This window comes from Hesperophylax consimilis, chromosome 17 (genome assembly GCF_061612785.1).
Source record: "Hesperophylax consimilis isolate HC1 chromosome 17, BYU_Hcon_1.0, whole genome shotgun sequence".
Classification (NCBI taxonomy): domain Eukaryota; kingdom Metazoa; phylum Arthropoda; class Insecta; order Trichoptera; family Limnephilidae; genus Hesperophylax; species Hesperophylax consimilis.
The window spans coordinates 32,390,764-32,462,852 of NC_142852.1; the positions used below are offsets into that span (position 1 = coordinate 32,390,764).

General features: G+C 35.2%; 1 protein-coding gene across 1 annotated transcript; it reads left to right on the forward strand.

Annotated features, from left to right (window-relative positions):
* The first annotated feature begins 9,850 nt into the window (after positions 1-9,850).
* Positions 9,851-50,715, forward strand: LOC149416445 (uncharacterized). Its single transcript, XM_089642002.1, has 14 exons — positions 9,851-9,976; positions 18,895-19,059; positions 19,853-19,974; positions 22,316-22,495; positions 27,886-28,051; positions 28,275-28,490; positions 29,972-30,069; positions 31,911-32,022; positions 32,981-33,135; positions 40,667-40,758; positions 43,455-43,595; positions 44,125-44,224; positions 48,301-48,420; positions 49,667-50,715. The coding sequence occupies exons 1-14, from the start codon at positions 9,907-9,909 to the stop codon at positions 49,832-49,834; spliced, it is 1,905 nt and encodes a 634-aa protein (XP_089498128.1). The 5' UTR covers positions 9,851-9,906; the 3' UTR covers positions 49,835-50,715.
* The last annotated feature ends 21,374 nt before the right edge of the window (positions 50,716-72,089 follow it).

The window sequence follows — 72,089 nt, forward strand, 5'->3', positions numbered from 1 at the left end:
TCGATTTGCCCTTACTTTGTGTAATCTTTAATCGGCTCTACTGTAAAGTTGACAGAGACCACTGAGAAGATAACCGCTACAAGTGTGTCTGTGTGCCGGGAGTAAGGTCGATTTGCCCTTACTTTGTGTAATCTTTAATCGGCTCTAATGTAAAGTTGACAGAGACCACTGAGGAGATAACCGCAACAAGTGTGTCTGTGTGCCGGGAGTAAGGCCGATTTGCCCTTACTTTGTGTAATCTTTAATCGGCTCTACTGTAAAGTTGACAGAGACCACTGAGGAGATAACCGCTACAAGTGAGTCTGTGTGCCGGGAGTAAGGTCGATTTGCCCTTACTTTGTGTAATCTTTAATCGGCTCTACTGTAAAGTTGACAGAGACCACTGAGGAGATAACCGCTACAAGTGTGTCTGTGTGCCGGGAGTAAGGTCGATTTGCCCTTACTTTGTGTAATCTTTAATCGGCTCTACTGTAAAGTTGACAGAGACCACTGAGGAGATAACCGCTACAAGTGTGTCTGTGTGCCTGGAGTAAGGTCGATTTGCCCTTACTTTGTGTAATCTTTAATCGGCTCTACTGTAAAGTTGACAGAGACCACTGAGGAGATAACCGCTACAAGTGTGTCTGTGTGCCGGGAGTAAGGTCGATTTGCTTTACTTTGTGTAATCTTTAATCGGCTCTACTGTAAAGTTGACAGAGACCACCGAGGAGATAACCGTTACAAGTGTGTCTGTGTGCCGGGAGTAAGGTCGATTTGCCCTTACTTTGTGTAATCTTTAATCGGCTCTACTGTAAAGTTGACAGAGACCACTGAGGAGATGACCGCTACAAGTGTGTCTGTGTGCCAGGAGTAAGGTCGATTTGCCCTTACTTTGTGTAATCTTTAATCGGCTCTACTGTAAAGTTGACAGAGACCACTGAGGAGATGACCGCTACAAGTGTGTCTGTGTGCCAGGAGTAAGGTCGATTTGCCCTTACTTTGTGTAATCTTTAATCGGCTCTACTGTAAAGTTGACAGAGACCACTGAGGAGATAACCGCTACAAGTGTGTCTGTGTGCCGGGAGTAAGGTCGATTTGCCCTTACTTTGTGTAATCTTTAATCGGCTCTACTGTAAAGTTGACAGAGACCACTGAGGAGATAACCGCTACAAGTGTGTCAGTGTGCGGGGAGTAAGGTCGATTTACCCTTACTTTGTGTAATCTTTAATCGGCTCTACTGTAAAGTTGACAGAGACCACTGAGGAGATAACCGCTACAAGTGTGTCTGTGTGCCGGGAGTAAGGTCGATTTACCCTTACTTTGTGTAATCTTTAATCGGCTCTACTGTAAAGTTGACAGAGACCACTGAGGAGATAACCGCTACAAGTGTGTCTGTGTGCCGGGAGTAAGGTCGATTTGCCCTTACTTTGTGTAATCTTTAATCGGCTCTACTGTAAAGTTGACAGAGACCACTGAGGAGATAACCGCTACAAGTGTGTCTGTGTGCCGGGAGTAAGGTCGGTTTGCCCTTACTTTGTGTAATCTTTAATCGGCTCTACTGTAAAGTTGACAGAGACCACTGAGGAGATAACCGCTACAAGTGTGTCTGTGTGCCGGGAGTAAGGTCGATTTGCCCTTACTTTGTGTAATCTTTAATCGGCTCTACTGTAAAGTTGACAGAGACCACTGAGGAGATAACCGCTACAAGTGTGTCTGTGTGCCGGGAGTAAGGTCGATTTACCCTTACTTTGTGTAATCTTTAATCGGCTCTACTGTAAAGTTGACAGATACCACTGAGGAGATAACCGCTACAAGTGTGTCTGTGTGCCGGGAGTGAGGTCGATTTACCCTTACTTTGTGTAATCTTTAATCGGCTCTACTGTAAAGTTGACAGAGACCACTGAGGAGATAACCGCTACAAGTGTGTCTGTGTGCCGGGAGTAAGGTCGGTTTGCCCTTACTTTGTGTAATCTTTAATCGGCTCTACTGTAAAGTTGACAGAGACCACTGAGGAGATAACCGCTACAAGTGTGTCTGTGTGCCGGGAGTAAGGTCGGTTTGCCCTTACTTTGTGTAATCTTTAATCGGCTCTACTGTAAAGTTGACAGAGACCATTGAGGAGATAACCGCTACAAGTGTGTCTGTGTGCCGGGAGTAAGGTCGATTTGCCCTTACTTTGTGTAATCTTTAATCGGCTCTACTGTAAAGTTGACAGAGACCACTGAGGAGATAACCGCTACAAGTGTGTCTGTGTGCCGGGAGTAAGGTCGATTTACCCTTACTTTGTGTAATCTTTAATCGGCTCTACTGTAAAGTTGACAGAGACCACTGAGGAGATAACCGCTACAAGTGTGTCTGTGTGCCGGGAGTAAGGTCGATTTACCCTTACTTTGTGTAGTCTTTAATCGGCTCTACTGTAAAGTTGACAGAGACCACTGAGGAGATAACCGCTACAAGTGTGTCTGTGTGCCGGGAGTAAGGTCGATTTACCCTTACTTTGTGTAATCTTTAATCGGCTCTACTGTAAAGTTGACAGAGACCACTGAGGAGATAACCGCTACAAGTGTGTCTGTGTGCCGGGAGTAAGGTCGATTTACCCTTACTTTGTGTAATCTTTAATCGGCTCTACTGTAAAGTTGACAGAGACCACTGAGGAGATAACCGCTACAAGTGTGTCTGTGTGCCGGGAGTAAGGTCGATTTACCCTTACTTTGTGTAATCTTTAATCGGCTCTACTGTAAAGTTGACAGAGACCACTGAGGAGATAACCGCTACAAGTGTGTCTGTGTGCCGGGAGTAAGGTCGATTTACCCTTACTTTGTGTAATCTTTAATCGGCTCTACTGTAAAGTTGACAGAGACCACTGAGGAGATAACCGCTACAAGTGTGTCTGTGTGCCGGGAGTAAGGTCGATTTACCCTTACTTTGTGTAATCTTTAATCGGCTCTACTGTAAAGTTGACAGAGACCACTGAGGAGATAACCGCTACAAGTGTGTCTGTGTGCCGGGAGTAAGGTCGATTTACCCTTACTTTGTGTAATCTTTAATCGGCTCTACTGTAAAGTTGACAGAGACCACTGAGGAGATAACCGCTACAAGTGTGTCTGTGTGCCGGGAGTAAGGTCGATTTACCCTTACTTTGTGTAATCTTTAATCGGCTCTACTGTAAAGTTGACAGAGACCACTGAGGAGATAACCGCTACAAGTGTGTCTGTGTGCCGGGAGTAAGGTCGATTTGCCCTTACTTTGTGTAATCTTTAATCGGCTCTACTGTAAAGTTGACAGAGACCACTGAGGAGATAACCGCTACAAGTGTGTCTGTGTGCCGGGAGTAAGGTCGATTTACCCTTACTTTGTGTAATCTTTAATCGGCTCTACTGTAAAGTTGACAGAGACCACTGAGGAGATAACCGCTACAAGTGTGTCTGTGTGCCGGGAGTAAGGTCGATTTACCCTTACTTTGTGTAATCTTTAATCGGCTCTACTGTAAAGTTGACAGAGACCACTGAGGAGATAACCGCTACAAGTGTGTCTGTGTGCCGGGAGTAAGGTCGATTTACCCTTACTTTGTGTAATCTTTAATCGGCTCTACTGTAAAGTTGACAGAGACCACTGAGGAGATAACCGCTACAAGTGTGTCTGTGTGCCGGGAGTAAGGTCGATTTACCCTTACTTTGTGTAATCTTTAATCGGCTCTACTGTAAAGTTGACAGAGACCACTGAGGAGATAACCGCTACAAGTGTGTCTGTGTGCCGGGAGTAAGGTCGATTTACCCTTACTTTGTGTAATCTTTAATCGGCTCTACTGTAAAGTTGACAGAGACCACTGAGGAGATAACCGCTACAAGTGTGTCTGTGTGCCGGGAGTAAGGTCGATTTACCCTTACTTTGTGTAATCTTTAATCGGCTCTACTGTAAAGTTGACAGAGACCACTGAGGAGATAACCGCTACAAGTGTGTCTGTGTGCCGGGAGTAAGGTCGATTTGCCCTTACTTTGTGTAATCTTTAATCGGCTCTACTGTAAAGTTGACAGAGACCACTGAGGAGATAACCGCTACAAGTGTGTCTGTGTGCCGGGAGTAAGGTCGATTTGCCCTTACTTTGTGTAATCTTTAATCGGCTCTACTGTAAAGTTGACAGAGACCACTGAGGAGATAACCGCTACAAGTGTGTCTGTGTGCCGGGAGTAAGGTCGATTTACCCTTACTTTGTGTAATCTTTAATCGGCTCTACTGTAAAGTTGACAGAGACCACTGAGGAGATAACCGCTACAAGTGTGTCTGTGTGCCGGGAGTAAGGTCGATTTACCCTTACTTTGTGTAATCTTTAATCGGCTCTACTGTAAAGTTGACAGAGACCACTGAGGAGATAACCGCTACAAGTGTGTCTGTGTGCCGGGAGTAAGGTCGATTTACCCTTACTTTGTGTAATCTTTAATCGGCTCTACTGTAAAGTTGACAGAGACCACTGAGGAGATAACCGCTACAAGTGTGTCTGTGTGCCGGGAGTAAGGTCGATTTACCCTTACTTTGTGTAATCTTTAATCGGCTCTACTGTAAAGTTGACAGAGACCACTGAGGAGATAACCGCTACAAGTGTGTCTGTGTGCCGGGAGTAAGGTCGATTTACCCTTACTTTGTGTAATCTTTAATCGGCTCTACTGTAAAGTTGACAGAGACCACTGAGGAGATAACCGCTACAAGTGTGTCTGTGTGCCGGGAGTAAGGTCGATTTACCCTTACTTTGTGTAATCTTTAATCGGCTCTACTGTAAAGTTGACAGAGACCACTGAGGAGATAACCGCTACAAGTGTGTCTGTGTGCCGGGAGTAAGGTCGATTTACCCTTACTTTGTGTAATCTATAATCGGCTCTACTGTAAAGTTGACAGAGACCACTGAGGAGATAACCGCTACAAGTGTGTCTGTGTGCCGGGAGTAAGGTCGATTTACCCTTACTTTGTGTAATCTATAATCGGCTCTACTGTAAAGTTGACAGAGACCACTGAGGAGATAACCGCTACAAGTGTGTCTGTGTGCCGGGAGTAAGGTCGATTTACCCTTACTTTGTGTAATCTATAATCGGCTCTACTGTAAAGTTGACAGAGACCACTGAGGAGATAACCGCTACAAGTGTGTCTGTGTGCCGGGAGTAAGGTCGATTTGCCCTTCAACGCCGCGCCGTCCTTTATCTTTTATTTGTAGACAGACTGTATCTATCCAGAATTTTTATTTATTTATTTATTTTAAGCCGTGAGATATTTAGCTTTTTGTCACTGTGTCAGATCAACTGTTTGTTTCTTTCAATAAATAAATTAAAAAATAACCTAACCTTACCTCTAATAACCAAACTCAACCTAACCTAACCTATCCGATAACAACCTAACCTAACCTAACCTAACTTAACCTTTAGTAACCTAACCTAACCTAACCGGACCTATAGTAACCTAACCTAACCTCACCTATAATAACCTAACATAACTTAACCTATAATAAACTAAACTAACCCAACCAATAATAAACCTGACCAAACCTTAAAAACGTTACCTGACCTAGCCTATAATAACCCAACCTTTAATAACCTAACCTTTAATAACCTAACTTTCAATAACCTAACCTTTAATAATCCAACCTTACCGATAATAACCTAACCTAACCTAACTTAACCTTTAGTAACCTAACCTAACCTATAAAAACCTAACCTAACTTAACCGCTTAATACGTTTTAAACTCTCGCGCGTTAAATGCGTTCCAATTTCTGCAAGCCCGAGTGACTCTCGCCGGGTTCGACTTGTAGCTTTCTATTTTTAGTCAACACGAGTAACGCTCGTGAAAGTTAGACATGTATTTTACTCAGTTTGAATTTCTCCTGTCGTTGAGATCGGTCGTGTTTTTGAGCACCTCATTTCGTTTTTACTATTTTGTTTTCACATTTTCGTAATTGAAAAATGTATAAACTTTGATAAAACATTTAAAAAAACCACATTTTTTAAAAATACTTCTTATCAAAAAACCCTAGCATTAAGTGATTAACCTATTGTAACCTAACCTAACCTAACCTTACTTAACCTACAATAACCTTACCTAACCCATCATAACGTAACCTATAATTACCTCACCTAACCTAACCTTGCCTATAATAACCTAACCTATATTAACCTAACCTATAATAACTTAACCCAACCTGGCCTATAGTAACGTAACCTAACCTAACCTATAATAACCTAACCTAACCTAACCTAAACTTACCTATAATTATCTAGCCTAACCTGGCCTATAATTACCTATTCTTACCTCACCTATGTTAACCTATAATAACCTAACCTAACCTAACCTATAACAACCTAACCTATAATAACCTAACCCAAACTCACCTATAATAACCTGACCTAACCTTACTTAGCCAATAATAACCCAACCTAACCTTACCTATAATTCCTAGCCTAACCTGACCTATAATTACCTATCCTTACCTCACCTATGTTAACCTATAATAACCTAACCTAACCTAACATATAATAACCTAACCTGACCTTACCTTAAAATTAAACTATAGTAACCTAACCCAACCTCACCTATAATTGAGATACATTACATGAGAACGGGTCGCTTCTACGACTCGTTCTTAAGTTCAAATGCTCGGCTGTGGAACGATTTGTCGGCTTCTCTGTTTCATCATATTTACTGCTTTATTTCCTCTAAAAGAGTCAATTCTGTTGGTGGTCTTACTCCAGGGTGATACTGAGAGTATCTTCCAGTCTTCAAATATGTAGATATTTTCAACTGTAACGACAATAAATGTAAAATCTCTGTTCAAATTGCATTAAAAACATATTCATATCTCAAATAAACCTAAGTACAAAATATATTATGGTGTGTAACTCTTGTTGTAATTATAGATATATAATATGTAAAATACACACATAAGAAATCTATAATTGGTTTTCAGTTAAGTCAAAGACTAAGATGGGCCGGACATGTGCACCGAATGCCAAGCACACGTGTACCAAAGAAGGTTCTAACAGGACACCCAAACGAAAGGCGGGCAGACCTAGGCTGAGATAGGAGGACGATGTCAGGAAAGATGCCAGAGGACTACTCCATGTTGCAGATTGGAAGACGACGGCCGAGGACAGAGGGCGGTGGAGGCTCATGTTAAAGGAGGCCAAGGCTCGAAATGGGCTGTAGCGCCATTGAAGAAGAAGAAGAAGTCAATTAAATATGCATAAACCAACATTATAGTTATCCCTAAATTAAAATAAAACGACTAGACTTTCGTAAAAACACAGTTCTTGAACGTAGTATGCTTATTGCTTATCTATTGATACTAGGGGACTTGATCTGTAATATGATAACAGACTTGACATTGCCTAATATTTGCACGCGATATACCTACTGTTGAACATTGTTCTGCGTTTGTTGCGATAACCCGATGCGAGTCGACTGGGTACAAGAACATTTATCAACTAATTCAGGAGAGGCAAACAAGTTACTGTTTATTTTTAGGGTAATGCTCTCGACTAGCGAGCTACCTCTCAGGTATAAGACCACCATTCAAAATTGAAACGGCTTTGGCCACGTTTGGTATTTAGCCAGGTACTCTTCCACATCTCCTTCCACGCTTTATTACCTACATCGTCGCTGGAATGACGTCGTTCATACCTGGTCCGTCGCTGAAATGATGTCGTTCATACCTGGTTCGTCCCTGGAATGACGTCGTTCATACCTGGTTCGTCGCTGGAATGACGTCGTTCATACCTAGTTCATCACTGGAGTGACTTCCTAAAAAAATTTACTCATCTCTCTTTAATTTCTTCCTCATTCGTCGACATTTTTCCGACTTTCAATTTTATCACTTTCTTGCTTCCGATTTCTGGACCACTTCGGGACCTTTTGACCTCCTTCCACAACAGTTTTAATAAATTATAACAACAAATATCTAATTTGCTTGGCGTTATTCTTTTTCTGTTTCGCGGCATCTGACAAAATAAAAATACAATAGCTTTATTAAAATCTCGATAAGACTTTAAAAACTTAATATTTGTTTTTGAACGAGCATACATAAAGCGAGAAGGGTTTGGATAAAATGTTACGAACGGACACGCACTTGAGATCATAAACTGTAGCTCACAGAGCACGGGGTCAATTGTACCGGTACAATCATCACCCGATAAATCGGTACAACAATCCCCCAACAGTCATTTCAAATAAATACTTTAAAACCGGACCTGACGTAACATCGTTTTACGTTTGGGTCACTCTGTCCCGCGGGCTATTGGTGCAATGTCCGCACCCGCACGTGAAAAGGCCAACGCCTGATGACGAATCATAAACGTACCTATTATAGTTATTCGCCTCGGCATTCTGACCCATGGTACATGGCACAATCCCCGGTCTCCCCTACCTAATTAACATGGTTTATATGTCAAATACGGAACAATTTGCCCACAGTAACGTCACAAAGTAGGTACTATGATATTGATTATGTGAATCCAACACGGCCACCATGTTGAACCGGAAACAGAACACACAAACAAATTTACAGACAGTGCGTCATGTCAGATTACACATTGTTATTGTTGAAAAAAGGAGAAGTTGATTAAAATTAGGCCAGTTGGTCGGAGTCACTATTTTTGTGTAGTGTTGTAAAAAAACACTTCTATGTTTTATTAATAACAATCTCAGGGATTTCTAGTTCAGGTTGGTTACTAAATTATCGTAAACTATTGCATGGAACAAGTGTGCGCTTGTAATTACTGGCTCTGTTTACTTTATGTCCGGCATTACGTTTGTTAGAGGCACCATATATTTAAAAGCGCTTAAAAGTGAACCGATGTAGGACGTTCGGGTTTCTTCTCTCGTGTCCATCACGTGGTTCAATCTCCAGAGTAAGTATGCATTCAGCTTCACAGCTATGTGTGGGTAATAACCCACACAGCTGACGGTGGCTCGTCTCCTGACTCCCACCTGAAGTCCACGGCTCTCTGCCCTGAAGTGCCGAGTTCTCCCAACTCAAGAGCAGTCCCGCTGTGTGTTCGCGGTTCCCCTCCAGTTTCGTCTCTCCGTCTCTTATTTCCCCCTCGTCCGTAGTTAATCATTCGTTTTAGGGGCATGATTTTTTCATTAGCGCTTATTGCTGTTTATCGTCGATTACCATATAAGGTGATCCTTTTGATTGCACGTGACCAAGGCATGTTTTACACTATATAGCTATGTAATCGATGTTGTGGTGTATCCTCTATGATTTGTAGTCGTAAGGATGCTTGTTTTACGGAGGATATGGGCAACTCATAACACTAGGGTTTGAACAAAATTATTCAAAAGGTGTATCGGTAATTAATTTATCAACTATTTTAAATACTTTCCGGTGTTATGGAGATTTTCTGATAGCTTTCTTGAATACATCTAATTGAAATTCGATTTTGTTGTCTAGAATGAATGACTGCAAATCTTGGAAGTGTAAATTAACCCACTTCCCGACATCTGATCGAACTGAAACTCGGCAGATAAACTTGTTGTCGATGACAATGCATTTTTTTAACATTTGGTGACACACATACACGCACACACGCGCACACATCTCTCTGAATTGGCTACCGGCCGGCCTAAGAGATGGCGCGACTAGGTCGTGGCGTTCGATGCGACCGTGGAGGACCGTAGCCGAAAGTCGAAACTGTTTAACTATAAAATAAAAAAATAGATGCTTTTTAGTAAAAAAAACCTTTGCTGATATTACTGGTAAATATTTCAAATTTTAGCTCAAAAATCAATGTTTGCTGATCTCTCGGGTTTTATCAATTGATAAATTCTTTACTTTGTGCGGCGAAAAAACGGTCATTCTATTTATAAGAGTTAGTATCTCTTGTGTAATAAATGCGGATTCAGTGATATTTCGTTGCTGGCGACGCGTCGTTTTAATTCTTTCTAAAATGATTTTAGTGAAATTTTTATTATTTTTGTGTTTTTGTGGAATCAGTGAAAGTGATAAATTTGAACATGGTATGTATATTACAAAATGTATTTATTCTTATTTTTTAATGATTAACTAATCTTTATAAAACAAGGGTTTTATGCATAGCACAAGGGATAATAAATTATTATAAGCAATAATTAGTCACCTGTAATATCAAAACAATTTGAGTCCAGAGCGTCTGACCGGAAATCAGAAGTTCAATTCCCGTCGGCGGCATTTATTTTTACTCGGGAAATATTTTCAATTTATATTTATATTACAGGCGACTAATTAAAGCTTATAATAATTTATTGCAATTATCCTGTTCAACATGCTTAGTATATTATATATATAATGCATTGAGTACCGACATAAAGTCGTATAATTCTCTAACTCCCTTTTTAATGCCAGAATAAAACATTGGTTATTTGAAAGGGATCGAACTTTCTACGTAGACTCCTTACACTCATGAAACAATAAAAAAAATAATATATAATATATAAAAAATTAAATAAATTACTTACTCTATCACACCTTCTTTCCAATTTCTTACATGGCACGAATTTTAAACATGTACTCTTGTAGTAGAATACCTACAATTGTTTTTCAACTTTCAGTTCTATTTCAATTAAAATATTATTTTTCTTTATTTCTCACCTTACTTTTAATTTCTATATTTGCATTTAGTTTTATTTATTCTTGTATGTTTTTATCTTACATTTTCTTATTATTACTTTTTATCTGTTTATTATTATATTTTATTAATGAAGTATTTTATGTATGACTACCACAACACGGGCATTAGCCTAGTGTGATAGAAAATGCACTGCATCATCGTGTAAATATTGTACATAAAATGTACAAATTCTTTTGAAAGCTACAGGATTTCTGCGTACCATTAACGAGTAATTTTAATTTTTGCAAGGCCAACACGCACCCACATTATAACAACAACTTTATACATTTTATAGGGCCGTTTTAGTGAAAAATCACCTCAAGGGCGTTTTACAAATTTTACTTACCACCTTATTATAATATCTGACATTATGTCCGGGTTAAATCTTACCCATAGGAAAAACTAAACCCTTCCACACACTTTTCCACAAATGATCATCTAGTCATTCTAGTCAATCCACATTATGCAAGTGCATTATATAAGCAAAATAAATACAAAAAATACAAGAACAACACGTCAACTCACCAGAGATCAAATATGAAAATAATTCACCGACTCCAGATATTTTCATATCAGAGGGTTCGGCTCGGTAGAACTCCTAACAGGGCCTATAAATCCTACTGATCCCTCAACATAAATATTTAAAAAAAATTTCGTTATCCTACATGTATTCAAAATGACCGACTTTTGCATTTTTATACATAAATTTTTTGATAGATCTAATACGCCTATATTTTGAATGAGAGAGCTAGGTATAATGCCAGTAGCCGAAATAACGAATGGTAATATTTTTATAGTCTGAGAATGCCAAATTCTTTTAATCTCATTTCCTTAATCTGTGTATTTTCTTCTTTTTTCATTAACAGATTTATGAATATTACAGGAATTTGGAATAGCAACATCAATGATAGAAGCTATTTTTTCAATTTTGTCATGTAAAACTATATCGGGTCTATTATGACTAATCGTTCGGTCTGTTAGTGTAGTTTTATCATAATATGTTTAGTAAAATTCTTTTTCTAAAAATGAATTTGGTTCTTATTCATAACATGGTACTATATTACGGCACTCAATCAAGTTATGTTTAATTACCAAACTTTGGTGAATTATTTTTAAAACTTGATTGTGCCTAAATGTATACTCGGACGGTGCTAATACAGAACATCCCGATATAATATGTTCTATAGTTTCCGGAAAAGCCAAACATTTTCTACACAAATCATCAATTTGATTTGTATCTTTGATTATATGCTTCCTATAATTTTTATTATTAATGTCTCTATCCTGAATGGCAAGCATAAATCCTTCTATTTCTGCGCTCAACTCTCCAATACTCAACCTTTTGTTTGACGAAAATTTGTCAACATACGTTTGGTTGAGATAATTGAAGTGTTTTGCGTGTAAAATTTTATTTTACCAGGTATCTAATAATTCCTGGTTGGGATTTATAAAAATGTTGGCATTCTCGTCGTATAAATGTAAAGGTGTTATTTTTCTATCTGCCTTGCAAATTATTTTGTGCATTTCTGAGCTATGAGCTTTCCTATGGAAAAAAATTCTTAGCATTTCTACCTGATTATGTTTCAAAGAAGTTATTTTGACTATACCTCTGCCTCCTAAATTTCCAAGTAAATTAATTCGTTCTATAGCTGAATTTGGATGATGGCAATTAAACTTTGTTAGCGTAGTTCTAATTAATCGTTCTAAGTTATCTAAATCTGTATTGGACCATTTAACTATGCCAAATGAGTACGTTAATAGAGGTATTGCCCAAGTATTTATTGCTTTTACTAAATTTTTAGCAGATAGATTGCATTTTAAAATTTTCCTGATCCTAGTTTGAAATTTAATCCTAATATCATTTTTAAAACTAGTATGGTCTAATCTATTTGATTGTGGGTATCCTAAATACTTATAAACCTCATCCCTTTTCATACTAGTAATTTGGAAATTTCTGAATATACTCTCGTCCCCATCTACAATTTTGCCTTTTTCTATATGGATCGTTCTACATTTATCTAAACCAAAAGTCATTTTGATATCTGAAAAGTTTTTGACTACCTCGATCATTTTCTGTAAATTTTGTTCAGAATTCAAAAATAATTTTATGTCATCCATATATAATAAATGCGAAATTGTACTACTCTCCCTTGTATTACCCTTAATTTTTGTTCCAAACTTGCTTTTAATTAAAATTTTAGATAGGGGATTCAATGCTAAGCAAAACCAAAAAGGACTCAATGAGTCTCCTTGAAAAATCACTCTTTTAATTGAAATGCCCGGTATTACTATTTTTCTTACCTTTTAAATTGATAAGTAAATTGGTATTCCAAAAGGACATAATATTTTCCAAAAAGCTAATAATAATGGGGTTATTTTATATATATTTAATACTTTGATCAGCCACGAGTGCGGGACACTATCGAAAGCCTTTTGCCTATATAGCAAGTATGTAAATTACGTTTTCGAGTTTGAATCTGTTTTAGAATTACAGAATCAATAACTAATTGTTTTTTACATACGATATGTTTTCTGCGACAACCTTTTTGTTGTTCAGATAAAATGTTTTTTTCATCTAAATGAATATATATTAAATCTGTCAAGCAAGAGGTTAAAATTTTGTATATTGTCGGTAAACATGTAATGGGTCTGTACTGAGAGGGATTATCAATATTTTCGTTTTTAGGCAACATATACGTAATGCCCTTAGCTAGAAAATTTGGAAAATTTTGAGGTTGACTGACAAATTTTGAAAGATTTTTTGCCAAAAGAGGATGTATAGTAGTCAGACATTTTGTGCCAAAAATTATGTAGGTATTCAATCGGAACCCGTGGCTTTCCAATTATGAGTATTTTTAATAATTTTGGTTAACAATTCAACCGATATATTAGAAAAACTCATTTGTTCAGTGTCTGAAAAATTGAGTTCTTCATTTTCTATCCAGGGACTTGACTCGTTATGTTTTATATCTTTACTCCAAATCTTAATCCATAAATCGCGCATATCTGATTCAGATGGCAACGGAATATTATTATTCAAAATAATATATTTTCTATAGCCAAGTTTGGAATAAAATATTTTTTTAATTTTTCTGGAATAATCTATTATTATACGTATAATTATACCTTTTTAATCTACTAGCTTTTACACTAATTTTTTGTTTTAATAAATCATTGATTATATTTTCATTATTATGATTATCAATGCTACAACCAAATTTTCTCCCAATTTCGTCTACATGTCTCATATATATTATTATTAAATACCCACTTATTATAATATATACAGACATTTGTTTTTTTTTAATATTTAATGATTAAATTAATTAATTAATGACAAAAAAATAATGTTACGAATTTACAGAAAATATAGTAATTATTTCATATAATTTTAAACATAAGATGTACCACCATAATAAAGTTGGCTTGTGTGTATGGGGGGATATGTCATTTTGTTCGTTATTTTTTAAGTAGGTAATATGCAAAAGTATTCAGTTTATATTTTCAGTGTGTTTTGAAGTTAAAAATCATTGTTGTTATTTATATTTTGGATACTTTCGGGTAGTGAATTAAAATATTTATAGTTGAATATCGCTTTTGTTTTTTTTAACATTAGTTTGAGTTATCTATTATTTTTAAAAGGCGCATTTTTATTAAGAATATTACCTTTGAAAGTCTGTAATGTTACATGATAGAAGGATAATGTGTTTAGTTTTCTGACTTTAAATTTCTCAGAAGTTCTGATGGATGGTTCAAATAGAATTGTTTTTAATATTAATTTGTGTTCTATTTAAAGCGGTTTTATAAGTTCCACCCCATCCTATAATGTCATATTGAATTGATGTGATTGGCAGAAAGCAAAGTATGTCATTCTGAGTAAATCTGTATTTAGTATATGTCTTAGATATCTAAAGATGTCTTTGAGTATGGTTGTTTATGTGTGTGGACCATTTTAGGCATTGGTCTACTGTAATGCCTAGGTATTTTATTTCTGTTTTGCTTTCTATTACTAAACACAAGTTTTTGCAGTTATTTTGTTGTGTATTTGTCCAGAGTGGATTATATTTTGTATTTACTTAGGTGTTTCTTGTTTTTTATGCTCAATGGTATATAATAAGTTTTATTCGAATTTAGTGTCAGTCAATTTATATCAAACCATTTCATTATTATGTTTAAATCTGCAATAGCCATGTTGTTGACTTCCTGAGGTGATATCTCACAAAAGCGGCTCTATAAAAATTGTCCAACAAATGAATTAATTAATTCCGTTCAAGTATTAGCTTTTATTAGCAGTGCTGTGTCGTCTGCGTATGAAATAATTGTGCCATATTTAGATATTTAACAAACTGGCCAATTATTAAAGAAGTTTAAATATTCGCGGCGATTGGTGATCCGTAATCGTAGCGGGTCCATTGACATCTAGCGCACAAATGAATGTCTCCTGTTTGTACCTAGCATGGGTTACTTTAAACTTCGACCGAAAAAGATATTCTTTCTTTCTTTGCTTTAAAGACAAAGGAGGTAAACACTACCGTGTCTGACGCGCGCTTAGTATCATACAAAATATATTTTTAAGGACTTTGTGAGATAGAGCACTTCTACGTAGGATTTTCAGGTATTAGAGGGAGATGTCAGAAAAAGGTGAAACGAAAGTTTTTTGTGCTGCAAACTATGGCCATCTTCAATTAGTTAGCGAATTATGTGTATCATTGTTGACGTGATTTGTATGGAATAATTAAAAATGTTGAATTCTGTTGATATCATATTGAAAGAAATCCCGAACAATTAGAAACGTATTCAAATAAAGTGTCTTGGGCGTTCAATTTTCAGTTGATTTTTTTTTATTTTTTATTGTTTCGTTACTTATATTTGACAAATGTAATTTTTAAAGTTTATTTACTTTAGAAAGATTTTTTTTCTTTCGGAAGGTCTTATTTGAATAAAATATTATTTTTTTAAATACTTTCAGCTCTTAAAATCCTAAAATTATAATATCCCGCGATTTGGGTTATGGGTGTGCGCTATTTAACATTACATTTATTATTGTTAGTCGTTTGCCTAGTTGGTTTTATTGTAGTTCCTACATAAGAATTTGTTTATTGTTTTTTATGTGATTAAAAATAAACAAAAAATCAGAAACTTTTAATTGAAAGAATTCAAAATTGAAATATTTGGACGTTTTCATCAGCGGTCTCAGCAGTGATAACCGACTAAATATGTGTCGTAGATTGTCTTTCAATCAGACTATGAGGACAGTCGACTTTTTGCACATTTCCATGTCCTGGCTCTTTTGTTGTATTTCTTGAATAAAAATAAGTTTTAATTCACTAATGTAATTTATTAATACTCATTTTATGTAAAAGTCCTAAGTTTGTAAATAAATAATTGAATAACTAAATAAAAAATGAAGCATTCTGTATATTTGCCTTGCAAATTCAACAGGTAAATGTAAAATATGGTGAAAAAGCCTATAAATGACATAATTTGAAGACTTACCTTTCTATTTGATCTACTGTTCTATGGTTTATTGATTCTGGAGTCGGTGAAGTCATTTTTTAGTTCAATAACAGTATATTTTCGCAATTAAACGTATTTTTAGTGGAACAATTTCGTTGTTAGAAAACAACTAAAAATTAAAATGGCCGCAAACTAGCCGACTCCTGATTGGTTGACAGTGGAGATTGAACATTCAAGACCTCAACGTTCGGCGGGATGTTGAACAAATATTTATGAACTTTAAAAAAAATATTATATTCATAACTTTGAGTGTTAGAATGTTCAATATCCGGGAGTTTGAACAAATAAGAACTGAAACATTATTCCGTGAGTGGATATTGGCACTCGAAAAATGCTTAAAATGTCACTTTAAACCAAAAAATATGTTTTTTTTGAATTTCATTAATGCGCAATAGGCTAATGTACATATTGGCATTCATAACTCAGTTTTGCAAAAAAGGTCTATTGAACAAACAAGAACTAGGACAGCAAATAGCGTCTTGAGTGCTTGTATTTTTTTTTTCATTTTCTTACAATTTTTCATTTATCTTTGCTTAGTTAGTATCTGTCTCGGAAATGAATGACTTAGGTATTTGGTTTGACACGAAACTCAACTTTATCAAGCATATAGAAATAATAACCAATAAAGCTTTGAAAATATTGGGGTATCTAGTGATTTCAATAATGTCAATACTGTAAAAACATTATATATGTCACTAGTACCTAAGGAGTCATGTAGAATACAATTCCACGGTTTTGTCCCCAAATTATGAGGTTCATTCACATGCGATTGAAAGAATCCAAAATATATTTTCAAGATATGTAAATTTTAAAATGGGCATTCCTAGAGAAAACCTAAATAACGATAACGTACCTACTCACAAAAGTTATGTAAACAGAAAGTAATATAAACGAGATAGATATACGTGTACATATATACGTCACAGTTGACATTTTTTCTGGTAACCAAAGTAGGCGAGTTAGATTGTAGTCTCTTTATGGTGTTATTTGCATTCAAACAAATATGATTTTTTTGGTAACCAAAGTAGGCGAGTTAGATTGTAGTCTCTGTATGGTGTTATTATATAATATTCAATTAACACGTCAAATGACCTATGAATTTTTATTCAACACATATTTTACTACTGCTGGCTCCCAATGGTTACCTGGTTTTCTTTTAAAAACTACTTTTACTACTGCTGGCTCCCAATGGTTACCTGGTTTTCTTTTAAAAACTACTTTTACTACTGCTGGCTCCCAGTGGTTACCTGGTTTTCTTTTAAAAACTACTTTTACTACTGCTGGCTCCCAATGGTTACCTGGTTTTCTTTTAAAAACTACTTTTACAACTGCTGGCTCCCAGTGGTTACCTGGTTTTCTTTTAAAAAACTACTTTTACTACTGCTGGCTCCCAATGGTTACCTGGTTTTCTTTTAAAAACTACTTTTACTACTGCTGGCTCCCAATGGTTACCTGGTTTTCTTTTAAAAACTACTTTTACAACTGCTGGCTCCCAATGGTTACCTGGTTTTCTTTTAAAAACTACTTTTACTACCGCTGGCTCCCAATGGCTATCTGGTTTCATTTTAAAAACTACTTTATCTCCAATATTTACAGGTTTTAAATCCGGAATAACTACTATTCTGTCGGCATATTTTGCCAATTTTAAATTTCTTTTTTTTATTCTCTAATTTTGACTACGTTTGGTCTTAACTGACTTTTAATCGACGGTAAGTTACAACGATGTTGTCTTGACATTAATAATTGTGACGGAGAAAGTAATTTGTCTTTCGGTATTGTACGATAATGTAATGATGACAAATATGGATATGTCTTACCTTCCTGGCATGTCATTAGAATATTTGATTTGATTTGATCTACTACTACTAAATAATATGTATAATTACACTTTAATGTATCTACACCAATACGTCCCCAAGGGTAATTTGATATTGGGTATGATGTATAAGTGACTAGGGTTGATTAGCTGCTATTCATTTTAGATATGTTTGACATTGATCATATTTTTAATATCTGAATTTATATTTGGCCAATATAAAACATCTCTAACTAATATGTTTGTTTTTATAATCACATTTCTGGTATCATTCTATCAACTGTCGGAATTATTAATTATTTCTGATTCCATATTCCAGTACTGTTTATCTAAAAAAAAAAAAATATTTTTTGATATAGACCAACCTGTAATACAGTAATTTTTAAATTAAGCTGAGTCGTCCATAGTTACTTTTTAATTTCTTCTAGTTAGTATGGTGTTACTGCCATACTGATAATTCTAGTGTTTACATGTAAATTAATATCGTTTTCAAAAGTAATCGTTGACAGTGCTGACCTTTACAGTGTGTCTGCATTCTGCGATATGTAGATTTTTGCCTGGAATGGATTCTACAAAAAGATCACATTTTAAGATCATGTAATCTGGCTGATATGTCATATAACGAATTTCTAAATAATATTAATGGTTTATATTATTTAATATAAACCATTAATGAAATTTATGACATCCACATACTATTGCATATGATACTTTTTTGATTCGAGCATATCTAATTTGTACTGATATGAGTGTTTTCGAAGTATATTCTACTTGTATTTTGTCTTGCATAATGACCATGCCTACTGCTGATTTTGTCGAGTTAACAGATAATGGTTTGTTTTTATCGCAATGTGCATTGGATTGTGATACTATTGTGAAGATGTCAATGGACTAGTATCGGTGCGCGCGTCCTACGTGAAAGGCTATGATTGATGATGACGACTTTATGTTTCCAGATTGCGGGCTGGAGGATACACCACACACAACCGCATTGGTAACGGGGGGACAGAAGGTGAGAGCAAAGGAGTTTCCTTGGCAGGTGGCCATATTCCGCAAGGAAGGAAAAAAGTTCGAACAGATATGTGGTGGCAGTCTAGTGCGGAGCAGGCTAGTGATCAGCGGTGAGTTTTGAGACAATCTATTTTATTTAAAAATATATATGTACATGATGCCTAGTTTAGGAAATGATTGTATAAGTTGCAAATCATTGCAAACAGCTGTAAAGTTCACCTATGGGTGGTAGAGATTATGAAGGGGATTGAATCTCTCTTCGAAGAGGTAAACTATAACTAACTATAGATAGGAGAAGAAATTTCAATAAAGAAACTATAGTTACTGACAGTAGCGTTGGTAGTCAGTCTTGGATACTCATCAGGAACAGATTAGCGAATGGTCTTCAAAAAGCCAGAGCTCTCTGAATTATCCCATAAACTGTTCCAATATTGGCAGGCGGAACAAGTGCGTAGTTCTTCCTTCTGAGCTGTTGATACATAATATACTATGTAGAACATATGTATTAACAACTCAATATACGAGTAGTTGTCCTGGCAGGTTAAACAAGTGTGTAGTTTTACTTTCTGAGCTGTTAATATTTTTTTTAGTTTTTTATTGTATGTTTTTATTTAGTTATTAAAAATAACATTTTTATATCTAGTTTAAACCTTTTAAGAAATTATTTCAATGACATTAAGGAGACTTTACAATACATATAAAACATATACTTTATTTATAGTATTTAGGCATAACCCACGAAAAGCAGCAAGGCTTTTAGCTTCTTTAACATCTGTCGGTAGTTCATTCAAAATTTTAAATCCTTTAAAACAGAGATTCTTTTGGTTCCTGACAAATTTGTGTCACATAAATAAATCAAAATGTAGTAACCTTAAAAGCTTGTTTATTCTTTTTGCTTTTCAGCTGCTCACTGCTTCTCCGTTGAAACTTATGACCATCGGGTTAATGTGAGTAATTATCAAGTGGTTGCAGGAAGTCTCCTTTCTTCATGGACTGTACGAAAGCCAGGCAGACAGCAAAAGAGGGTTGGTTACAAAAAACACACTTTCGTAAATAACAAAATGTTTCTTTTCCGTATTTATTGAGAATCGGTTTAACGCTGCAATCCTCGGAAGAACATTACTAGCCACAAGCATCATATTCCATAGACCCTCTGAAAGACATTACTAGCCACAAGTACCATATTCCATAGAGCCTCTGAAGGACATTACTAGCAACAAGCATCATATTCCAAAGAGCCTCTGAAGGACATTACTAGCCACAAGTACCATATTCCATAGAGCCTCTGAAGGGCATTACTAGCCACAAGGACCATATTCCATAGAGCCTCTGAAGGACATTACTAGCAACAAGCATCATATTCCATAGAGCCTCTGAAGGACATTACTAGCCACAAGCATCATATTCCATAGAGCCTCTGAAGGACATTACTAGCCACAAGCATCATATTCCATAGAGCCTCTGAAGGACATTACTAGCCACAAGCATCATATTCCACAGAGCCTCTGAAGGTCAGATCTGAACAGGTGTCTATGCATTATAAAAGTAATTGTTATCTTTTGTTCGTCGTCGTAAAGAGAAATTATTATTCTTCATAGTTATAGTAAAAACAAATCCGTTGGTTTTTATCAACATTATAATGTTGGATATTAAAATGTTATTATTAAGAAAGATTAATGTTTATTTCAAATGCAAATATCTGAAAGATAATATTATCCGGTTTCTAAACAAGTGTTTGTTTTTACGACAACTTTAAAAGTGAGAAATATATCTACTGAAGCAATTTTTGGCATATTATGCAAAAATGTTTTGAGCGATCGCTTGCCATAATGTGCCCTTAAAATATAACCTTAAAATATGGGATAAGCGGCGAAATCTAGGTAGATTAATTGGCTTTAAACCGCAGTAAACCAAAATCTAGGTGGATTCATTGGCTTTAAACCGCAGTAAACTGAAATCTAGGTGGATTCATTGGCTTTTAACCGCAGTAAACCGAAATCTAGGTGGATTCATTGGCTTTAAACCGCAGTAAACTGAAATGTAATTGGATTTATTGGCTTTAAACCGCAGTAAACTGAAATTTAGGTGGATTCTTTGTTTTTAAACTGCAGTAAACTGAAATGTAAGTGAATTCATTGGCTTTAAACCGCAGTAAACCGAAATCTAGGTGGATTCATTGGCTTTAACCGGTCAGCAACGTAAGCAGATATACACGATAAAATAACGATAGCAGTCAAGTACAATAAGCGTGTTTACACGTCAACGCGTGTCTCTCCATAGAAATCGTTCTTACTCCGTTATTATTTTAGTTACATCCCTCAAACAAAAACTAAAAGGTCGATTATAGATCAAGCTACACATCACTACCAAGTTGTCTATGGAAATACAAAACAGGAATCTGCTGACAGTCGCATAATTGACACAACATTTTTACCCGCGCAAAATGTCTGCCGGTAGCGCCGCGCGCTTCACATATTAAATTTTTATAAAATATTTTTATATGAAATGATAAAAAAATGAGGTGATAAAAGTGTTTATTACACATATATACAATAGAATAAATATTTTTGTTTACATAATCTGTGATTTTAGTACCATTTTCACCTAAAAACATGACGTGAGTCATTTTTAACCTATTTTTAATGTTTGCGTTCTAAATTTTAATATTTAAAAATGCTAATATTTATTTGTAATATAATAATTTGAAAGCTTATTTTGTAACTTTTCTAAAACAGTTTTTACTATTCGGCTACGTTCAGAAATGTTTCATTTATAGAGCTTTAATTGTGAAGCGGTAATAACAAAAAGTTTTCGTAAAATGTCATTTCGTTAAAGACAGTTAAAGTGCTTACATGGCGATTTTCGGAGGGGTTAAACCGCAGTAAACCGAAATCTAGGTGGATTCATTGGCTTTAAACCGCAGTAAACTGAAATGTGGGTGGATTTATTGACTTTAAACCTTTTCATATTTTTAGGAATGATATTAATTAAATAATATGGTAAATGTATATGTATTTAAAAGTATGAATACTGTTCGCACGGTGTCTTCATCCCATAGAACCAATGGGAAATGGTGAATTTTGATGATATAACAAAATTAACACGTTTTATGATTGAAAAACTTTTTGAGGATTATCTTGATGTGATTTGAACGTTATTTTTTTATGCAACCAGCGTGGACATAGTCGTGGTTTTAGTGGAAGCAACTAATTTTGGTTTAGATGTTAAACTGATGAACAAAGATATGTGAATCTAAATACATATTTGAGATCCTATTAAATATTCTGCAATCAGCCAGTCAGTCAGTTTGTGTTTCGTGATGATTTTGTTTTGTCCATTATCATGAAAAAACATCAATTTTTCTAGGTAATTGGAGTTCGTTTAGGAAAGCGGTACGGAGGATTTGACCGAAACCTTCAAGATGACATCGCCCTCGTGCATCTCCAGACCGGTTTCACCTTCTCCAGCGTAGTGCGTGCAGTCTGCCTGAATCTGGTAGACATAGAGCTGCACCACAAGCAGACCATTCCAGGGAGTATGGGGAAGGTAATGAATCTTCAACTGAAATTTTCGCATAACTAGAACTATGCATTCTAAAGAGACGACTGATTTTAATTTAAGTACGAGTCCAACAGCTTTAATTACTATCGCATTTAGAACACGTGAATGGTTTTCAGCATTTTACTGAAAATACGTTTTACGTCTGCAACCAGACTTTTATAATTACTCTTTTAAAACGGAGATGATTTTTTATTTATTTAACTTTTAAACTACCATAAAAATTTATCTGACACACTGTGAAAGTAAGCCGTTAAAGGTGGTTAGGTTAGTTTAGGTTAGGTTAGGTTAGGTTAGGTTAGGTTAGGTTAGGTTAGGTTAGGTTAGGTTAGGTTAGGTTAGGTTAGGTTAGGTTAGGTTAGGTTAGGTTAGGTTAGGTTAGGTTAGGTTAGGTTAGGTTAGGTAAATAAATGGGTAAGTAGGTAAATTAGTAGGTACTCATTTTAAAGGGAGCTGATTTTAGGATACTGTTTATAAATGAACGTTTTATATTTTTAGATAATCTATATGAACATTAAATATTTAAAGTAAATCTAAAAAAAATTGGATGTCAAAGGACTAGAAGTGCAAAACTATTGAACATAATAGGTTGAAAAGGAAAAATAGCCCATAATCCCTTACGTCCCAAGCCATAAAACCCTACAGTCATATTCTTATGTCCCGAGTCATACAACCCTATAATCATATTCTTATGTCCCGAGCCATACAACCCTATAATGAAGGACATTACTAGCCACAAGCATCATATTCCGTAGAGCCTCTGAAATCCATTACTGGCAACAAGCTTCATATTCCATAGACCCTCTGAAGGACATTACTAGCAACAAGCTTCATATTCCGTAGAGCCTCTGAAGGACATTACTAGCCACAAGTACCATATTCCATAGAGCCTCTGAAGGACATTACTAGCCACAAGCATCATATTCCGTAGAGCCTCTGAAAGACATTACTAGCCACAAGCATCATATTCCATAGAGCTTCTGAAGGACATTAATAGGTTGAAAGGGAAAATAGCCCATAATCCCTTACGTCCCAAGCCATAAAACCCTACAGTCATATTCTTATGTCCCGAGCCATACAACCCTATAATCATATTCTTATGTCCCGAGCCATACAACCCTATAATCATATTCTTATGCCCCGAGCCATACAACCCTATAATCATATTCTTATGTCCCGAGCCATACAACCCTATAATCATATTCTTATGTCCCGAGCCATACAACCCTATAATCATATTCTTATGTCCCGAGCCATACAACCCTATAATCATATTCTTATGTCCCGAGCCATACAACCCTATAATCATATTCTTATGTCCCGAGCCATACAACCCTATAATCATATTCTTATGTCCCGAGCCATACAACCCTATAATCATATTCTTATGTCCCGAGCCATACAACCCTATAATCATATTCTTATGTCCTGAGCCATACAACCCTATAATCATATTCTTATGTCCCGAGCCATCCAACCCTATAATCATATTCTTATGTCCCGATCCATACAACCCTACAATCATATTCCTATACATAATCCCTAGCGTCTATATAACTAAGTTTTTTAAGAAAGTCTATAAGCAATGAATAGCGATTTAGGCAGGTAAATATATCTATTAATTAATTAATTTAAATATTAATAAGTGAATATAATTAGTTTTTATTATTCACAATGTACATTTGTTACGTATAAATTTTTTATAAAATTAGCGACCGGTTTCGACACGTCCGTGTCATTAACTAGCTATTTTAAAACTAAATTTTTAAGTGCAGAAATATGGGGTTTTATTTAGTTTGGTTCTTTGATGGGAGGGATTTGAGGGAGGGGGAGGGGGTTGAGAGGGAGGGAAACGGAGGGAGGAGTCAACATAACGGGGAACATTGTCAATAGAGGTGATTTGCAAGGTGCTATTATTTTATTTACTATATTAATGTTTGAATTAATTTTTTTGTTGATTTCTAATGTTTCTAATGCGCACAAATTAAAATATTTATTAATGTTAGAATGTTTAAACTTAGTTTTATCCCGGTTGAAGCTATGGCCTGTCTCTATCAAATGATTAGCAAACTCGGAGAAATTATTATTTTTTAAACATAGTTCGTGTTCCCTAATTCTGGTTTTGAAATTTCTTGTAGTCATACCTACATACTGCGAGTTACAATCATTACACTCTAAAGTGTATATCCCATTTTTATCTAATTTATTTGAAACATCCTTGTTATTAATTAAGTTTTTTATTTTAGAATTAGTGTAAAAAGCTGTCGAAATATTAACTGGTAACAAGCGGGATATTTTTAAGGATAAGTCGCCTGTATAAAGAAGTTTTTTATATATTAGGTTTTTACTAGATTGAGTGTTATTATCTCCACTATAAATGTACTTTTTAGAAAATATTTTGGTTTGTTTCTTATTAACTAAACGATTAATTATGTCAGGTTTATATCCGTTGTTTAGAGCTATTTGTTTTATAATGTTAATTTCATTATTGAAATTCTCCATATTTAAAGGGACATTAATGGCTCGATGTATCATTGAGTTGAAGGAGGCGAGTTTATGGGACAAAGGATGAATTGAAGAAAAAGGTATAACACAGTCAGTGTGTGTAGGTTTTCTAAAGATGTTAAAAACACACTTATTATTATCTAAGCTGATGCTTAAGTCTAAAAAATTTAAATTGTTATTATCGTTATGTTCCAGTGTGAATTTTATACTTTGGTGAATGTTATTAATAAAAGTGAGAAAATTGTCTAATTGTCACTTTTATTAATAACATTCACCAAAGTATAAAATTCACACTGGAACATAACGATAATAACAATTTAAATTTTTTAGACTTAAGCATCAGCTTAGATAATAATAAGTGTGTTTTTAACATCTTTAGAAAACCTACACACACTGACTGTGTTATACCTTTTTCTTCAATTCATCCTTTGTCCCATAAACTCGCCTCCTTCAACTCAATGATACATCGAGCCATTAATGTCCCTTTAAATATGGAGAATTTCAATAATGAAATTAACATTATAAAACAAATAGCTCTAAACAACGGATATAAACCTGACATAATTAATCGTTTAGTTAATAAGAAACAAACCAAAATATTTTCTAAAAAGTACATTTATAGTGGAGATAATAACACTCAATCTAGTAAAAACCTAATATATAAAAAACTTCTTTATACAGGCGACTTATCCTTAAAAATATCCCGCTTGTTACCAGTTAATATTTCGACAGCTTTTTACACTAATTCTAAAATAAAAAACTTAATTAATAACAAGGATGTTTCAAATAAATTAGATAAAAATGGGATATACACTTTAGAGTGTAATGATTGTAACTCGCAGTATGTAGGTATGACTACAAGAAATTTCAAAACCAGAATTAGGGAACACGAACTATGTTTAAAAAATAATAATTTCTCCGAGTTTGCTAATCATTTGATAGAGACAGGCCATAGCTTCAACCGGGATAAAACTAAGTTTAAATATTCTAACATTAATAAATATTTTAATTTGTGCGCATTAGAAACATTAGAAATCAACAAAAAAATTAATTCAAACATTAATATAGTAAATAAAATAATAGCACCTTGCAAATCACCTCTATTGACAATGTTCCCCGTTATGTTGACTCCTCCCTCCGTTTCCCTCCCTCTCAACCCCCTCCCCCTCCCTCAAATCCCTCCCATCAAAGAACCAAACTAAATAAAACCCCATATTTCTGCACTTAAAAATTTAGTTTTAAAATAGCTAGTTAATGACACGGACGTGTCGAAACCGGTCGCTAATTTTATAAAAAATTTATACGTAACAAATGTACATTGTGAATAATAAAAACTCATTAAAAACAAAAAATGTCTAGAAATTGTTACATAGTGAATGCCAAAGAAATACAAAAAAAAAGAATATAATTAGTTTTTCTGTGTTGAGTGATAACAGATTGCCACCGAACCATTTTTCGATAACCTTCATATCTTGATTGGCTGCATTAATAATCTCGTTCCGTGTCTTTTTCTAACCTTTATGTCTTGATTGGCTGCATTAATAATCTCGTTCCGTGTCTTTTTCTAACCTTCATGTCTTGATTGGCTGCATTAATAATCTCGTTCCGTGTCTTTTTCTAACCTTCATGTCTTGATTGGCCGCATTAATAATCTCATTCCGTGTCTTTTTCTCACCTTCATGTCTTGATTGGCTGCATTAATAATCTCGTTCCGTGTCTTTTTCTAACCTTTATGTCTTGATTGGCTGCATTAATAATCTCGTTCCGTCTCTTTTTCTAACCTTCATGTCTTGATTGGCTGCATTAATAATCTCGTTCCGTGTCTTTTTCTAACCTTTATGTCTTGATTGGCTGCATTAATAATCTCGTTCCGTGTCTTTTTCTAACCTTCATGTCTTGATTGGCCGCATTAATAATCTCATTCCGTGTCTTTTTCTCACCTTCATGTCTTGATTGGCCGCATTAATAATCTCGTTCCGTGTATTTTTCTAACCTTCATGTCTTGATTGGCTGCATTAATAATCTCGTTCCGTGTCTTTTTCTAACCTTCATGTCTTGATTGGCCGCATTAATAATCTCGTTCCGTGTCTTTTTCTAACCTTCATGTCTTGATTGGCCGCATTAATAATCTCATTCCGTATCTTTTTCTCACCTTCATGTCTTGATTGGCCGCATTAATAATCTCGTTCCGTGTCTTTTTCTAACCTTCATGTCTTGATTGGCTGCATTAATAATCTCGTTCCGTGTCTTTTTCTAACCTTTATGTCTTGATTGGCTGCATTAATAATCTCGTTCCGTGTCTTTTTCTAACCTTCATGTCTTAATTGGCCGCATTAATAATCTCATTCCGTGTCTTTTTCTCACCTTCATGTCTTGATTGGCCGCATTAATAATCTCGTTCCGTGTATTTTTCTAACCTTCATGTCTTGATTGGCTGCATTAATAATCTCGTTCCGTGTCTTTTTCTAACCTTCATGTCTTGATTGGCCGCATTAATAATCTCGTTCCGTGTCTTTTTCTAACCTTCATGTCTTGATTGGCCGCATTAATAATCTCATTCCGTATCTTTTTCTCACCTTCATGTCTTAATTGGCCGCATTAATAATCTCGTTCCGTGTATTTTTCTAACCTTCATGTCTTGATTGGCTGCATTAATAATCTCGCTCCGTGTCTTTTTCAATAGTTATTGCAGTGTCTTCAACAAAAGATATGAGCTTACCATGAAGTGAAACATATGATTATCGTAAATTACCAATAAAATTGGTCCAGTGCGGAATTCCTTAATATTATATATTTTTAAATTGTATGTAATTAGTTAACCTGTTTACCCATTATTTAAGAACAAAAGTGAATGATAGTAATTGTCCCTGCAGGTGGCGGGCTGGGGGCTGACGGAAACGGGTAAGGTGTCCAATACCCTCAACTTCCTGAGGGTCCCTGTAGTGGGGGACGTACAGTGCTCGAAGCAGCTTATCAAATCATCCGCCTCATTTACTAGATACATCACGGCAGACAAGATATGCGCGGGATACACTAACAGTAAGTATCGCGCATCAGTAACATCTATAATCCCTATCTAACCGACACTTTATTCACCTTGCATTCAATTCCTGGATCAGCCGGCGCGAGCTGGTGTTACTACTGCAGAATACACGTGCAGATCCCCCGTGCTGATATCTGGGTACAGTTCTAAGACGACCTCTTACGATCTCAAGAATCCCTGTCTAATCAACACTTTGTTCACCTTGTAATTCCGTTCCAGGATCAGCCATGTGCCCGGGAGACAGCGGGGGCGGACTGGTGTTCCCGCTGCAGAATGCAGATCCCCTGCGCTGGTACCTGGGTGCAGTTCTGAGCAACGCGCTGACTTCTAAAGATCTGAATGATTCCTGCCGGGTTAACCCGCTCGCCCTCTATACCAGTGTATTTAAGCACCGTTTATGGCTGTCCAGTAATATGGAGGACCTTCAACCGCAAGGTAAATCTAACTTCACACAACTAACCCACTATTAGATCGGGACCTTTTTATTATAACATTTAACAAGTTACAGCATTGGAAGACTTTGGGAGGCGGGGCTGAATAGAAAGTCTCGGTACATTGTTGATTTGGAATTAAGAAACGGAATAATTTACAATTGTCATTGAAATATGTGAACATTTTTTTGGAAAAATTTGAAAATTGTTGGAACCACGGTTTTGATGGGATACTTATTGTCACGTCTGATGAGCATGGACCCTTGTCAATCACCAGGGCTATGATGGGAGCTAAGGCAAGAAGGCGGAATGTGTAAAAGCATTGAAGAACCTTGATCATGTTGTCATGTCTGGAGGTGTTTGGAGAGTCCGCCAGCGGTGAGCAGGACGACAGGTCTCCGCGAAATCCGTATGAGTTAGCTCCGGGTAGAGATTCGTGGGAAGGAGTGCGCGAAGCTATCCTCAATTAATCAGCATCCATTGAACGTTTACGGGACAATGATGCTTCATCTTTGCGCCACCCCGAAGCATGCTTGGTAATCCAGTGTAGTCTCCAAGGCATAACTCCTCAAAACACTCACAAATAAAGAAACATTTTTTATTCCAAATAACTGATTGTATATATTAATCTCACCAAACAACAACACTCGAACAAAGAACAGGCCGATCTCACACAGGAGTCAAAATGTTTGTTTTATGTTTGGTTAGTCTACACGGAAAATCTGTATCCTTCAACATTTCAATCTCACCGAACAACCACACTTGAACTAAGAACCGGCTGATCTCGCGCAGGAGTCAAAACGTCTCCTTTATGTTTTGTTAATTTACACGGAAAGACTCCGAAGGTCGGTTCATGGTATCCGCGTGATCTTTTTCATTATTTTTCTATATCCATTTTGTTCCGCAAAACGCAACGCACACCGCGGAATCGTCCTCTCCCCGTATTGTTCCCGATCTACCTACCCGCGTTATTTTTGCCCGCTCGTCCAACCGATCGCAGGGGAGCCACCCGAAAAACTCTCAACAAAACAATAATCGGGCACTGCCCTGACAATCCAAACTTGCACAATTCTTTAACGTTACGTGTACTGATGCATTAAAAACAGATAAAAATAAATACCTTACTTTTTTCGGTTTGTTTCCTTTCAATTCCTTTATATATTTATGTCTTTCTAACTTTTAAAGTTTTATTTTTATTGTTAACATCTAAAATCATTTTGTAATATAAAATTGCACACTATACATATGTATCACAAATTAAGTTGGTTTAATTAATATTATCTAATGTAAAGTAAAGTGACTAGTTGCCATAACACGGCTCAAGCTAGCGTAGGAACTTGGAAACATCTGTACCTACCTATAATAGTATCTCATATAAAGTAATGTGACTTGTTGCCACAACATGGCTTGAGTTGTTCTGTTTGAAGTGATAATTCCATTATTTGCCCATACCTGAATGACAGTTGTATGTTTTGGTTTTTGCAGAAGGTTGCAGACTAAAGGACTCCGTCGGTGTTTGCAAGATTTTCTCTGACTGCCCGATAGCCAAAGAAGCATATGAAGCATATGAAATTCTACCGCAGGTATAATAATATGTATTACTCGGGAATATAACACGAGGACGGCTGATAAAACCCTTTATCAATACGATATTGACGAAATCCGTCGTCTGTGGTCAGTTAGCGATATTTGCATTAGCACTGATTCCGACAGTGTCAGATAACCTGTTATGTATTATACAAAACTTGGTGTATAATTTTAGTATCGTTATGCAAAATAACTGACTTATTAATCAATGCAGGTGAACTGCCGAAGCTCTCAGACTGCGTATAAACAGCTAGCCGAACCACACACTAAGGGAAATAAACAAAGCAACCGCAAACAATGCGAAAATACGGCCTTCTTCGTGGTTCGGCTTGCGCAAACTTTTCCTGTTTATACGCACCCTTAGAATGGAAAGAAATCGTATTTACAATCCTTAATTGATTCATCTAAGACGCGATCAATTGATTCCGTTCCTGCTTGGAGAGATGAAAGTTGTCAGTTGTGACTTAAGACCTCAATAATTAATTCTCAGCTTAGTAATAGTTGCGCGTGAGGTTTTAAAATTGAATAGTCTTAAAATGTGTACCCATCACCCCCTCTTTTCCCCTTGTCCCCTTTCCTTGACCCGGGCCAAACGACAAGAAACATAATTATCTTTGCATCTTGGTCCGCCAACATTCGTGTCATCTCACATCAACGCGCATATGTTGAACTCGGCTGTGATTGTTTTGGAGCACACATCGTCCAGTGAAACCTTTTTACCCGCCGCAGTGAATGTCACTGTTTTGTTTTGTGTTGAGTGAGCGAATGTTAAAAGGAATTGCAAGCTGATAAGTGAAAAGGAACCAGCGGCTACAGAGGACGAGATAGGGTAAGTTTTTGGCCTTTCCCACTCATTTCCTCTTCCAAACACTAAGGCAAATTCAATTCATTTTTGTTTTGTCTAAGTCTTTATCGCACTTACCGCAACCAAACCCCGCACAATTGCGAACGAAAGATTTGCGCACCACCAGCAATGTCAATTCATAAGAAGACTGCTATTTCTTATTTGTTGCGTGTCAATATCGGTTAGGCTATCGACAGCACAACCGTGCTAGGAATGTCGTTATTCAATTGTAGGAAGTTGAACCAATAGATATTGTCAAGTTATCAATTTGATTATGATAAGTTAGAACTTCAGCTTTGTGTGATTGACCGCTAGTTGCCTCGCGGTAGAATACGTCAGGCGATGGATCTCTCACCAGCACCATCAGCTCACTGATTCACAGGTGCTATAATGTTTGTACTAAAAGCAACTTTGCTAAACTTCGCTTTTTGATTAACCCTTTTCTTTCATTAAAACGAAAGAATCCCACCCAGCAAAGCTGATTCAAAGTAATGTCGTCAAAGCAAAATCTTTGGAGATTTTTTGACTTCTGTACAGGAAAATGAATATGTTTTATAGTATTATTTTTTGACTGACTACAGTTTTGATTAAAGAGGCGCTCTTTGTTATTTTCAAGAAGAATGATTAAAGTTTTCAAACCGCATCCCGATGAGAAAATGTCAAAAAGTCAATTTACAAAACATGGAAATTCTCAGTTTAAAAATGTCCCTACCCATTTTCCTAACAAAAAATTTCCCTGAAGATCTTTTTTTTTAAATAATCTTTTCCCAACTTGGTAAATTACCAAACTTCATATTCATCAAAAATTACCGATCCATTTTCAAAACCAATTTTCGTAGAAGATATTTGTCAGAAAATTTCTCAACGTGGAGTTGAAGTATTATTAGTTTCTTTATTTGGTTTCTGTTCCTCTTTTGAGTTTTGGTTCAAATAACCGGCTCTCACGATAATCCGACTGTGTACTTTATGATACAAGAGTGTCCCTTTTCCCAGCTCTGCTCGCCCTCCAGTCTAAAGATCTGCTGTGTGGAGTCTGTGATGACCTGTCCTCCTCTGCCGCGTTCTACTGTCAGCCAGCGGAAGACTGGTTCAAAGGCCAACAACTGTAAGTTGCATTGCTCTGCATTCATTCTGGCTCTAATAATAATGCACACACTTGAGATGACTTATTGCCTCCATCATATTATTATGTATCGTGTCACAAAAGCAAGTCCAAGCTGGCCAACATTATCATCACCATCCTCTAGTGGAGCTATGCTGGGCATGTGACAGATGGAATCTCAGTTTCATCGAGTGGCGTCCGTGGTTAGGAAAGAGAAGCAGAGGTCGCCCACAGATCAGATAGGCTGGTGATTTAAGGAGAACTGCAGGCTTCATACGTAAGAGATTCGCCTTAAATCGACAAATCTGATTATATTTAAGGGACGACTATATGCAAAGCTGGACGCTGGGGGCTGGAGGCTCATAAAGAAGAAGAAGAAGTTTCGAATGCAACAATTTTCTCCGGGGACAATTTATTGAATAACCAACACCACTGCCATAGGTCACCCCGAGTGGTTATCAAGGTTTGGTGACTTAGCAGGAGTGCTCAGGTACATCGGGTGAGGTGTGTTCAGGATGCGCATACCCACCGACCTCTTGACCTCTTCAACTGAACTCTCTTGACCCATCACCTTGCACTGCAGCAGGAAGGACAGATCATACGTCCGTCACTCCAGAACAAACTGATCCCTAGATTCTTACCCATCCCTCATACCTTTTATCTTCCCAGAACTTCCTCACCTTCCTTTTCTTAATAAAACCATTCACACAGCATCCTCAAAGATAACATAGGCACTGGACAGAAATTATTTTCCTCAAGTCCTCTTGTGTAGATATGGAGGCATGATGCGTGTCTTTGGTAATTAGCTAATCATCACCGCATCACCCTAACACTCTTCTTACAAAAACTATTTTAATAATAAAAAAATAATTAATCGAACAAAGAAAATTGCCATTGGATTAAGTAAGTCATTTAAAATATTATTAAATAAACACAAATAATGTTTTCTCGTTGCTTGCAGACTGCGAAGACCTGACCGAAAAACTACACCCGTGCCAGCGGAACGGGTCGAGCTGGAGCAGAGAGGATCTGTGCGGGCATGAACCAGACAAACACATAACACAATACTACATGGTACCCCTCACTAAAGCCAGCCCCTCGGAGGACCAGAAATATGTGAGTACTTGTACAAATAATAATATAATAGTAGAAGATTATATTGAACACCAGACCGAGAACCACGGGACAAATAATAATCTCTAAAGTCAATACAACAAAGGCACAACACCATTACACATTCTCAGCCATTAAATGTTTTAATAAACTCCTTGAAGAAAACAAGCTGAAAAGATACTTCAAATAAACATAAAATATACTTTACCTCAAACTATTTGGTTGTGTGAGCACTTTTTAACGAGCCATTAAACGTCTTTGCTTTGTGTCGCAAACTAATTAACGTTGAAATAAACAATATTATTGTAAAAACTTCAAAAGTTCACTTCAAACATGAACTTACGTAGGAAGTACACTTGGGTCGAGTTGAATATATATTAGTATAGCCGCTAAATTACATGGTATTATGTTTACGAGATGATATTACATTACGTATTAGTTTGCGATCATATTTCCGATGTTTGATAATTGTCATGAGTTGTCAAACTCTTAAGCCAATGAAATCTGAGCTTTCAGCCAAAACATTTTTTCTATGAGAAAACGGAGTTGGACATGACTGTTGTATGCCCCTGCTTGCACTTGTCTAGTTTGTGCGTCGCACGCATAGACATATGAATATTAGTAGACCTGCCCTAAGTGATTAAAAGCGTATTATTCCCCACTCCCCATACCGGTTCCATTGGAGCCGGCTGGGCTCGCGTATGGCTTCCCGTGAATCTTGAGAATGTGACGTCATCATTCATGTTCGAACTAGCGTCGAGCTATGGTTGAAGCATTTTATGAAATAACACGGCGAAATAGTGGCTTGTGATATGAAAACTTCTAAAAATAGATGTGAAAAAGAGAATAAACCCAATTGTCGTATTACATTCCATATGTAAGCATCATTTTAAGCTTATTCACGTCGTATAATATGAATCAGTTGTAGAAACATATACTATCACATCGAGCCAGCATTGGTCGAATGTGGCGATTCCCAAGTGTGCGCATCGTTGTTACTGGGAAGTAAATTATGAACACTTATAAAAGTGTCTTAACTAAATACGTAAACAAAATATTCGACTCTGAAAATAGAAGAAATTTTTTTTTGCCGATTTTGGACTTCGCAAATTTGTTCATAACGTGGCGAGTAATTTGCGCTCCCATGTAAAAATGTCTATTCATTCAAAAGCAGATTTTACTTTTAAGAACTAAATGGTGATATTATTTATATTTTCAATATATTTTGGCTAGGGTGTGGTGCGAGTTAAGCTTACCTGTATAACGGCCAATAAATGTGTATAGTGTAGGTTGTGATAAAGTGAAACAGATGTAATTGATAATTTAAGTTTATTGCAAACACGTTACACTATTACACGATTTGAATATCAGAAGGATTTAGTAGGAATCAAGAAATGTCGACCGCCAAGGAAGATCAGAGAAACAGGAATGCTCGTCGGTAATGAATTGGCAGCGAGCTCTGTTTCACGTCGGGTTGCCATCCGTGAAACAGTGTTTCCATATTAAAATATTATTTTAGGCTGGCAGACAGTTCTTGCCCCCACATACCTTCCCCCCAGTGTCAACGATACATAAAAGAAAAAATTAGGGGTTCTAGAAAAAATATATACATATCACAAAATTTGCATGACGTCGGTTACATAATATAAACAAATTCGGTGTGTGACGTCATCGCAAAATAACATAAGCCTATGCGTTCAGAAAGATATCTCTTAAATGGTGAAGTTACTTTATGAACAATACATTTATATGTTTGTGAACGCATAGTCATGAACAAATTCCTAATAATAACATTATTTGAAAGTTAAATCCTTTTTTAAAAATGTGTTGATATAATTACATGTTCGGAGCATGTACTGCATCTACGAACTGTATGTTTTTCTTGGAGCATTTACTGCATCGACAAAATTTTACATTTATAATTGGAGCATTTACTGCATCGACAAAATTTTATATTTATAATTGGAGCATTTACTGCATCGACAAAATTTTATATTTATAATTGGAGCATTTACTGCATCGACAAAATTTTATATTTATAATTGGAGCATTTACTGCATCGACAATTGTATGTTTTGTATTTATTTTCAAAACCAAAAGTTGCAAACAGAGTGCATTTAATACTTTAATGTTTGAAAACAATAAATGGTATTACAACATTTGACACAAGTGGTTATTATTTAACTTATCTAAACCTTTTTATATGGTAATGCGATCTACGAACAGTGTTGTCGGAGCATATTATGAAATTAAGCATAAGTTAATTATAAAATAAAAAGTAGGAATCTATTTCCATTTCCACGAACAGTGTTGTCGGAGCATATTATGAAATTAAGCATAAGTTAATTATAAAATAAAAAGTAGGAATCTATTTCCATTTGTATATATTTTTAATAATGCGTCTACAAACAGTGTTCGGAGCATGAGTTGTCAATTATTGAGTTATTTTAAAGTTGATTATTCTAAATATTATTTATTACATATTTAAATAACTACAAATTTGTCTTATAATATAGGAACATGATATCAACGTATAAAGTATGTACAGAAGTGTTTCTTCAATCTTTGAACAAAAAGAAACGACGATTAATGTCACTATATTATAAAATTATTTATATCCGTGTTATGGAAAAAAGGTGTAAAAAAAGAAAAAAATACATATTTAAATGTTTTTGTAAATGAGAAAAGTGTAAAAAAAGGAAAAAAATAAATATTTAAATGTTTTTGTAAAAGTACATTTAGCAATAGCATGGCTGTGAGTACATAACTCTAAATGTTTATCTTTGAGATTACAAGATAACTAAAAATATAACAAAAAACAACTGTCATATGTTCGTAGAATGTGTTTGTATTGATAATATTATCAAATGGCTATGTTTTCTTACGAACAAATGACAATGGTTCAATTCTGTAAAAAATTAATAATAATACATATAGGTCTCAACGACATGTTACATCAGATGCGTGATCAGTACATTTGACTTAACATGGTTAAAAGCATTTATATTTATAACAGAGTCATCACATATAGTGGTAAGTTATTTCTAAACAAGATTTATACAGAAGTTGTCGCATATAGCGAAATGGATAATTATCCTAGAAAATATATGTATATGAGTTTGCACTACACTATGGTAAGTGAAAAGTTAGCTAGGTAACTTTGTGCGATTACATGGTATCACTTCATGGTTTTAAGGGATGAAAGTATTCATCGTAATAAGGTTTTTTATAAAATGATAAAAAACGTAGTAATTTGCAAAATAATTATAATAAGAAAGGTCAGGTTTTCATCAAGAACTTGAACGCTTAAATATTATGTATGTAACATTAATTTAGAGAATATAATTGTTGGTATATGGAATTCAATCTTTAAATCGATAGCAAGAGTAGATTCTTAATCAATGTTTCTATCATGAGTTACAGAAAATTTATATGTTAAAAAAGTTGTGTCTTTTGTGCATTAGTATGTACCGTATATTATTGGAAAATGGACTTGACGACCTGATCTTGTAGTTGTCTTTGATTCAGGTGGGTCTGGAACAGATGTATGATTATCGCGAGGGAGTCTTAGAGTTCTTCCATTAGTTAGTTCGGCTGGCGAACATTTCAATTCCTCACGAACAGTAGATCTCAGGCTGGTAATATAAGTGGGAGGGTTTCCATCCAGTTTTGCTCACCACTTGCCATGAAAGATGCTTTTAAACTGGTTATTGCTTGTGGGTAATACGCGGTAGTCGTGCTGAGAGATGATGTGACATATATAGAATTCTCCGGGTGCGGGCGATGGTTTGCTTTGCGGTTTGTTGGTCAAGCGCGGGTCAGTGTGTCGACGCCGGGCGCTGGTGACCGGACTCGATGATGATCAGGCACTGGGGAAGAACGTGGTTCTTCAAGTACGCCAGTGCTGACGGAAAGGCCGAAGGTACAGTGGACCTTGCAGGCAATTGAGCGGGAGTTGTTTGGACCAGTGAGGGTGTTGCGTGTCCTCGTGGTGGTCGCGATGTATGGATGAAGCGCTGGTCAGATTGCTGGAACCAGGGCGTTCAGATCCGATGTAGGCTGGCCAGGGATGATTCCCGGGACCTGGGCGCTACAATGATGTCCCGATGGAGTCCATGAGCAGAGCCGGGAATATTGTCCTTCGCGCGATGAAGATGCGCGGGTTATTGCTTGTGTTTCTCTCTAATTGTTGACGGCTGATTGATGACTGGTTTGATTTGTTTCATCTGAAGGGGAAGCTTTAGTATTTGTAGGTAAAATACATGATGTATGTTTGCTTCCGAATGTCCTGCGCGTTGGTCTTCCATATTGTTCGACTTTTCTTGTGAAATTGTTGCAGGTTCTTGAAACGATGAAGGTATGTTTGTTTCTTCCGATGAGGTCATTTCCAATAATATGTTACGTAATACGTTATGCAAGACATAAAAAATCCAAAAAAAAACTAGAGAATACTGTGTAAGAATCTATTCCATCTACCGGATATCTTAGCAAGTTATTAGCGAGTTCGCGTTTGTATTGTATTTTAGTGAAGACGCAAACCGCGTCACGTAAGTTATTGTGAAATACCGATATGCAAATATGGCGCTATTATAATATAGTGCAATAATAATTTAAATTTGTTATTACAAAATAGTATGATGTTAAATTACCTCAAAGTAAGGTTTGGCAATTATTGGACAATAACCTTAATATCACTACAATAATGTACATCTAAAACATGATTATGTAGGTATGCTGAACAATTCATTGTTTTGCGAAATGGCAATAAGAAATCGTGATATAGGTTACTTGATTGAGATATGTGGGTAGGTTGGCTTGTTCAACTGCAGGTTGTCCACGTGGATTGTTGCGTCATCTTCCTTGTCCGGGGAGTAGATGCTGCCGTTGTAGTGGGTAGGTTGTAATTCATCGCAAGATTATGATGCCATGGTTAGCCACGTTGTTGACAGCCTGATTTCAGGATCGTTCTCACTGAAATTAATTTTAACACGCACTTAATTTTCATAAAAATAGTAAAACATTTCAAGCTAGGGATTGATTGACAAAATAGGGTATTGATGGGAACTATACCACGTGTATATTTCCTTAAATTACCGGGACATTTACTAGCATTTATATTAAAAAAATTGATTTGTAAGAGATATATGAATTGGATTTTACTTACTGATCTTGCCCGGGATTGCTGTTTCTCTTTTCTGATCCTTGGCCGTGACGGAATGTTGCAAAATGATTTTAAAATACTAAAGTCGGTATATTGTTCTGAGTCGATGGGTCACCAATTTGGCTAGCGTGTGGTGCGTGTGTTATACTTACCTGTATAACGGCCAATAAATGTGTATAGTGTAGGTTGTGATAAAGTGAAACAGATGTAATTGATAATTTAAGTTTATTGCAAACACGTTACACTATTACACGATTTGAATATCAGAAGGATTTAGTAGGAATCAAGAAATGTCGACCGCCAAGGAAGATCAGAGAAACAGGAATGCTCGTCGGTAATGAATTGGCAGCGAGCTCTGTTTCACGTCGGGTTGCCATCCGTGAAACAGTGTTTCCATATTAAAATATTATTTTAGGCTGGCAGACAGTTCTTGCCCCCACAATATTATTGTCCAAAAATAAAATTAGTGTAACCGAAACTGTGAATTATGAACAATTCAAAAAGTTAATTAAGTCCCTAAAATTGGATAATGATATATTGTACCCCTAATTTTCTTACACTTACTCAATCTGTAAAAAATATATATTAATTTGATTGTCTTTAAAAAAAACTACTTTTCTAAATTTTTCTTGATATATTGTACCCTTAATTTCCTCACGCTTACTTAATCTGTAAAAAGATGAATTATTTTAATTATCTTTAAAAAAACAATTTTCTAATTTGTGTACCTATGTTAATATTATGTTTGTATTTATTTCAAAAGTTTTTGATTATTGTTTAAAAAATCATTAGAACTAAATGTAAAGACTCTTCCCATAAACACGAGCTCCTGGAGCTCAACTTATGGAGAAATAGAATAATAATGAACAAATTATTTATAAGTCTGCATATTGTTATCATTTATAATGTTAAATAATAAAAAAAAAATTTAAAAAAAAATGCGAGATGCCTATATACTGTCAGATTGATTTATTGACGAATCACAGTCAGCTTTACCCCCTTCGTTCTTCAACAGTTGATTTTACCCCTCACCTTTAATTTCTAGTTTATATATTCATATGTCTGTGGTCGCACGCCTCTCAGAGTCAGGACGGAGCTATTGCTCGATATTTACTCACACTTGTCTTGTTCATGCGTGGCACGCCTCTTGAAGTCAGTATAGAGCTATTGCTCGATACTTGCTCGCAATTGTCTAGTGCACGCCTTTCGAAGTCAGGACGGAGTTACTGGATTTCTCGTACATTCACAAAGTAAAGAGTTTAACAGTTGTTAAACAAGTATTTTGTAGACTTCATTGAAAAAAAAACCTTTTTTTACATGGTAATATTATTCTTAATAAATGGTAATTTCTGTTATGACTTCGGTTTAATGAGCTCTAGAACTTTTGCTTTGAATTGTGATTTTCAAAATTATTTGTTTGAAAAAATCAGACAAGAAATAAAGTAGGTACCTACCAATTGTATAATATTTTTTACAGAAAATTATTTTAATTGTCATTTTAAAAGTTGGAACTGATTTGTGGAGATTTCATACCATTCCCATTGCTATATTCTATTTGTGGAGATTTCATACCATTCCCATTGCTATCTTCTGTTTGTGGAGATTTCATACCATTCCCATTGCTATATTCTGTTTGTGGAGATTTCATACCATTCCCATTGCTATATTCTGTTTGTGGAGATTTCATACCATTCCCATTGCTATATTCTGTTTGTGGAAATTTCATACCATTCCCATTGCTATATTCTGTTTGTGGAGATTTCATACCATTCCCATTGCTATATTCTGTTTGTGGAGATTTCATATCATTCCCATTACTATAATCTGTTTGTCGAGATTTCATACCATTCTCATTGCTATATTCTGTTTGTGGAGATTTCATACCATTCCCATTGCTATATTCTGTTTGTGGAGATTTCATACCATTCCCATTGCTATATTCTGTTTGTGGAAATTTCATACCATTCCCATTGCTATATTCTGTTTGTGGAGATTTAATACCGTTCCCATTGCTATATTCTGTTTAAATGAGACACAAAGTGATAAATTGGTCCACATTTTAACAAACAAATAAGTCGAATTTAACCTTTAACCATCCAACGCTACCGTCACTCTACCGCCGAACGACCGGAAATTATTTAATTCACTCCCCCGCACTGCTACTTGCGTGATAGTGCAACACGTTTCAAGAGATATTAGAACGATATAGCACATCTACGACTATTTCGTGATTTTTCATTATAAACTATGCGCTAATTATAATCCAAAATGTTTTGAATTTGTATTAATAATAATATTAATTTATTTATTTTTAATATAATATGATATGTTATTACTATAACACAGATATTATATAAGATTCTGTTTTTCCAGGGATTGAAGGCTAGTGGATGGGCGTTACCAGTGTACCTGGTAAGTGAGCGCTGGCTCCTTACCAGGGCATCAGACTGGAACATTCTGCTTGGGTAAGTTCTAGTAGTAAGTTGCAGTTTGCTTGTGCTTGTAGGGCGGACTGATTACTCTCAGTAACGGAACTTATATTCCCCTGGCTAAAACCACTAGTTAGAACCCCGTTAATTCGAACCCGGATAATTCGAAAAAATGCGTAATTCGAAATTTTCGCTAAAAAAATATCCACAGAAATTTTTTTCATGCAAAATGGTTTTTTTAATTCAAAATTCGTTAATTCGTAATTTGAAATTTATTTTTGTCCGCACACGAAATTTTTTTGTGCAATTCGAAAAACTTCGATTTTTGCGAAAATTAATTATGAAATTTCGTAAATCTGAATGTAAAAGACAGCCATAACGGTAAAATGACGAAAAATGTATTTTTACGTGGTTATACATCGCCCTAATTAATATTATTTTTTTGTAAATCGGAATCGATTTACACTGGAATGTTGTATTTTTTCCAATTTATTCCGAATATCCGAGTTTCAAAAGCCGAGAAAATTCGTTTTACGCGGAAATATGCCGTAGTTTTATGAATTTACAACAAATATCTGAATTCAAAGGGTCGGCTGCGATGGAATTCGAACGCTAAATTTCAATTTACGCGGAAATACGACATATTTTTACGAATATACTTAAAATATCTGAATTTAAAAGGCCGGCCGCGATGAAAATCTGCTGAGAAAATTCGATTTACGCGTAAATATATCGCATTTTTACTAAATTTACTTCAAATATCTGCGTTAAAAGATCCGGCGCTACGGAAATCGGCCGCAAAATTTCTATTCATGCGAAAATTTGATGTATTTTTACGAAATTTACTTCAAATATCTGAATTTAAAGGATCGGCCGCTACCGAAATTTTACGCATAAATATATTGTATTTTTGGAATATCCGAGTTTAAAGGACCGGCCGCGACGTTAATCGGCCGCGAAAATTTGATTTACGCGGAAATGTGTGGTATTTTTATGAATTTGCTTAGAATAACTGAACTTGAAGGTTAATCGACCGTCCACGACGGAAATCGGCAGCAAAAATTCGATTTAAACGGGAATAATTGGTATTAATACGAGTTTACTCCGAAGATACCACCCGAATTTGAAAGGGCAGCCGAGGAACTCGATTTTCGCCGTTTTTTTTTTTTTTCATAAAATTTCGAATTACGTGGGAATTCGTTAATTCGAAATTTGATTTTTGATGTCCGCTGGATTAGTGGAAAAAAGTTTATCCAGTTGTTTCAAAAAAACATGTCGTTAATATTCATGTTTTTTTTACATTAACTCCACACCGGAGACCTTGAAGAAATTTTTTTCCATCAGAGCCTGCGTCATCTTTGGAGATGCTGGGTGGAGGGTCTTTCGATGAGAGGAAAGAGTGAGCATATGCTCAGTAATATCGATTATTCATCTATTATCAATAACCAGTAGCCCAGTGGGCTGGCATTGACAAGCCTGACGTTCGTCCTAGCCCAGTAGCCCAGTGGCCCAGTACGCTGGCGTCAACAAGCATTACGTTCCTCCTAGCCCAGTATCCTAGTACGCTGTATTACCTAGATATTTAACATCAACAAAATATTGTCGGAAATCATTATTTAACGCTTTAAACTATAGATTTATGTTGTAAATGTAGGTTTTATTGCGTTTCACTGTTTTATTTACTATGGTTGTATGTCTACATTAATTAAGAAAAAAACTGGGAATGGCAAACGAAAGGTAGTTTTAGACGTGTTTGATAGTTGCTTTCTGTTAAATAACATCATTTTGCCTCGTATCATATACCATTAATGAATCTTACAAAATATTGTCTCATATTTTTCAACGGCTAATTTAATCAGAGTGAAAATGAAAGTTGTTAATATTGATGACTGTACAAATCATTCATTTATTTATTTATTACACGCCCTAATGGGCTTTTACACACTACAAAGTTTAATAGTTGAGTATCACAGTTATTATAAATTCTACAAAATTAAAAAAAAATAAAGGAAACATAATGCAACAAAAAAAGAAAAATATTAAATGTTACAACAAAAGCATATAATAAAATAAGATACATTAGTAAAAATGATAAGAAGTCTCACATAAATAGATATTCAAAATAAAAAATAAAAATATATATATTGCGGAAATTATAGATGTCTATTTGTGTCTCGATATATAGAAAAGAATTGAAATAAACAATATTTATATTGATTATTTTTAAGATGAAATATATCTCCCAGATCAGAGTATTTATTTCCGAGACTGTGAAGTCTTGGAATCGGGGAATTTTGATAAGAAAGTGTCCTGGTGTTGTAAAAATAAAAGGGTACTAAATTTCGGCAAGATCTTTTGGGTATGTGGATGCTGATTAATTGGAGTAACTCAGGACAGTCAATTTTGTAATGAAGTATTTTATCTAGTACTATTAAATCTGTGTTTATTCTTCTTTCAGAAAGTTTTAATAGGGACAATTTATCTAGTAAGTACATAGTTATAATCAATGTTTTCTACAGGAATATGCAATTTATAGTTTATATACTTCAGGAACTTATGTTGAATCTTTTCAATGTTATCATAGAACAACGACAAATTAATGCCACATTTTTATTAAACCTTTTACAATTTTTAGGCAGAAAAGGGTAGTTTATTTTTGTATAAACCGTTGTAAGTTACTAATGCCAATGGAATGTTAATAAAACTGTTGGTTGAACGTTGATTGGTTGCAGAGAGTCTGGTCTGGATATCAACCCCCTTCCAGAGGTGGTGTTCTCTGTAATCAGGAGTGTGCTCCATCCCCAGTACCTCCCCGGGAACCACGCTGAACATTTAGGAACTAATGATTTAGCTCTTCTGGAAATGGACAAGCCGTAAGCATCAAAAATTAATAATAAATGACTTATTATCAATTTCCAAATTTAATTTCCATATTAATATGAAGGACCTCCGTGGTAGAGCTCGCGGGTTCTAATCTTCGTGTGAGTATTTTTTGGTTGATAAGTATTATGTTAGTCTATATATAATTTTACAAAACATATTAAATTTGCGACACATTCCAGATCAATAGATACTCTCAGTATCGCCCTGGTAGCCGTGTTTGATGATCAAATCTGAATAGCCAGGTGCTTCCCCACCGCTGTCCTCTTCCTTAATCCCTTTAACATTATGTGGATGCCATAGTCCCACTGGCTCTGGGCAGTTGTGACCCTCGTGAGGTAATCCGATAAAAGTAAAAAAAATAATTGTTTGCCAAAAGACCAATTACAAATTTCCTGGTATCAATACATTTTCATTAAATTTGTCGTATCTAAAATAATGTTTCAACAGTAGTAAAGGTACAAGTAAGATGTAGTAAGGAAATATAATAATAGATAGAGTAACTCTGTGATGGTGTTTCAGGGTCCTCTTCAGCAGGAACTATCGGCCGGTTTGTCTACACACTCCGCAGGACCATGTGGGAGGACTGACACTCACTGTGTCGAACCTGTTGGGTAATAAGGTAAGTTAACCATAATGCCCGGGCAATGAGCTTGCAGAGGTCGCTGATATTTTCGTTTTAAATCTAGACACATTCAAATCCAAATTAGTTCAGCACTTTTAGTTCATGTAAATAACGAGTAGGTAATTATTATTATTCACAACATCCTTTTCAATTAATATTTTTTTTATTACATCTATATAAATTTCAAGTGCTTTTTTTAAGTTAGCGGGAAACTTAACAAGTTTTTTTAAATTTTATATTTTTTTCAACCATTTTTTTTAGATTAGCAGGACAACCTGAAAAAAACACTTTTGGGATGCTGTGGGGGGGGGGGGGGGTGGCTTTTTAAGGAAAGGAATCATAGAAAATTCTGGGAACGAAAAAAGGTGTGAGTTAATATTAATATTACACACACTCTCCTGATAAAGCAGACGCTTGTGCTTAGGACTGGAGAACTTATATATTATTTAGCATATTTAAAGATGTAGAAGTTCTTCTTTTCGCAGATGATTTGAAAATATATAAAACAATACGCAGTTTAGACGATTGTTATACTTTGCAACTTAATTTAAATAAACTATATCGTTGGTGCATCATCAACTCTCTGTTTCTTAATATTAAAAAATGTCAGGTCATTCGTTTTTGTAAAATACGAAATCATACAATTTATGAATATTCGCTTAATAATGTAAAATTGACAGCTGTCACTCAAATCAGGGACTTGGGTGTTATATTTGATGAACAGTTAACATTCAATCCGCATATAAATGAAATCACAAATAAAGCCCTAAAAATGCTTGGGTTTATATGTAGAACCGCATGTGACTTCAAGTCACTAGAATGTTTGAACACACTGTACACATCTTTAGTAAGAAGTCAAGTAGAGTATAATTCGCCTATTTGGTCCCCGTTTTATAAAGTACATTCCAACAATATTGAAAGGGTACAACACAAATTTTTAAGATTTATTAACTTTAAACTAAATATTCCAATCCAAAATATAAATTATATCCAACTCATGCATCAACTAAATTTGATTACGCTATCAGATAGGCGAATTATCTCCGACCTTGTTCTACTAAATAAAATTATTAATTATAGAATCGACAGCCCTGAAATTCTTGCCACAATAAAATAATTTGTACCTTCCAAAAATACGAGACAAAATTCCACCTTTTTCTGTAACAATTTCAAATCTAATTATCATGCGCACATATCGTTAAATCGAATACAAAATTTTGGTAATAAATTTGGTAATGTTGTTGATATATTTAGAGATTCCGTAGCAGTGCTCAAACGAAATCTACATAAACACTTTGCTGATATGTATGACTTCTCCACTCCATAGTAAAAAACCCATTTTTTTAGCTTCTGTTTTTTCACTCTTTTCTTTTATGACTTTTTAACTTTAATATATATGTTTTAACTTTACAAATTAATATTGTAATTTAAATAACAATTCGAATATGATTTTAAGTCCCTATAAATGCTGATTAATTTCAATCCATTTATTTTTCTAAGTAAGTAAAAAAAGAAAAAAAAAAACTGTTCTCCATAATGGTATTCTGTATTATTTGTAAAACATTTATGTACTACAGATATAATAACTATTTTATTTATATATGTACGTAAACTTTTCAATGTCACATAGTTAATGTAATAACACTAATAACAATGTATGTAAAAGCCCAATGGGCGTTTAAATGAATAAATAAATAAATAAATTATTGTGTAAAGTTACAAAACGAAATTTAAAGTGAAAGGTAGATAGTTAAGTTAAGTGCTGTTTTAAACTTTATGTGTCTGACTAATAAACGTGTTTTAAAATTAACACCACTGTTATACAACCATTCATATATGGCAATCTGTTAAAATACGTTTATTAGTAAGGGGATAAGTATGTAAATTAGTGTCCTCCAGCATCTCTTCAGTACGAAAGTAAATCTGATAGTATTATTGTCCTAGCGTCTGGACGATGTAGGCCCTCTGATTGGTCAAATTAAAATTGTCTGTTTCGGGTAAATTCCGCTAACTTGAAAATTAAGACACGATTTCATACTAAAATAGGATCGCCTCATAATAATACGAGATTTCTTCAAAAGCATCGTTTCTGCTCATATAATTTTTGGAAAATAAGTTTTCGAAAGTTCATAATCCATTGGATTAATTACATTACAATGAAAATTATCCACAGTTACGTGATTATGTTTGACCTTTATAAAAAATCACGTGTTCCTTCAATATGGCCGATACGCACAGCTATAGATGGCCGACAGAGCGCACCTCTGGCTGTATAAAAACGAACCAAATGACTGGCGCGAATATTTAAATATGCAGCTCACAATACTTGACTACTTACCATTAACAAGCGTTTAATAAGAAGATTTCTTCTGGAAGCTTATTACTTTGTAATGGCATTTTTCATTATTATTTATATTTTTTTGCTTATTAATTATATCTGATTTTATATTGACATGTTTTCTAATTTCTAAAATTTCAAGATTATTTATTTGCGATGCTTTATATCCTGAGTGAAGTATTTTAAAACCTGAATTTTTATCGAAAGTGTGATCATTATTCAAAAGATGATTTGCAAACTCAGATTCACTATTTCCATTTAGAGCCCTGCGATATTCTTTAGTTCTGACTTCAAAGTTTCTATTGGTTCTACCTTTGTAAAAGAAATTACAATCATCCCAATTGAGTTTTTAAACTCCTGATTTTTTTGTTTGAATTTTGCTATCTTTATTATTAAGAATATATTTCTTCATTGTTATTAGTGTAAAACGCCAGTTGAATAGTACCAGGATTGTTTTATATATAATTTTAGAAGTATCGTTATCCACAAACAGAATTCTACGCCATTGTTTATTTCTGTCTTTAGAAAGACCGTTTGAAGAGAATATGTTTAATTTTTTTATTTAGTATTTAACTATCAATTTATTAGAATAACCGTTATTAAATGCTATTTGTTTATGAATATATTCTTTTATGGTTATATGCTATTTGTTTTTTTCAGGTCTTAAAATACTTCACTATAAAATAAATTTGAAATTTTAGAAATTAGGAAACATGTTAATATAAAAGCAGATATAGGTAATTAACAAGAATTTTTTTATAAACTCTCTTTTAAATATTTTCCCACTTAACTGGTCTTTCCCGTCTAACGATATTGTAATTCCTAATTATTATAAACCCAGCCTACTCTTACCCCTCCCCCCTCCTTCCACTTCTTCTTTCCCAATTGCAATCTATATTTAATTTTTAACTTCGGTGTATACATAATAAAATGTAAACATTATATTTATTTATTTATTGGACAATTTGCATAGCGCCGCTTTTGTGAGATATCACCTCAGGGGCGCTATATTGTAATAATCTACCTTTATATATAGATTTTTACTCTCCTGATGAAGGTGTATATATATAATCTAACTTTAAACTTTATTAGATACAGTAACAGTTGTAGGTAAAGAATTACCACCAGTTGGAGTAAAATTAACACCTTTTAATTAAACCGACTGCTAATCTCATCGCACAATTACCCTCCTTTTATTCATAAACACGGGTACAATTAATCAAAATGTAATAATCTATTATTTAAGTCAACTTTGTTATAACTATCTTTAATTGTGACAAACTAAACGATATTGATTCAACTTATAGACATTGACGGTTGTAACACATATTTAAGCACTGCAAGTCTCCTATGAGCTAATTATATTAGGTACGATAACAGTTAATATCAGTTGTAGACATGTAGTCAATAACAGTGTTTCATTTGAAATAATCCATCACAAATGCGTAAAATTTCATTTATTCAAACAACTGTCATTCTTATTATGCGTAAATTTAGCATGTTATTATTAATTAACTCCATCCTGTTCCGTGTTTTAACAATATATATATACTCACCCTCTCTCTGTGAATGTCCTAATATCTATCTATTAAATGTAACTTGTTAATATCACTCAAAATGGGCGAAGCCCAATTAAGAGCCGCCCGCAGGGTCTAGCAGAAAAAAATCCGCGGAGCAGGTTTTTAACTGCTAGTACATAATAATAAGTTGTTATTGTTTCTGTGTATATTCACAGGAGCCAGCGACCCTTCTGACCCAAGAGGAGTGCAGCAAACTATTCCCTCGCGGCAGTTATGGAGCACCTGGCGGAGTTACAGACAGACACATGTGCACCAACAGCAGTACGAGGCATTGTGTAAGTAGCAATGACGCAACTATTCATTAATTCAATGCACTGCTCGATGGGCCTTGCGGGCTATTCTGTGATTTTGTTAAATCATTCATTTATTAAATTTAAATATCCCTTTAGTTCCCATTTCTTATTAAATTAAATGATTAACACACAAAGGGATCTTGTTGTATTGCTTCATTCAATCGCAAATGTTAAAATGACTTTTTATTACGCAATTTCAATAATAGACAATTTGGTTAATTTTGTAAATGAAATGTTTTCTGTAGGTAGGTACCTACTCTTTTTATACACGGTGTCCGGAAAATCGTAGCACAACTGGGAAATTAGTGAATCTATATCATTTTTTGTGTTATAACATTTTTTGATTTGAGATTTTGTTTTTGAATAAATAATTTTTTTTTAAAGTCCTCAAAGGGTTAATATCAGCTATTATAAAATGCACTGAAGCGTACAGCCTGCTCTTAAAGTTATATAACCCTTTAGTAGCCGAAAATAAAACATGATGATATTTGTTGTAAATTTACAAGTTTGGGAGCTTATACCACGAGTTTACGGGCACCGTGCATTACGAATATTTTTGTTGTTGGAATCTAATTTATCTAGAGCTCACGTTTGAATGTATTTGTGCAGATCAACCGCGACAGTATTAGTTTGGACCCATAGTTCCCTCTTACCCCGAAGTAGCCCCACAATAACACAAGCAAGGAGCTCATTATTCTGATTAAAAAGGCTTATTTAGTTTAATCGTCCCATTGTTTGACAATGTCACAAATATTGGCTAAGATTGACTGATTGATTAATCAACTCATTCAGAATTGAAGCATTGCTTGTAATGGTTTTAGCCGTTTTTAGTGGCCAGATCTGAATACTCAAGTACTTCCGCATCTTTTTCTTTCCCATCTCCTTCCCCTTCCCCACTACCTTCAGCCTCACAACATTCCCTAATTTGGGATGGGGTGAGGTGTGTCTAGGTCTATTTGCCCACCTACGGCGTGGCGGGTCGGATCAAGAGAGACTGGTTGAGGGAAACCTTTTGACCTCTCCAGCCGCACTCTCTCTCGACCCATCGTCTCGCCCCGCAGTGGGAGGGATGAATGCAACGTCCGTCACTCCTGGACACACTGACCCCCAGATGTATCCTATTCCTATCCACCCCTCATACCATTTCCCGCTCGTGCCACCGAGCTTTTCACTGCACAAAGGCATTGCTTATATTCCGCATTGACTGACTCTAATGTGTGCATTGCAGGACTACTATGGAGCCTATCTCACAGCCAGCAACGGTGGCAGAGTGGCCTGCACCCGGCTGCTGGTGGGGTTCTCCTTGGATTACAATATAGAGGGTGACACCTGCCAGCAACTGTTCCTCCGCGTGGCCCACTACACCCCCTGGGTGGAGAGTGTGGTGTGGCCATAAGCTGCGTCTGCCCGTCTGACCATCAACTGTTCCTCCGCATGTCCCACTACACCCCCTGGGTGGAGAGTGTGGTGTGGCCATAAGCTGCGTCTGCCCGTCTGACCATCAACTGTTCCTCCGCATGTCCCACTACACCCCCTGGGTGGAGAGTGTGGTGTGGCCATAAGCTGCGTCTGCCCGTCTGACCATCAACTGTTCCTCCGCATGTCCCACTACACCCCCTGGGTGGAGAGTGTGGTGTGGCCATAAGCTGCGTCTGCCCGTCTGACCAGCAACTGTTCCTCCGCATGTCCCACTACACCCCCTGGGTGGAGAGTGTGGTGTGGCCATAAGCTGCGTCTGCCCGTCTGACCAGCAACTGTTCCTCCGCATGTCCCACTACACCCCCTGGGTGGAGAGTGTGGTGTGGCCATAAGCTGCGTCTGCCCGTCTGACCAGCAACTGTTCCTCCGCGTGGCCCACTACACCCCCTGGGTGGAGAGTGTGGTGTGGCCATAAGCTGCGTCTGCCCGTCTGACCAGCAACTGTTCCTCCGCGTGGCCCACTACACCCCCTGGGTGGAGAGTGTGGTGTGGCCATAAGCTGCGTCTGCCCGTCTGACCATCAACTGTTCCTCCGCGTGTCCCACTACACTCCCTGGGTGGAGAGTGTGGTGTGGCCATAAGCTGCGTCTGCCCGTCTGTCCATCAAATGTTCCTCCGCGTGTCCCACTACACTCCCTGGGTGGAGAGTGTGGTGTGGCCATAAGCTGCGTCTGCCCGTCTGTCCATCAACTGTTCCTCCGCGTGTCCCACTACACTCCCTGGGTGGAGAGTGTGGTGTGGCCATAAGCTGCGTCTGCACGTTTGTCCATCTACTGTTCCTCCGCATGTCCGTCTGACCATCTGCTCAAATAAACAAATATCCCTTTTCTTCATTCTTGGAGCTATTTTTTGTATATTCATCTATTTATCAAAATATTAATATTTTTTTCAAATCTTTTGAAAAATTATTTCAAAAGAAATAATTTTTTGCAAAAAATGTGTTTGCAATAACCACGAATTCCTTCATATTTAGTTATGCGCACACCTGTGAAAAATCGCAGGATCATCTGAATTCTTCACTAATAAGATTCCGTCTGACCATCTGCTCAAATAAACAAATATCCCTTTTCTTCATTCTTGGAGCTATTTTTTGTATATTCATCTATTTATCAAAATATTAATATTTTTTTCAAATCTTTTGAAAAATTATTTCAAAAGAAATAATTTTTGCAAAAAAAGTGTTTGCAATAACCACGAATTCCTTCATATTTAGTTATGCGCACACCTGTGAAAAATCGCAGGATCATCTGAATTCTTCACTAATAAGATTCATTTTTTTATATAACAATTATTTTCTGTTAAAATATTGTGTAACTTTAATCGCTTGTCTGAATTGTTCACACAATCAGTTCCAATTTTTAAATCCTGTTGACAAACTGCTTAATTGCAGTTTAACAGGATAAAGAAGAAATAATAAAAACAAATTCAAAGCAGAGTTTGAATTCATTAAGGCAGATTTCACGCAGGTTAATAGACGACATATTGAACAAAAAAATTTTTTTTTTCCTACATTTACCCATTGCTTAGTGATAATATTAAAAAACAATGGAGAAAAATATTGTTTATAAATCATCAAACCTCAAATTTAATAACGAAAAAAATCCCTAATACAATACAGCCTGCTTTCTTTACAAATAATAAATTGAAAAATTATATTTTAAATAACAAGGACAAAGACCAAAAAACGAAAAAATCCGGAGTTTACCAATTGAATTGTAATGATTGTAACCATTTTTACATAGGTAAAACTTGCAGAAATTTTGAAACAAGGCTTAAGGAAAGTAAGCTTTAAGTACGTTAAAAATAATCTATTTGTCACTAGCGGAATCTACAATCAGATACGGAATAACATCCTGGGGAAACTCCTGCAAGACAAATATAGGTTACATCCAATCAATTCAAAACTCCATGACTAAGCTTTTGGTAAACAAACGTATTTATGCACAAAGAAGAGATATAAAATTATTATATGAGTCAGTTAACGTATTATCTGTTCGAGGAATATTATGGTTTAAAATTATATGTCAAAACATAACGTCAGATTCAATATACATAGAAAAAGTAGATCATGCATATGACACAAGATTCAATAGAAATGAAGGTATGTCCATTCCGAAAATTATAAATAAATACGGACAACGGACTTTCGCTTATCTTGTGCCTACCATATTTAATAAGATTCCAATAGACATAAAAATTCAATCAAATTGCACCCCCGAATTAAAAAAAAAATAATTTTCTCCTATTCCGCTTCACTCTTAATACGCAATATTTCACTTTCAAATAAATGGATTTAGCTTTATTAATTCAAAACATGATTTATTATGTCGGGGGAGACGGTAATGTACGCACTTTTAATTTCAATTTCGTTTATTAAGTCACTTACGCGATATGTCAATTAGTATGCGGCGCCGCCGAAAGCGACTATGTTCATATCAAGAGTTGGATTATATTCATAATATCGTAATTCATACCTACAAAATATTTCATAGATATTGGTGCCAACCAAAAAAATTAGTATTGCCATATTAAATAAATAATATCATCGTGTATAATTAATCCATATTAATATGTAAGTCAATGTATTATTTATAACAAATAATCAACAGATAATTAGATAAAATAACCCGAATAACAAACAAATAGAATAAAATGTGATTAAACGTATTCCGTTTAGGTTAGGTTAGGTTAGAACATGGAAAATAGGTATTGGAATTAAATCACAAACCAGTCTATACAAACCTAGCGTAGCCCACATACTATTTGAAAACTGGGATGTAACTCTAAAGGGGACGCGAGCAGGCGTTATTAAAGGGGCATTTTTTGCTATAGAAAATCACAGTTAGTTTAGGTTAGGTTATATATATATTAATTTAATATTTTCAAGATTTTATTTTCTTTAACTGAATTAGTTAGTAGGTAGGTACTGTACCTAACCCGCGCACTGGCTAGGTAAATAACTAGTTGTGGTATTTCCGGCAAATGTCACATTATTTTGTTTCTTTGAAATCTCGTGTGACATATCGCGTAAGTGACTTAATAAACGAAATTAAAATTAAAAGTGCTTATTTTTCCGTCTCCCCCGACATAATAAATCATGTTTTGAATTAATAAAGCTAAATCCATTTATTTGAAAGTGAAATATTGCGTATCAAGAGTGAAGCGGAATTCGTAACCTTTACCAAAAATAAAATTAAAAAATGGTTAATAGATCAAGCTTTTTTATACTGACATTGTTTATAATCTTATGCATATTCAATACATATGAATATGAGTAATTTGCCTGTGTTACAACTGACTGTCTTTGTATTTTATTATTTTGTATTGTAGTAAGTTAAAAGTTATTCTATTGTTTCTTTTTATAAATGGCTCTGTTTTTGTGATTATTTAAGTTCTTATTTAAATTCTTCTGTATCTATTTTAAATATTTTAAATATTGTGATTTCTCGCTTTTTGTATGCTTTGATAATATATTATGTTAAACTAACCTGCTGACAAACTGCTTGAGCAGTTTAGCGGGTATAAATAATAAAAAAAATTAAAAAAGGAACATTTGAGATGTCTAAATAGTAATAATTATTCGGAATTTGCTAACCATCTAATTGAATTTAACCATTCATTTGATATAAATACAGGTTTAAAAATTTTACACACTAACGTTAGTGGTATTCAGTTAGATCTTTTAGAAATATTAGAAATTAGGAAAAATGTCAATAGAAATTTAAATATTATTAATAATCAAATTAATTTTCTGAATAACCCTATCCTAAACATATTTCCATTGTAATTTTTGTCTTTGATCTTCTAAGCTCCTCCCCTTTCCACATCTCTTCTCCCCCCCTTACTTTCATTTCTACCCACGCCTTTTCCATACTTGATAATTAGTTTTAGTACAATTTATGTCCTGATGAAGAGAACATCGTTCTCGAAACATGTCGATTTAAAAAAAATAAAGATTATAGTGGTAAAAACAAAGTGTTTTAATTTATTTCATTAATAAAATGGTGCCACAAAGTGGATTTGTAAAAAACTATTTACTAATAATCGAAATAGGTACTATTTGAGATGATACAATGTTTTAAGGTTGCATGTTTTGATTTCTGGTATTTCTCCGTCAGATTGATTGTACACAGCTGAACAAGGCCAGAGTGCTATTGGTTGATGAAGCCATTTTGGTCCCGTAAACCACAAATGGTGTGATATAATGTCTGCTGGGAAAAGCCCTCTTGAACCAGAATCGGCACAATTTTCCTCCGAGACAACATGCTTCCAAACAGCATTTGGTGTATTTTCCAGTATTTGTACAACCCTATTAGCGACAAATATTTTCAATAAATATGGCGGTGTTTTTAGCCACGCTAGTACAATAGTCGAATCTGTAAATAGAAAAACGTTTTCTATTTGTTCGGCAAATTTTACAGATGACATAATATACTTTACAAGTTTCGTGAGGAGAACGGCCCCACATAATTCTAGTCGTGGAATTGACAGGGTTTTCAAAGGAGCGACCTTCGATTTCCCCATTAAAATTAATGTGAGTTGATATACTGCTGCAGCTTAACCCAATTGTGAAGCGTCACAGAACCCTACGAGGAAAAGACGACTTGTCATCACCGTGTTATAATATCTAGGAACATTCAATGTTCGAAGTAATGAAAGTTGACTTACAAATTTACTCCACGTATTATGAATATGTTGTGGAACATCACGATCGTCCCAATCGACACTTAACTTCCATAGTTCCTGTAATAGACATTTTGCGAAAAATGTCACTGGGGTGATGATCCCAAGTGGGTCGAATAAACGAGCTACCGTTGATAAAATTCTTCTTTTTGTGCATTCTTATTTGAAGGTAGATCGACCTTGTAGGTAAAATTATCAGTCGTTGGACTCCACTGAATGCCTAATATTTTAACAATTTGATCAGTTCCGGCGTTATCAAAAGAATGACCATCTTGCTGGTGCTCTTGCGAAACGTGATCCAAAAGTGACGGTGTATTAGATTGCCATTTACTAAGTTCTAATTTCCCAAGATTTAACAATCCAATGATATCTTGTTTTAGTCTGAGGGCTGTGCTAATCGTTTCTGTCCCTGTTACCAAATCATCTACATAAAAATCATCGCATAGAACCTTGGCAGCGTCAGGATACTTTGATCCTTCATCTTGTGCTAGCTGGCGAAGGGTACGAATGGCCAAGAATGGTGAACTAGACAACCCGTACGTTACAGTTTGTAACTCGAAATCAATAACCGGTTCATTCTGAGATTCTCTCCACAAAATATTTTGGAATTTACGCTGAGATGGAATAATTAATATTTGCCTATACATCTTACAAATATCAGCTGTAAATACATACTTATGAAAACGAAAATTTAAAATCATACGTGGAATTTCAGTTTGCAATTTTGGACCGTTCAATAATAAGTCATTTAGAGATAAGTTATTTGGTTGGGTTTTTGCCGACCCATCAAAAACCACACGTAGTTTTGTAGTTTTACTGTCAGGATTCAAAACACAATGATGAGGTAAATAGAATGCATCTAAATTCCGAGGTACCCGTGTCATGTGTCCCAGACCCTCATATTCTTGTATAAAATTTCCGTAATTAATTGCTAACATGGGATACCTTTTAAAACGAATTTCTAGTTTGTTCAATCGCGATTCCGCAAGTTTTAACCAATTTTGAGAAGACATAATTTCGGATTTTGTTAATAATGATACAACATATCTACCATCACATTCTCGATAGTGATTCGAAGCGTAGATTGTTTCGGCTAATTCGTCGTCCGGTTTACTCGTCACAATTGAAGGTGTTTCTTCAATTTCCCAAAAATTTCTAAGAATATTGCTTAACGAATTTGTTTCAACGAACAAAGACGAAGGCGTTTGAAATGACGAATTTTCCATCTTCTCCATTATAATGTACCTAAATGAAATGTTTCGGTCTCTAGCTCCTCCCACTGGTAGGGCGTCAACTCTTAAAAACAATGGTCGGAAACGCCCATAACTGATATTTTTGTTCAAGGCTCTTAGCCAAAGTCAGATCTACTGGTAAATTATCCGACATTGCAGCTACACTTTTGGAAAGAGGCCGAACCGCACACGCGACGTTCAAACTCCCACTAAAAATTGCTACTCATGATACTGTCAGAGTTTTTGTAGTATTTTCAAATAGAGCAAAAATTGATGCGCGACTGCTCAATAGTTTGGGACGAAGCTACCATATCGAACAAGACTTCCGTGGAAGCATTAGACAGAACAAGGCGCGATTTGTGAACCTTAATCCAACAAAATTGTGGAATGGTACACGTTTGCAGGTACAATCTTTGGTAACATTTATAATATAGTGTTCAATACTGACCGGATGTGGAACCGGTGAAATAGTATTAATTCTCCGGATATCGACGGATTTACCGTTTCAATTTAAACGACTGTAATTTCCAGTAAAACAGTATTTTTCAATGACCATTAACAAGTCACAGGACTCACACATTTAATGTTGCAGGTTTAGATTTGAGCGTTGAGTGTTTTTCACATGAACAACTATATTAGCCCTTTCGCGTGTAACTTCTAACCACAATCTGTTTGTGCTGTCTTATGAAAGAACAGCTGTAAACATTGTACATAAGAACATTCTGAGGTTACTGGCAGAGTAGTCTGATTCAAAATAAAACATTATATTTACAGTTAATATAATCTAAAAATGCTGTGCAAAAAATGTATGTTCACAATAAAATATTAATTATTACATAATTGTTTTTTAAATTATTGCTAAACGCACCTTTGGGAACTATAAACTGTCAATGTCGATAGTAGATGTGTCGCTCGGACTCTTATGAAGCCACATTAGTGCATCGCACCCGTGCAAAGCCGGGCTAAAAAGGTAAACAATACAAATGAAGAATTAGGGCATTACTAATAAATGTGTTTCAAACCCTGCACAACTGTTAACCAACCCTTAATGGAAAGATAGAGTAAAAATATAAACATTAGGAAAGGATGTAGTTTTTAATAAACGTTTTAATTTTTTCATTAAAACGCCTTTGTCCAAAACTAAAGGGGAAGAATATAATCTACTGAATAAAACTGAAATTAAAAATGCATTGTTCCCCTTTTTGGATTAGAAAGCTCACAAAAATTATTGTAGCGTTTTTTTTTTATTTTTTTTTATTAATAATTTTTCTGGTACATACATTGGTATAATTTTACAATAAAGGAAACACTTTTTTTTAAATAAATAATTAAAAAAAGTAAAGAATAATACATTTATGAGATTAACCAAAAAAATCCCACATGAGCATCGCCAGTTCGTGGGTATACTTGTGTTTATTAACAGTTAAAAATTTTCTCACAAACATACATTATCTTTGTAGAAGATTAGAAAATAAAATTGAAAAAAAAATCAGTGTTTACTGAATTACAATTCAAAAGACATGATTGAAAAATATAAAAAAAAAATAAAATAAAAATGTTAAGTTACATCAGGTCAGATGTTACAGCAGGTCGGATGTTACGGCAAGTAAATGTTTGTATCAATGGTATTTATCCAAGACTCAATATGATTCATCAAACAGTTAAAAAGTAAAGCAAAACTCATTAAAAAAATAACCAAAACCCAAAAAAAAAACCAACCATTTGTTAATGTTAAAATTTTTACTCACATACATACATATATTAAGAAGATTAGAAAAATATAAAAATGAAAAGAAAAATGTTAAGATACATCAGTTCAGATGTTACAGCAGGTCAGATGTTACAGCAAGTAAATGTTTGTATCAATGGTATTTATCCAAGACTTTATTACATTTTTATACTTTTTGTAGTAGGATTTATTTTTGTATTCAATTTCTGTAGTCTTATAGAGAGCATTATACATTTTTGGTGTTGTAAAATACGCATGTCTTTGCGCAAGTCTGGTTTTACACAGTGGAACTTTAAAAACATTATTTAACCTATTACTTAATCGGTTTTCATTTTTTGTAAAAAGGGTATTTCGAGCAAATGTATATTTTAAACATTGCAAACACTAAATTTTTCTTATCTCAAACAATTTAGCTTCTTGGAATAATTGCAGGGAGTGGTAGTTCATATGCAAAAATATCTTTATATGTTTATATATCTTTACTGAAAATATTTGCAATAGGCCAATAACCTTACTAACCCATTCGCGCCCGCGGATACCAAATGAAATCAGAAGTAGTGTAATGTATTTTACGTATGATTCTATCTAGTATGGTCAAGTAGGGGATTTTTTGTTTTTGAATAGTTTAAGAAGTATATTTTGGCATATATTTGCTATACATTTGGTACATCAAATCATCAAATCATTAACAGTTGCATCAGACCTAGCATTTACCCCGACAATTTTAAACTGTCCCACATCATTCCAATACATAAATCCGGATCCAAATGCAAAACAGACAACTACAGACCAATCACTCTAACTTCACAACTATCCAAGATCTTCGAAAAATGTTTATAATAACAAAATATGAATTTTCTAGAATCTAATTCAATCCTCTCAGCTAATCAATATTAGCTGAGAGGATTAGAGAGCTGGCTTTAGAACAAACATGTGCACCGACGACGCTATCTTTAGTTTAACCAAAAACATATACTCTAACCTAGACTCTAACACTAATACTCTAACGATGTTCTTAGACTTAAGAAAAGCGTTTGATACGGTCAACCATAAAATTCTATTTAAAAAAAACCTCAAAAATTGGTATCAAAAACAAAAGTCTCATGCTTTTAAAAAGCTACATAAAATCGTCAACAAGCACAAAAATAGGATCAACCTTAAGCGCTCACGATCTAGTAAAACATGGTGTTCCATAAGGAACTATCTTAGGGCCACTACTTTTCCTAATCTACATCAATGACCTATGCAACATAGTAATACCAGGTAAAATTCTTTCTTTTGCCGATAATTCTGCAATAAAAGTACAAGGTAAAACATGGGAAGATACAATAAGTAAAGCCAACAAATGCATTGCAACAGTCAAAGATTGGCTTTATAGAAATCTTCTTAGTCTAAATTATGATCAAACCGTTTTTATTCCCTTCTATAATACCCAAAAGTCATCCCCTAAAAATAATTTCAACCTGAAGTTCCATAATGTAAATTGCAACCCTGCGACATGCTCAAACTGCGAAGATGTAAAATTAGGAAATTGTATCAAATATTTAGGTGTAACTATTGACTGTCAACTCAAATGGACTTATCACATAGAAAAAACTGTCAATAAACTGAGGCACCTAATTTACATATTCAAACGCATGAGCAATATTGTTAACATAAGAACCATGAGGCTTGTTTATGATGCATTGGTACTTTCAACCATTTCCTACGGAATAATCGCCTGTGTGGGAACATACAATAATCATGTGAAACCTCTAGAAATTGTTATTGAATCTACTGTGTCTAAATTTATATACACTCGTCCTTATAATTTCTGTAAAAACCCAAATCGTTCTAGACAGAGACACAACATATGCATGTACATAGTGCAAAACTGCAAAACTAGGCTAGCCCAAAGACACATTAACTATATTGGCCCAAAATTGTTCAATTCCTTGCCGAGTTCCATGAAGATGTGCCAAAACCTGAACTATAAAATAATTGTTAAAAGCTGGGTAAAAATCTAGAAGTGAGAGAATTTTGTCTATAAATTGTAATACCTAAAATATGCCATTTCAGTCTACATTTTATTTATTTGTATTATTTATTAAAATCATGTGTTTTTGGTTTGAAAATTTGGTCGCCTAGAAATGTTTCAGATGCTTTAATTAAATGCTGCGAGTAGAATACATCTTAGCCTTTGAAATAATCGAGTATTTTTTAGATAAGTTTTTTTATAAGCCCAGAAAAAAATAATTTAAGGGCCTATGAAACCTGCTTTAAAGTTCTAAATCTCCTACTTACGAACCCATTTTCGGTTATTATTTTATTGTTTAGTGGGGCAAATTAAGTTATTTATAAAATGATCAAAAAAAAAATATTTATGCCTGAACATCCACAAAATAAAATAAAAGGTACTTTTTGGCCATATTTTTTTCTTGCATAAATCAAATCAGGCGGATGGTGTTGCGGGAATTTTGACCTTATCGCCATCTACGTAAGGGTTGTTATTGATAGCGGCTCAATTTAAAATATTACACGACGTAGTGCATCGCCTTAAATACGCAAAAACTCCAGTAAAATCATATTAATCCATCTAAAGGTACTATATATGTATATATATTTTTTTTCATTATTTAACCACCACTTTTTTGAATACATAACTTACAATGCCCACGCACAGGCTCTGCCTTCGGGGGATTTTTTGTAACTGTCTTATGTTTATGTATAATCATATATCATACCTGTATGTATCAAAATTTCAATCAAATGCGTTCTTATAAGTACTATGGTTTTTGTGTCTCCTTTTTGAATTTTATGTAGGTTATGTATGTACTTAGATACAGTAGATCTCCATCGTACCCAATTCCTTGTTGGCTTTTTTCATGTCTTTAATATTTAACCAATGGGCAGTTCAGTTTTGACTTTTGCAAAGTATAAATTAGAGTAAATTTCTCTTACCGAAAACGCGGACCTGAAATTTACGGATGCATATATTTTCTAAAAATATATATTTTTTCGAATCACCTATTAACTCTTATGGTCGAAATGAGATGATAATTAAAAATAAATACTCGATCTTACCGATATTGTACTATGTATATTTATCCAACTGAATTAAATGATTCAATATTATAATTTGGCGTTTTACTCAATAAGTTATTTCACTATACAAATACAAATAATATTAAAAAAACAGAAGAATTTTATCCATATACCAATCGAAGAAATCGGCATTCAGGGGGTTAACAAGTAATGTATGTAGATTTTTTTTCACAATCTTGAATTTAAAAAAAATAATTTTATAATCCTCGTAGGTGCGCCATCAATATATTGATCGATAAGGTTCGCCTATCTTACTGTGCGTCAAATTTGATAAGTATTTAGCACCTTTCGTACCTACTTTATAAAAAATATATGCAGGTTATCAATTTATTTATGTTTATTAATATTTTACCATATCAAATTTATGTTAAAAATATCGAGAGACAATAAGGAAGTTGAGTGAAAAATATTTTGACTTATAAAAAATATGTTCATGTAGATCAAAAAATATCGATTCTAAATATATAAATATATTTCTATATTATTATTCTTAGAATTAGTTAAACGTTCTTGAAAAAGCATTCAATAGCAATAGACTGTATACGCTCCACGATTGGTCGAAAGAATTCTGTCGTCACATGTGTCGTGACTTGTACGTACAACGGAACACCTATGGTGCATCTCTTTCTATTACATGAGAGATGGTCGGTTTAGATGAGAGAGGTGTATAGGCCAAAGGTTTATTTGGGTTTGTCAAATATATGTACGTATTTGTTATTATTATTATATGAAATGGATTTCTAAAGATACATATTCGTATAGTGCTTTATAATAATATGTTGTTTATTGCATAACTTAGATGTTTTTATTATTATACATTCACATAGCATGTGATACACTTCAGGCCGCCGGCCGCTCAGAAAAGTCTCACAGTGAACTGGGCTGTAAACCGTTATTTTACTTTTGGTCTTTACTTTTCTGCGCGGTGGTCCTGAATTCGCGCGGGGAACGTCAACAAGTAGCGACGGCGATACCGTACAAGTACCGTATCGGGCGTGAAAAGCAAATATTCTAACTTAAAATATTAATTTGACTATGAAATCTTAATCAATTTTCTTTTTTTTTAATAACATCAATTATAATAGACGGTTAACATTGGTAAAAAAATTACTGGAATTCCTTGTTGAAGAATTAAATTTTTTTCCATACATAATGCTTAAGCGACGTGGTTTTCACAGTTCTAATGACGTCACACTACACCCCGCCTGTTACCGCTCGGATTCCGCTCGTTTTGGCGGGCTTAATAAAATTTAAACTTTGAGAATTAATTTAACTATGAAAACAAACTTTAAAAAAAAAAAAAAAAATACCAGTATTTAAGTTTGAATGCGAACATTGATAAAAAAAAATAAAAAAAATGGACTCAACTTCCTTATTCAATGGATGAATTCTAAACGTCGTCGACATGGGTCAAAAATACATACAGGGTTTTCCAATAAGAGGTGTTATTTCGAATAGCCCGTTATTTCGGTAGATGTTACTTTTGAAGCTGTCATTTTTTGACATTTGACAAGTAAAAACTACGCCATTAATAAAAATGGAACGATACACGCTTCAACAATGCAATGAAATTATTAAAATTCACTTGAGTGAATCAAATGCAAATCATCTTGAGTGATGAGGCCCATTTCCACCTCGGTGGCTTCGTCAACAAGCAAAATTGTCGCATCTCGGAAAACCCAAGAATTATTGTTGAAAAGCCTCTTTATACTCAATTTGTGACTGTTTGGTGCGGTTTATGGTCCGGCGGAGTCATTGGTATAAATTGAGGCTTGAGCAACAGTTACGGTGAATGGATTGCACTATTGAGAAATGATTTATGATTTTTTATGGCCGAAATTGGATGGTATCGATCTGGATAACGTTTACTTTCAACAAGACGGCGCTTTGTTCCACACAAGCAACGAAACCGTTGATCTTTTACGATTAAATATCAAAATAACACCTCTTATTGGAAAACCCTGTTCTTCTGTCGGTTTTATTTAAAAAAAACATGTATTTGCTAATGGAAATAAATATCAATATTCTTTAACGGTAATTTGGTCGCTGGTTTGTATGTTATTTTAACTTTAAAATATTCAGTTTAAATTTTCGGTTTGTGTTTTTTAAATTAAAATTAAAATCTGTATTGTTATTTATATTTGTGATACTTTCTGTTGACGTATTAAAAAACTTTACTGGGAGATATTAAAGGCCTGCAGTCCAGTTTTTACCAGGTTTACGAGTAATTTGAAGAGATTCTCAATAAATTAGCAATATTTTAAGTATTCTCCGTGTAACTAGCTAACCATCACGCTGTTTTTCTGCAGGGGTAGGCAGATAGGATGGACCGCCAAACAACTCGTTCTTGGTACATACTCCTTGCTTCATTCACATTCACACATCGTCTCATACAATAAATTAGCAATATTTGAAGTATTCTCCGTGTAAGTAGCTAACCATCACGCTGCAGGGGTAGGCAGATAGGATGGACCGCCAAACAACTCGTTCTTGGTACATACTCCTTGCTTCATTCACATTCACACATCGTCTCATACAATAAATTAGCAATATTTGAAGTATTCTCCGTGTAAGTAGCTAACCATCACGCTGCAGGGGTAGGCAGATAGGATGGACCGCCAAACAACTCGTTCTTGGTACATACTCCTTGCTTCATTCACATTCACACATCGTCTCATACAATAAATTAGCAATATTTGAAGTATTCTCCGTGTAAGTAGCTAACCATCACGCTGCAGGGGTAGGCAGATAGGATGGACCGCCAAACAACTCGTTCTTGGTACATACTCCTTGCTTCATTCACATTCACACATCGTCTCATACAATAAATTAGCAATATTTGAAGTATTCTCCGTGTAAGTAGCTAACCATCACGCTGCAGGGGTAGGCAGATAGGATGGACCGCCAAACAACTCGTTCTTGGTACATACTCCTTGCTTCATTCACATTCACACATCGTCTCATACAATAAATTAGCAATATTTGAAGTATTCTCCGTGTAAGTAGCTAACCATCACGCTGCAGGGGTAGGCAGATAGGATGGACCGCCAAACAACTCGTTCTTGGTACATACTCCTTGCTTCATTCACATTCACACATCGTCTCATACAATAAATTAGCAATATTTGAAGTATTCTCCGTGTAAGTAGCTAACCATCACGCTGCAGGGGTAGGCAGATAGGATGGACCGCCAAACAACTCGTTCTTGGTACATACTCCTTGCTTCATTCACATTCACACATCGTCTCATACATGCTCTTCTGTTGTTCTAACTATTGACATGGCCCGATCGAGTATTTGGTTCACTTCTTCACACATGTCTTCCTCGGGCGTATCCGACTTCTTCTAACATTCACATTCGTGTCACCTATTCTCCTTACACTCTTTTCTTCCTTTCATTTTTTAATATTACTCATTACGCTTACATTAAAAAAAAATCTTTACGAATATTCACATTACTTACACGATACATGAAAAATGTTTTAAAATTTTTAATAATTTTATAATTTAATTTATTTTTAATTTAATTTATTTTAATAATTTTTTCAATAAAAATTTTTCAAAATAAAATATCAAATATCATATTCCATTAGATACTCTGAAGGACAGATCTGGTTGGGGCGTCCATACATTATTATGTACAATGCGTAGATATGTGACTTGTTCGTCGTTGGATAGATAAATAGTTATCTCCCAGATTCATACATGAAAATCAAATCCAAAAAATTGTCAAAAAGTATGTGATTAAGAATTGGCGGGATTTTTTTACTGACCGTACGGTAAGTACAATATGTGCTGTACAATATACTGAATTTTCGGAAAGGCTTGATTTTTCAACACTCCGTAGTTCATATTTACATTTTTAAATGTACTTTCATACTAACCAATAGTTAATATTTCTTAATTTCTTGGACCAGGGAAAAATAATTCGAAAAAATAACAGAAATGTATAAAATTTAAAAAAAAAATCTATGCATAGTTTTACCAAAATCGTATGTCTCCTGTAGGAGACGCGGGGTCTCTAGCATGTAAAACTTGTTTTATTTTTTTTTATTTGATTCACAAATTCAATAAAACAACATTATTATGAATTTGCAAAACGTTTAAGTTGAGGAACATATTTTAAGTATTTTATATGTTAAAAAAAGCTTTAAATTAGTTATTTTAGTGAATACCTACCTTCCTAAGCAAAGTAAAGTAATAAATTTGAAGAGTAAAAATAATATAAATTTCATGGTACAGTTGGTAACAATTTATTTTATCCTGCAAACATAAAAACTTTGCATGTTGAACACTGTACGCGGGCTGCATTAGAGCTACACCCAGGGGGAAGCGACAACGATTTTTGGTTGGTGGATTCGGGAAAATTGGCATTTGAAGTACATGTTTCTTCCTCAGAGAATCTGGCGGGTGTGGAACAGTAGCTTTGGAACGCTTTGGTGCTGGTTCATGCTCCCATTCGGAATCAGAGTTAGGATCGGGTGCTTGTGAATGATTCTGGATTAGATGCTTTTCGATTTGAACTCTGAAATCTAAGTTATCCAAAATTTCCTTCTTCGGGGTTTTCAATGCTATCTGATCTCGTCTGTATTCTATTTGAGATGCAGCTGTGGAAAAATCAAATAAATGCATCAATAATCAGACTATCCATTTTTTGGTTCGTGCATTTATTTTGTAGGTGCTTATTATCCGATCTAAAATGTCAACACCGCCCATGTTTGTGTTGTAGGCTTTCACGAGTGCTGGTCTATTGACCATTATATATCCTTTTGTCGACCACCGGTGACATAGATCGCTAGGAATTTTCCCCTCTTTACTAGAAATCAATATAACTGTGCGGTTGTTGAACCATTTAATAAAATCTATTTGGCCATCATTTCTCACGGACTGGTCTTTGGACCCTCGATTTTCTTTTTTCATTTCATTGTCTGTTTTTAATTTTCAGTCTTTCGGAATTCTGTTCACCTGAATAGTACCAGTACCTTGACATTCAGCTTTAATGTGAAGTAAATCCAAAAGTCTGATGGAAGTAAAGTAACGGTCCATGTATAGTATATGGTAACTCCTGGTGGAAGAGTCTCGGAAAGGCGTATAACCGTCTTGCCTCCTATATCCAATTTCTCATATTCATTGGATTGAATCTCCTTTACCTTGATAAATAAAAAAATCAAATGGTAGACCATCAGGAGCAGTTACCACCATGTACGGGACATGTTCGCCTGCACAAGAGAAAACTGTAAAATATAAGCACCGGCACACATTTACCTTTGTCCTGTGTAATGATTCAAATAAAGCACTTGAGGTATTTCATTTGAACCATTACAGAGTTATTTAAAATATTATAAAAGTGCAGGGAATATCGACCATTGTAATATGCTTGCATAAACAAAAGAACGCCTTTATAAAGGCGGTTGGTTTTTATTGCGGGTAAAACTCCTTGTATTTGTCCAAGGTCAGTCAGTCAGTAGCGGCTCTGTGACATCGGGGCCAGTGAGCAGGACCGCACGCTGGAGGGAAGGCTCTCCGGGACTGGCTGGCAGGCGGGCTGGCTCAGTCGGCAACGTTCAGTCCCCTCGATCTATGGAATATCGACTCTTGTATGTTTGCATAAATGAATGCGTCTTGAGAAAGACGATATATTCGACATTTGTAATTTGCATATTGAAAAGAACGCCTTTATAAAAGCGGTTGGTTTTATTGCGGGTGCAACTTCTTGTATCCCTCCAGGCTCAGTCGGTAACGGCTCTGCGGGGCGCTGGCTGGTTCAGTAGGCAATGGCAGATCCCCTCTCCGAGGCTGGCTGTTGGGAAGGCTCAGTGAAGCCCGAGGCAGGGGCGCCGTGACGTTGGGGCGTCGTTGGCTTGTCGGTGAGCAGCGAGCTCAGCAGCAGGCAGTTGCAGTAGACAGCGGAAGTGGAGCGTGGGGGGGGAACCGGGTTGAAATCAAACACAGTGTGTTGGTCCCAGGTAGCGAAGCGGGTCAGGCAGAGCGGACAGCAGGTGTTGACGGTTCCAGGGTCTGAAGCGAAAGAGGCCGGTACAAATGTGAGCGCTCTATTTATAACGCGCTACAAGACCGCGTGGCCGGCGAGGTTCGTCGCTGGCTCGTTTTGTGTTTTAGGAATTTATTTTTCTGGCGTGAGTTTAGCCGTGTTATTACATGGACCAAGTTTATCTCAGAAACAAATAAATATTTTACAATATTATGCCTTATCTGCCTCTGTCGCCCTGCCAAAACCACGTCGTCGCAATATTCTTTATTTGGTTATAATAAGACATATTCTACAAGATAAGTGGCCAAATCTCTGTTACATTTTCAGAGTTTCGCTGAGTACATAATTATCTTACGTGTAACATATTTTATTTCTATTCGAGCTTATTTAATTAACATGCAAGTATCTTTGTACAAAACTATTTAGTTAACATTGTTTCCTATTATTACAGGAAAGGCTTGCAAATTTGTATTTTTTACAAATCTTTTGGATACACGTGGGCCCCTCAAGCAGGTTTTGTATTTAGCCAATCAGCGGCTGCCTAGCCAGAGTAAGATGGTTGCTTGAGTTGAAGCGAGACAACTGCTTTTTAGGTCCGAGCGATAAAATTTACCGTTAAACGGCAGGGCAGGTTTTTAAACATGAGTTACCTTTATGTAAGGCAGGTTTATCAACATTAGTTTTATGGAAGGTTTTACATAGTTTTCGACAGTGGTAAATATGATGACATTTTGTTGTGTTTTTTTATAATTGATGTACATTTTATATTGATGATGCTGATGACGTTCGATACACACCATATTTTTCAAACCATCTATTCATCAATGGATACCGCTGATGAGCGTGGATTCAGTCTGCATCCATGTTGGATAGTTTTAATTAATGGTTGAGCTTTCCAAAATTTATTACTTTCCTTTTCTTCTGGCAACGCTAAAGCGTCATCACGTATTTTTAAATTATTTTTATAAGCAATAATTGTTCGCCTGAAACACTCATCCACATTGAAAAAATCTCCTGATAAAAAATACATGACGCCAACGGGACTCGAACCCGTGTCCATTCGATTTCCGGTCGAAAGCTCTGACCACTGAGCTATGGGGGCTTATTTCTTACCCGAGAAAATATTCAATATATGCTAGTGTTTCATTCAACAATTACTGCTTTTTACATTTTTTCACCTGAGAACAACCAACTTTATTTTTATATGAGAAAGGCATTGTAAGTGCTAAATCTCTCACTAGATGGTGTTGATACAAATTGTATACATTTTTTAGGTGAAATACTTGGACTTGTCAAATATTAATTATTATTTTTTTGATAAATTAATGTTTTAAAGACAAGATTTTATTTATGCATAGCACAAAGGATAACAATTATTTTTATAAGCAATAATTGTTCGCCTGAAACACTCATCCACATTGAAAAAATCTCCTGATAAAAAATACATGACGCCAACGGGACTCGAACCCGTGTCCATTCGATTTCCGGTCGAAAGCTCTGACCACTGAGCTATGGGGGCTTATTTCTTACCCGAGAAAATATTCAATATATGCTAGTGTTTCATTCAACAATTACTGCTTTTTACATTTTTTCACCTGAGAACAACCAACTTTATTTTTATATGAGAAAGGCATTGTAAGTGCTAAATCTCTCACTAGATGGCGTTGATACAAATTGTATACATTTTTTAGGTGAAATACTTGGACTTGTCAAATATTAATTATTATTTTTTTGATAAATTAATGTTTTAAAGACAAGATTTTATTTATGCATAGCACAAAGGATAACAATTATTTTTATAATGTATTTTTATTTTATTTTATTATTTTTATTTTATCATGTATTTTTTATCAGGAGATTTTTCAATGTGGATGAGTGTTTCAGGCGAACAATTATTGCTTATAAAAATAATTGTTATCCTTTGTGCTATGCATAAATAAAATCCTGTCTTTAAAACATTAATTTATCAAAAAAATAATAATTTATTTTTAAATTATTTAGGATATTAAAATACCTAATCCTCGTCATGTTATCGGCTATAATTGGAACTCTAGTCTTTGCTGCCCAAAACATTATAATTCTGGTATATTTTAGGTATGACATTATTAAGGTTACCCCAAAAAATGTTTTCATTTCAGCCAGAGAGCAATTCAATGGTCGTCCCCTTTCAGCCAAAAACCGTTGATTTGTATTTGCAAGTCAATATACATATGGTGGGGAATGTACTTACTGAAGTATTCGAATGGAGGCAAATTTACAGCATTGGAAGGCAATTCTTCGTACTCTAGTGCTGGAGGAAGCGGAAAAAATCTTCAGATTTCGTTCAAAATTCACGCCTGCTGAGGGTCGTGGATTCCGTTATATTAATTTCCTCAATATTGCTGACTAACTATTCATCATTAGACATCATCACTTCATCCGCAGTAGTTTCATTGAAGTCAGGGTCGTTACTCCCATCATCACTGAGGTCACATTCTCTAATATATTTCCATCCACCTCTAAGTTGCCAAAATTAATAAATGCATCAGAATCTGGAAATAGAAAACATCGTATGAATTAGCATACGAAAATGTGTTTAAAAACGTGTTATCTGAATTGTTTTCTCAAGTAACTTGTAAAAGTTATTGAATATTTATGAAAGAAATGCACGAATAATACCAAATATATCTACATGGAATCTAGATCTGAAAAATTCTATCTGAAAAATTTTGACACTAAGACCCGATGTCTCCTCCTGGAGACATACAACTTTGGCCATTTTTCACAGACATGAATGACAAAACATTGAAAATCTATCAATTCGGTGTTATAAAATAAACATAATAGAACACCAAAAAGTTCACAGAGTAACAGTTGAGCTGAAAATATAGTAAATATAACAAACTTACCAATTTCTGAACCAGCGAAACGTCCTTTCCCCAAACCTGCCATTTTTAAACTGTCAAAAAACCGTTTTGTAAACATTTATTTGAAAAATGTGTCAATTTAAAATAGTTAATGACATTTATGAGCAACACTGCAAACTCGAAATTAGGTTGCAATTGATATTATCCTTGGAATCACACCACTTTTATGGACCTTTTTTATGTCGCCCACAGGAGACGCGGGGCCTGAGAAGGTTAAAAGCTAAATTCGTTCGACATGTTTTTCATGAATATTATAACGGATGGATTCCAAGTGGTTGAGTTAAATTCTAAATGGCTTTTCTGACAAGGGTATATAATATTTATACTTTTCTTAAATGTTCATAACCTCTATTTATCTACATATGTAAGAATTCGGATTACGTAACGTGTTTTTTAAATTTCTTATCTTCTTTTTTAATATTGCTTATCTTACGTTTAAATTTGATATCTTTGCAACTGTATTTATTTATAGCATCACGCTATTATAAAATGTTCGAATATCATTTTTTGTCTTTGACTTGTTTGAAGGTCATATCCATCAACATAATTTATCGTTATAATAAAAGATAATACTAAAAATATTAACAATTACTTACGAGGTAATATTGTCAATTCTGATTTTTGAATAAGAGATCATTACAAGTTTGTTCTTATTAATGGTCGAGTGGATTAAAACATTGTCCCGGTAAAAAAAGAGATCATGGGTTCGATTCCCAGTTGAGACTGTCTGTTCTGTGTCTTGTTCTGTTTCATGCTTCGTTTAGATGTGTAAGTATTATCTTCTTGTACGTTTCCTCTCCAATATAATATAATGTATCCATCTGTTTTAGCAGAAGCTATCAGGTTCAATTCCTAATTGCTAATTCATTGAATTCAGCTTTGATTTAGTAAAAAGAAGAAACATCGACAAAATGACTTTACCTATGTATTATTTTAATTTTGTGAAGTTCAATCACAAATATTAATTCTATTCAGATCATAATCTGAAGAACCTCATTGGTAACATTATATCTATAATAAAACCATTTCCGAAAAGTGGTTCCGAAGTAGGAGAAGTTGCACAGTCCCAATATATCGGGACGGATGGCAACCCGATTTAACTTGATCGTTTGTCTGGAGCCAGTGAGACTATGGTATCTTGAATTGGGGCATGTTGTGAGGATGAAGATAGTAGGAAGGATAAGGAGTTGGGGAGGAGGAAGGTGAGGAAGTACCTGACTATTCAGATCTGATCTGCAAACATGGCTAAAGCCATTTCAAGCAACGGTTAAATACTGAATGATGGTCTTACACCAGGGCGATACTGAGAGTATCTTCCACTCTGGAACGTACCGCAAATATACCTTAAATTATTTAATAATGAAATAACATATTAATCAAATCAAAATTATTTAGACACTCCGGGATTTGAACCCGCGACCTCCGGATTCATTCTCCACTCGGCCGCGAAACGCATTTCTTCTGTATGCAAATTTGTTTGGTCGTTCCGTTTCCTATTCAAGATGGTGACCGTGTTGGATTCTGTCAGAGTTCACATGAGGGTGGATCCTTCTACGAGATGTCAAATCGAATTAATTTCTATGATGGTACCTACTTACCAACCTGAAGACAGTTGATAAAATAATTATCATTGCGATAGTGATGTTTTTTGGTCATAATTGTGTAAATCCTTTTTTTAAATTGTACAAATGTTACTTAAAAAGTTTAAAGCATTATAATTATTGTTTTAGTACTTATTTACAAAACTTTGAATTTGACTAATCTTTCTATGTTCTCTAACGACCCTAAATTAAAATCTGTTGCGTAGCTAAGAAGAACTTAGCGCATAAACAGACAGACGCGGATAATATTATAAGTAATAACATTCGAATGCGTATTTCATCACCTTTCAAAAACAATTTTTAGTTTTCGGTTAATATTCAATAATTAAATAAATTTTCCATTTAAGATATTTTGAGTAAAATGAGTGTTTTTTGCTATCAGTAATTTTCATTCAGCATTTAGACCAAAAAATGTAAGATGAGCCATTTCTTTGTTTAAATTCAAAATTTTAATACTTTTAGTACACGTCAGCTAGTGTTCACATCCCCTAGCAACGCCGGGTACACGTCAGCTCGTGTTCACAACCCCTAGCAACGCCGAGTACAATGCAGCTAGTGTTCACAATCCCTAGCAACGCTGAGTACAATGCAGCTAGTGTTCACAACCCATAGCAACGCCGGGTACACGTCAGCTAGTGTTCACATCCCCTAGCAACGCCGGGTACACGTCAGCTAGTGTTCACAACCCCTAGCAACGCCGGGTACACGTCAGCTAGTGTTCACAACCCCTAGCAACGCCGATTACAATGCAGCTAGTGTTCACAACCCATAGCAACGCCGGGTACACGTCAGCTAGTGTTCACATCCCCTAGCAAGGCCGGGTACACGTCAGCTAGTGTTCACAACCCCTAGCAACGCCGATTACAATGCAGCTAGTGTTCACAACCCATAGCAACGCCGGGTACACGTCAGCTAGTGTTCACATCCCCTAGCAAGGCCGGGTAC

What these genes read in the sequence shown, in the direction of transcription:
- LOC149416445 (XM_089642002.1), top strand. Translation starts at nt 9,907, where the DNA reads ATGATTTTAGTGAAATTTTTATTATTTTTGTGTTTTTGTGGAATCAGT. An exon ending in TTCCAGGGAGTATGGGGAAG is followed by an intron (nt 22,496 to 27,885) that starts GTAATGAATCTT and finishes TTGTCCCTGCAG; the next exon opens with GTGGCGGGCTGGGGGCTGAC. An exon ending in GACTGGAACATTCTGCTTGG is followed by an intron (nt 40,759 to 43,454) that starts GTAAGTTCTAGT and finishes GATTGGTTGCAG; the next exon opens with AGAGTCTGGTCTGGATATCA.